Genomic DNA, 72,089 nt, shown 5'->3' with positions numbered 1-72,089 from the left:
ATCGACATCTATAATTGTACCATTCGAGTTAGCCAGCTTCTTTTTCCACAGTCAACACATCTATTACTAATGTCACTGTTGTGACATTGTTCGGACATCATTCGTATATTTCGTAGCAACCAGTTCGGGAAGTGGCCCGCGTACAGGCCACACAGGCCTTAAGCGGTACTGGCCCGATTAGCGTCATTCTGGCTTTCGAATACCTCTAATTGGATTGCCAAATAGTCACTGTCGATTAACCACACGCTCTGAGCGTCCGCCACGTTCAACTCGAACGATACCGCTGTTTGCTACAGTAGCCATCTTTGATCGCCTTTATACATATGTATTTATACGCCTTTGTATATATATATGTACGTATTCTAGGACGGAATGCCGCATCCTATCCCATTGCTGTTTTCCGGCGGTCAACTAAATGACGCTTGAGCGGACGCACATCCTTGTTACGCGAGAGCGGTTTGTTCGCGGCCTCTTAACTCAAACGCCAGGGAACAACATACCCGGGAAACATAGACGCTTCGCGAGACGCGACTCTCAGATTCAGGAAAAACAGTAACGCCACTGTCGACCACACTCTCATACATAGTCGTAATGGAATGGTACTCGTACGAGGCGAATATCCATTGTTTAACAAGTAACAACACAAAGCGTACCCGGCGACGAAGCATAGAACATGGCGCATGCGAATGAAGATCGCTGGACTGGAGGCGTTGTACTTGATGTGCCCTTTGTATACGCTCCATCGAGTCGACTGAAGTTGGTCTCCATCTACAGGTCTACGTAGATGAAACGGTTGTTTCATAGTAGTTTGCTGCGAGTTTATAGCCAGAGCTAGTGACAATAATAATAACAACAAATAAGATTTAACCAATCGAGAGTTTTAGTTTTAGCTAATGATGAGAAAATCTAAGAGATCTCTTGCCCAATGGTCAAAATGTGGCTTCGTTGAAAAGAAGCAAAGATAAATCTAAAATAGAGTAGAAATCTGTGCATCCATTTCGCTTTGCCCCATTGATTTTCTACGGAAAACGATCATTCACCTGTCCGATGAGGCGAGGTTATTCGACGTTTCTAGATGCTCTACAGTTTACTTCAGGAACTAGCACAGAGCTCGTACCGTACACTTCGAGTCGTTCCACATTACTGGTTGTTATTGTTGTATCTTTTTAGAACAAGCTGAGATTTCTTTGTCGAACACCAGTTTGAAGTCGAACATTTAATGAAAATATTTTACCCTGACACGGGTCGTTCTCCTGATCACAGCGAATCCAACTAGCCGATAGCGTCTTCGACCCGTTGCCCATAGTTTGACGAACCACCTCGGAACAAGGCATGACTACTGCACCACGCGATGATACAGTCGGATATGCTCCGACCAACTAGGTTAGGTAAGAGGGAGGTGTGTGATTTCGTGCTTCGGGGGTAACTGGGGGGTTGTTCCCTGGTCTCTCTCCAACGAATGTGCTATAGCAGGTAGCAATTTTGGAAAGCTCGTCAATCTCCATCATTTGTCCGGGTGGGCTCTCTACGACAGCGGCAGTGGGGCTCCGATTCTGTAAGGTAAAAAGGGATTGGTGCCAAGTAAGCGAAGTAGAATGGCATACAGGTCGTCGACTCTGGCTTTAGGCGACAGCGATTTCAGGTAGGGTGACAGAGGTTAGGAGGGCAAACGTCGTCAAAGGCTGATGGGGCTTCTATAAGAGAGCATTGACGGGACTCTGCTACTGTGAGCCTAGTACATTTAGGCAGAAATCTACGGAGCCATACTTACGGAGAGTTGTGGGCGGATACTAATGCTGCAATGGATAGAGATAATACTCAGTGGCATGGACAACTATCCACTGTGTGGTGTGACGCATAAGGATACGGCATATGTTCGAGGACTGAAGTGGGGTTTTGAATCGTGGAGCGTTTGAAATTTCCATTTACTTTAGATTACAGACGGTTTCCAACATATTAATCTCGGTAGTGGAATTACTCTGTAAATATGAAAACGATAAGAAGTCGAGTGGTTTTTAATGGGGTATTGGAGTTTTTGAAGTTGAAGTGCATTGTCTAAAATTTGGCACAGGCTAAGAACTCCGAAGTTAAAATGACACGAATGTGACGTTGAGAACTTCAGTTGCATTCATGAAACGTTCAAAATTTGCGCCGTTGACAATCTCATTTCTTTTTTAAGGAAATATTTCAGGATGTGAAACATTCATGCGACGCCTTATACATGCACATTTCCACATGCAGAGCACATAGGCATGCAACGCAAAGGTTTCCTTCCGTAACTTTATGAATCGTTCTACATTGTCCGCCCTCGAGCCCCAACTTAAAACGTCAGTGATTTTGTCGTGATAAGATACACCCTTCTCCGATTTCCTACTCCAGCTTGATTTTTCAGAGCTGTCTTCCGATCTATATTGGTTAGTCAGCGAGGTTTGAAGTGTTAGAGTCGAAAAACGCCTCCTCGTACGAAGTTAGAACGATCCTAGTAGACAGAGAATTGCCCTGAGGATGAAACGAAACCCTTCCTGAAGCAACGCTAAACATGAAGCAGCGTTCCCTGCTTCATGAAGTCTACAGGATTCGGGTTGTGTAGAGCTACAGTGGCAAAGGCCGCGTTAGCTGTAGCGTCTATTCGCTATGTCTGCGCTTTCTGCAAACGTGCAATTTACAAAAAAAGTCGTACAACTGACAAAGGCGATAGTATCACACGTAGGCGTTACGAAGGCCGGGCGAAGTCGTCAGTGAGAGTGTTACCAGGAGGATGTGTAAGAAATATCTACGAATGAGAGACACCTTTTTGACAATAAAAAGCCAAAGGAACAAGACTGAATAGCAGAGCTTTCGCGAATATTAGTTGCTTAGGATCGCACGAAACACTCTGTGACGTTTGCCGCACAATGAACTGCATCTCGGTATTGTATTATTTGATAAAGCATAATAGTACGAAGGCTCGAGAAATGGCCGAATCGGCAAACAAGATAATTGATAAGGATCACGTTTAGTGACAGCGATCCTGTCAATAACTTAGCCTAGGGTTTACTTCAGAAGCATGGCCTGAATCAACAAAACAATCAGAATATGCGTTATAGTTTACAGATGGTTTTCATCATAGGGCCTTTCTACGACTGCTGTTTTACGTCACCGTCCTTAACCTCGCATCAATCGAAATGCTTAGGAAACTAATTTAGATTAATCGTTAAGACTAGTTTTTTATTTTGTTCTTACGAACCACTGTTATATTCCCCAAGATAGGCAAGTGACAGACGGTGTTTTTTCAAAAGTTTATAGAAAGATCAACAAATAAAACCTGCATTGTAATTAGTTCGCTTACAACTTTTTTCTATACTGTGGCACAATATATTACGAGATACTTGAATCATTTTAATAGTCCGCTATCAAATCTTATTGTGTCAGTGGTATTGCTATTATAGATATTTTATTTATCTAAGTGAGAACTGGTTTACGGCACGAAAAACATACTGTTACTCTCCTATCCCTAGCGGTAGGGGTTGAATAGTGTAGAGCATATTATAAAAAGCTGAAGTACATGCACTTCAGAGTGTGTTCCTTCAGTGCACCAGCAACTTGCGCTATCTTCTGACGCATTGTCGGCACTTGGGCGCCTCCAACTTCAAAGGGTTTATCAACTACAGCGAAATCGACTTCGATCTCCTTCGCGAGCATAATAGCATCGAAAGTTTTCCTCACTTCTCGCTCAGTGCGGTTTCTTCTGGCCGGCCGATGCGACTGTAAAATTCATCCGTTGAAAGGGCCTCGACGAAGTCCATCCTGCCGTAGACAGCGCCTGTTTGAAAATCGGTATCTCCTGCTACTCGGGGAACAGCGTATAGACTTCAGTCAAGAAGCTGAAGTACCCAGAAGTTTTCACCTTCACTGATTGCAGAGCGGCCGCAAGCTATTGAGCCATCCAAAATCTGTCAGCTTCACCCGCCCAATAGGCACAGCGATAACAATGCCCACTATACAACAAAGAAGCAAGCCTGCAACGCACGGCGCACTGTTCGACAAAACGCGAAATGGCCGGTCTAGCTTTTAGTACTTAGATCGCCTGTCTGTCGAGTTGAAAGCTCGAAGTGGGTTGGACTTTTGAGTCGGCACCGGGCATCAAAGTCGACACGGGGCCAACCTATTGGCTGAACCTCAGGTTGTGCGGGTTGTGATTATCGACCACGAGAGGCGTGTGTTTGTTGCAGAGACAGAAATATATATTCAATTTAACTTAGAGCCCAGTGGAAAAAAAATCAAAGCTGCATGTTCAAAACGTTCCCTGAGTGTGGTGACCTATGAAGAATAGATAACTGAGCTAACTAAAACTATAGTATCGATACTCGAGTGATTTGTGTAGAATTGTTAAATGTGCCTAAGATTGCTTGTGGCTATCGGTTGGATACATCATAACCGAAACACACTATAAATTTTACTGTTATTAGGCCTATTAACTGTAAGCTAATAACATAAATAACATCGTAGTGACTATAAACAATCAACTATATCGATATTACCTGTATTGTAAAATAGAACGCTATTGAGCAATGTGAACCGACATGCGGATGCCGTGACCAATCGAAAACTACGCCATAACTATATAGGCTTGTTGTATGTATTCGAAGTGCGAACTTACTGAACTGTGGCCGGAATTGGAAGCGCTGCCCGCCCAAAAAGTCATTAGTAAACATCCTTTTTGACCCAACGAACTACATATTAAACATGATCATCATAATAGAAGCCGCGGATTGTCGCCTGTCTCTAAAGCGTCCCCTACACGCCTGCTTCTGGCTCGGGGCGACTGTGGCAAGAGAAAGGGTTCTGATTAATGATACCGCTAGTAATCAAGGCGTTGAGCGGCATGTCGCCACTTCGATTCGTCCGACGGCTCGATATCCACCTACCGCAAGCCCATCATCCACAAACACAAAATCGCTCTTGGTTCAATCTGAACAACAGTTTCTGATCAGCAGAAAAAAAAGGCGGGGTCCGATGTATTCGACAGTGTTGTCGAATGCATCACTGAACTCTGTCACTTTTCGTCATCAACAGCATCTGTGACTGTGACGGTTATAGCTCTATCCGAACAAGGGAAAAACAACTTTGTCGGTCGCGGCTGGTAAGAGCTTAATCGTAGCGACAAACCACGAAGTCTCAATTGGCAGTATCACTAGCAAAAACATACAGACACGAGACCTCTCAATGAGCGACCAGTCTCGAGAGTACAAAGCAGCTCACAAACGCCGTGATGAAGATTTGGCTGCTGTAACATGTAAACCTATTGCAAAATGAACATGATGCAGTGCGTTTGCAATTGAGGTCGGCTGAAAGGTGGTCAGATGTGAGGGTAGTGCCGGTGCAGCAAAAACATGGTGCTTTCTACTACCTATATATGCCGTGGCTTTGGCCCGGTAGGACCCTGACAGTGGGGATCGATACTGGATGTTATTTGGCGAATGCTTTTCGAAGGCGCCTGCAGGTCACCGCAAGAACGTCATGCTAACCTATCGCGAGAACGAGACGGCAGTGAGAGAACGTCTTCTGTTTACATTGGTACGTTTGATAAGTTTTGGTTAAGTAGGTTCCTGTTCCAAGCAACGTGTAGGAGCAATGTGTATCGGATTTAGAGTTCGCTCTTTTTCGACATTAACTATTTTAATACGCGACAAAAAACGTGACAGCCTGCAGGATATTTTTACTGCAACAAACGATCGAAGTCATTCGTACAAGCGAACAGCTCTCCTAAAAGACCGGGTCTTTTTTTGGGTGGCAATAGCTTGAACAAAATAGAAATGATGCGGCCCAGTCCAGAATTAGAACAATAATGCGTATATGCATTATATACGAACCGACTCCGAAGCTAGGCGATGGATTGCGTTCTAAAACCATCGGGCCGTTCTAGCTATCGAGTGTGTATTTGGTGGTCGCAAACCGCATAGATACCGCGCCCAGAAGTTAAGTGGCCAATGGCCGTCGAGCTCGATGTATGCTTTGCGAATTTATCTTCACTGCTTTGCAGTTACATACGGCTAAAGCAAGAAGAAAAGAAAAAAAATGGACGACGAAGACAAATACTCGGTTAAGTCCGAACCGGTTCTGCGGCTTATCTATCCTAGCTTAGCGCCGATTGTTTGTTGGGCGTGTTCACCAATGCGCGCAACGTAACTCATGCGGTCATCTCTTGCTCACACCCAATTCGCTAGCGCGAGAACGACCTCGAGAAGCGATTGACTGCTACGGAATACAGCATTAACGTGCTTGAGGTGCAAGGTACAGAGGAAAAAACATGCACGTGCAAGACGGCTCAATGCAAGGGATTTCGGCTGCAAAATACAGAATGCAACTGAAATGTTGCCGACCGCTAAAAACAAAGAACGAAAAGTCTGACGCGGACTGTTCTACTTTCCTTTATCCGTCGATGTCTCCGTCCGCCACCAGCGATAATCTACAACCGTAAAACCTCTAACACTAGCTAACACAAGGTTTACGACAAGCGGTTACCCGCTATTGTGGTGCAGTAGATGCTTAACTTGCGTAACTCACCCCGATCGCTTCTCTTGGGCTTGGACGACTTCATTGAGTGAATGTTTTCTGCGAAGCAGCGGCGGAGCGCCCCGACGCTATCCCTGTTATCCGGCTTACTTTTCGACTTATTCAACCGCTGTATGGCGGGATGCAGGGCACTAAAGTGTTATGCTGAATGCGGCCAGGTCTGCCTAGGTTCCCTATTAGTGAAGACAATATCTTACGAGGACAACAACAACAACAATAATAATAATAAAGTGGTAGGTTGAGAAAACGAGCAAATGAATTGCATTGTTGTTTGTGCAATGTAATCTTTAGAGGAAAAGATTGCGCCCCGTGATCCTTAGTCGGCGCGCACTTTCAAGCTCGTACGTTGCGGACGAAATTTGTACGGGTCTCCGCTCAGCATCGAACCACTGTAGCAGACAGCCCAAAGTGGCGCCACTTAAAGCCGGTAAATTTTTGTTAATCGTCCCCATACCCTGTGAAGACGATTCAGTGCTTGAAGTCCATTCTTATGAAACCAACAACAACTTCACTAGTGAGCAGCGGAACGAGGCTCGGGTCCACTTCTCGGGCCGACTGACTACCTGCGGCCGCCGTGGGAAATCCAAGTTCTCTTCGGATCTAAGTTAGAGTGTCGTTAGCACTTTGTAATCGTGCACATAGACAAGTGCTCTGATGAAAACAATTTCGAATGGTTAGTCGTTGACCACTGCCTGATCTACTGATGCATTCCATCCAATTTTAAGGCGTACATAGGCGCAGACTATCCGATATTAACTCTCACGCCTGGCAAGTGGCCACACCCGGCGGTTTTCTTTAACGGACGTTATTATAAGCTGTTAAACATGAAAGCACTCCAATTCTGCTCTAAACCATAATTCATGCTTGCTCTAAAACATTAAACAGACAACAACTTCAAATGTTTCGTCAATACAGAGGAAATTACTTTGCAACATTGATTATCGGCACCACCAGCTGGCACAGCCGTCCTTCCTCAGTGTCCCTTTTAATCCTACAATAACTACCGAGTTAGCCAGGAAACATTCGCGAATTTTCGTTCTCTTAGAAACAAATTTTTAACTCTATAAGTCAATGTTGTCCTCTTATGAGCTAAACGATAGCGCCAAAAATACCTTTCGGCACGCTAAGTCATGCCGTTTGCTATCTCTCGGCTTATAATTCAGTCGGCGTCATAATAATTTCTCGATCTGCGATGGCGTATAGCCATCGTGTAGATGTCGCCATCCTGCTAGATGACCCGCCAACAATTCTCGAGCGGAGGGAATGCGCTGTTATCTGCAAGGCTTCTGCTTGTTGAAGTGGCATCGTCGGCAAGTTATGATCATTACGAGTTCTAAATTCGCTATTTCTCCGAGCTTTAAGGTTTGCTGCCAGCAGAACACGAGGCCACGATTGAAGACGACGGTCGCGGGTTCAAGCCATCTCCGCCAAGCGAGCAGGAAGCCAGAAACCTGACTACAAATAGTGTCGCACCAGTCAACCCGTCTTTTTGTCATTCATTATGGGCCACCTATGGGTTTGACACCTAACGACGGAGTCATACATCTCGGTTGCTACTGAACCTCTTGCTTGTTACGTCTTGACGGCAAAATCGAACAGAAAAGCACTATTCAAGGAACCTCTGTATCTCGGTATAGTCTATAGATAGAGTCTTACTTTGATGTCTCATCTATTTGTAGGACTCTGCCATCATTGCCGAGTCACGTTCATTTTATACGAATAGATAATGTTTCGCTATATTTTTTCAGACGAACAGCATAGTTCCTCTCAAATACGTACTGCTTCGATCTGCGCTATATATATATATATATATATATATATTTACTAGAAATAGAAACGAAAGGTCTATAGTTTATAAATCGACAGATTACTGTTCCCACCCATCTTCCGCATACACTTCTTCCTGTGCGTCCATAATACAAGATGGCGTACAGCCACGACCTCAGATATAGTCGATAGCCCTCAGAAGGACATGAATCCTATATAGCATAAAACACGGACGATCTTGGTTTCCGTAGGCGGAGTCTTTGCCCTGTGGCGCACTAGAACTTTAGTGGCAAATTAGGCGAGGGGCCAGTATCAATAATATATCGAGATTATTTTTATTTACGAGTTATCTCGTGTTTTGTGCATATTATAGCTCAGCTCTGTCAGGCCGACGATTACAGTATTTACAACGTCGCATCGAGACGCTAGTGATACCTTCCAGTGATATCCCCCCGTATGTAGTTCGGGTATAGATAGCTGCGGGTAGTTTCGTCGTCATCGTCGTCGTCGTCGTCGTCGTCGTCGTCGTCGCTGTCGTCGCTGTTGTTCTTGTCGTTAGTGTTGTCGTCGTTACTGTAGTAACTTGCCTCAAGTTGTAAATAAAGTATTTGTCGAGACTAAACGTACTTGTCGTAATTTCCGACTCTACCGTCACGCTCGCCTCGAAACAATTCTGGCGAGAAGCGCACTTTTCTCAACAACTACACAACAATTATATTTAACTATGCCGCCTGTTAATTTACGCAGTTGGGGTGTCGGATCGTTAGCCAAGGCTGACAATACATAGAGGAATAATATATAGATGAGCCGAGAGTGGAGAAAAGAAGCGTCCCATAATGGAGTAATTTATCCATTTATATAGCAACATGTTGATGCCATATTGGATTCGTGGAAGGCACATTTTGTTTTATGATCGCTTGACCTTTATAACTGGAACTATCTATACAAATCCATATTGTGGCAAAATGTATGCTAGTTCTTTCCAGCGGAAAGATCTAAGAAAGGACGACAGCCATTATATAGTTAATAGCCACCTTAGACCGTGGCAGAAAATAATGCAGTATTTATCACATATCCACAAAACAAAAATGCACAAATGGAACTCTCAAATCTCAGCTCACAGAGATCATATATATATATATATGTCCATAATTTGAAGGCCTTATCAACCAGCATATACATATATATAGGTTGGTAGGACATTCAAATTCTAACGAACATTGGCGCGCTATTCATCGTGGTGGAAATGCGTTATTTTTTCGTACCGAAGGAGGCCAATTCTTGTCGGAACAAAACCACAGGCTTAGTATGGTGACAAATAGTGCATCTATGGTCGGAAGTTGGGCGGAGATCAATGATGGAATTTTTTTCGCGCTAGACAAACATCTAGCAAAACTAAAAACATCATTTTTCATTTGAACTCAAAGGTCTGTTCGTTTCCACGCGGCTTCTATGAGGCCAGCTAGCAGAGTTTTGACTCCAGGAGCTATTTTTAGTAAATTTAGATTTCTAATACAGGAACTAAGGATTGTTTTAGAGACTAGAATATTAATTGTCAATAGGTCGTCCAAATACACGGCAACGGTTAACCTTTCTGAGACTTTTTTTTTTTTTTTTATTTTTTGACCATTTTGAGTCGTAGCTTTTTGGGACTTTTGGTTTATGGTCAGTTGAAAATTTAATTCATGGGGGATTTTTCATTTGTATGTAGTTATTTGTGGATTAAGGAAAGACTATGAAAATGACTGGTAAATGGTTTCTGCTCTCCGAGGTTTTATATCACAAATGACACGTCTAACACATGGAAAAAAATTCGCTGGAGTATCTTTTTTTGTTCAAATATCATACCAGAGACAGCTTTTAAGCAAAAGTCCGTATTTAGATAGACACCTTGAAAATCATACATATATATATATATATATATATATATATATCTATATAAACAAGCTATCCAAGTGATCATGCCTAAACGAGCCGTGTATTTACGCATAAATTGGAATACACATTCTAATCTAAAACCACGTGTTTCTAAGTTGAATAGGCCAACACGTTAACACTGCACTATCACGGGGACGACTGAAGACTAAAAGAATTCAGGTCTGTTTTATTGGTAATAGCTCGCTGCAGCTAATGGCCAAGCCCCAGTATTGGGCTCTTTTTCTACATTTGGTGCCCAAGTCGATACGCGGCAACGTATTCAACTGTGTTTTTGCTCTACGTAATTACTAAACAGATTATTATTTTTGGTATTAACAAACTAGGTTATTAGCCGACCATTTTCATGGATTGCCTTCTTGAAATCCAGTCGACCTGGACAGATTTATTATTGTTTATATCACTTGTAGTGAACAGTTTTTAAGTGGGCGCTATAAAAAAAAAAAACCGACACAATATGACGCTGCTCAGCCTCGTTCCCATCTCAATTGATCAAAGTAGCACTTTTGTTATCTCCTTTATGTTGTTGCGTCCAATGTACTTTTGGTTCACAGGAGATACTTAGATAAGCACTAACATGTCATAATAAATGCCATCAGGCAGAAAGGCTCCTCAGCTATATAATACGTTCCATGAACAACGTTTGCAGTAACAACGAAACAGTGCATTGGTGATCAAACATGTTCTCGATGTATGCTATTGAAAAGTAAGAGTTTCGCCATCAGCTAAAATTCGAATAGAAATAATCGAGAGTTTAAAGCAACGTAATAGGACGCAACTAACGCCAACATAGAAAATAAGGACAAAAAAAGGCCAACATCGTCCTAACCACATGTGCGAAATAATCACTGGCCTGTTTATCATCGCCTGTTCAGCCGCAGGCGTTCAGCCAGACTATTTTTTCTCATCTTTTCGCCGTCCTCGACAGCTTTTCTCGGTTGTAAGCTATGTGTGGCCCATTGTGGGTAGTTGTGTATCGTTCGGTACTTGATGGTGCACGATTTGGGGATTAGTAATTGTTAGCATAAGTAGAGTAGAGGTTGAACGCTGATATTCGAGGTAGTTGATTATTGTACTGAGGAATAATTACGTAACAGCACTAAGTTTAATGCGCAGACTCAAGTACGCTAAATGAAACTTCGTAATGAAAACAACAAGCTTTATCTTCATTCTCATGATTCCAACAGGAGTCTTCCGGTCACTTAATCGACCCATGCTGCATCGTTATGATGATTTCGCCCACGCCACTGAATCTTTAGAATGTAAGGAGCGGTAAATAGACGCACTGCGTCGGACGGCTAGCTTCTTCCAGGACGAAATGAGCCGCATGTCTAGGCCCGTATTGAAATTTAGACGAACTCGCCTCTCCTTAACTCTAATAGACAAATATCTTACCACTGTGCTAGTCCAGGGACAATTTCGTTTATTTAGCAGGCCTTATCGACCTCTATTTTATCGTCGCCATATTATTTCAGCATTCCCTAAAAAGCCGCGGCCTCTCGTTTCGTTTCCCCTACAGCCGCAGTTGACTCATATAGGTGTTCACATTATCAGAAACAGCAACAGCAAACTTAACAGTTATTTCCGAAATCAGTATCTCCTGGTTCAGGCCGTTTACGTTTTTTGTTACACCTTGTTGATTTGAATCAGCGCGTGAACTGCTTTTGTCATCGTGCTTGCCGTCTCGTAGTCCTTTGGCGGTCGAGTAGGCTGACTACTGTCGACCTGCGTCACCTGTACTGTGTTTTTTTTTTCATTTTTCAAAAAGGTTAGGCCCTAATGCATTATACAGAGCGCACTTCACTGCTTACTAATCCTCCGGTGCAGTGCAACCAACATCTACTATATTCTGAATCGTGCATGTATGCCGGAGCTTACCTCAAAACTGATTGAATCGTAAGTTTAAGTTTAAGCAGAAAGGTCTGAATGGACACGCATAGAATTGTCCCATGACGAGAATAGTTATCATTCTACCTCTATTTCGTATCATCCAGCGTATCCTTTGATTGCTTTGCCGATCGGGTTCTACTGGTAATAAGCAGATGGTTAATTACAATTGTATCTTGTTTTCGCTCGTCTATCTTATCTGCGAATTTTCGCGGGTTAGCGGCCATCACTCAATCATGCCGCTAGCGGGCGCTTCTGTAAGCTGTTATACATGTGTATATATTTCAAGGAATATTGCTTTGTATTATTGTTTATCTCTCAGTCACCCTCGTCGTGGTGCGCCCCACTCCCGCCCGGTCCGTTTTCTATTTTCCCGCCATATTTTATCGTACTGTCGCTGGTGATTCGGAGGTTAGCACTGCTCAATTGTCAGACAATCTCCGTACAGCCGCAATCACCATAAGAGCTAACGCCGATGCTGCCGGCCCATTGCCGTCGCATCCCTAATTGACGAACGTTTCGAGACACGACGCGAACAGTCAACCAGTCCGACAACAGCAAACGTAACGGGAATGCAGAGCCAACAATCTGTACTCATCGTATAATATTATCAATCGAATATTATTAGATCGCCGTTGGACAGTATGGACATATTGGACTGTTACTGCCGACACCCATCGGGATTCGGGCTGTTTTTGCGTTCACCCCTACAATCATGCTATTTTACGTTTGATCTACGAAACAAAACGATAACAATAATAACAACAACACCAGTGATAAGTATCGGCGGCAAAATAGGGAAAGAAAAAGGGCGAGAGAAAACAGAGGGTGAATGAAGAGTACGCCGTCGGCTGAATGGGCTACCACTCTGTTCAGATTATAGAGTTTACGGATCTGTGACAAAACGCGACAGCCAGCGATGATCTGTTCACTTCGTGGTCGATCAGTCGTTCGCCTATCTGTCCAAAAACCCCAAAGAGCGGCACCATTCAATGGGTGAATCGGCCTGGCCGTCCAATTCAATTAATCGCTTAGGCAGCGCAGGCCAGGCTGTTAGGTTACCATGATGACGACCTATGGACGACACCGTCGGCAGCAGCGTCGAGATTCTCCCCCAGATAGAGCATGTATAGATGCGTGTACATGGTCGAGCTTGCCATACAAAACAGTCGTCGTGTAAAACAACAGATTGACGAGTGCTCTTGGAATCGCGGCCGCTACCGTTATGGTGGCCGATTCATCGAGTCGTCGTTGCTAGCCCTGTTGCCTAGCTGTCGTTAGCAGAGATCAACTCGATCGAAGATCAGAGATCAGGAAGCGGAAAGTCTGACGACTACCGAAAGCGGCCAACTGACGCACAGCTCATCATTTAGTCGTTGTCAATGAGTGTGAGGCACACTCGGCTATTGCTAATCTTGAACGGGGTAGCCGGCCCTGCTATTCGATCGTTATTGTAAGTGCCACAACGATCTGACGGTTGCCATATATATATTTGCAGGGTGGGGCAAAAGTCTATCTAGATTAGATAAAAAAAAAACAATCTAGATTAGATAAATCTCAAAAACGCGCTCTTTATTGCGACTATTTGCGTATCTCCTGTTATTGCTAACAGATGGAAAATATAAGCTCTGCAACTGTCAAGTGACTTTCTCAACATCTCAAGAGATTTTTTACCTACCCTGTATATATACGTACATACAATGGTACGTGTTAGTACCAAAGATTGACGATCGTAAACGTTTGCTAAAATCAGCTCTCTATCTCTTTCATTCTATTCGCTCGGCCAACATCCCTGCCTCTAAAAGGCTTTAATCGCGCTTAACAATAAATCTAATTACCGTTAATATTAGTATTTCGATGGACATGCTTAGGTGACTGATGCTTCCGCAACCGACAGAATTCCCTTGAGTGTGTATGTACTTTGCGTCAACCAAAATCGAGTTACGTCAAGCACAACTGCAATGACTTAGCAATAAACCTGCTAAGTTCCTTGGAAAATGATGCTTTGAATGATTTCCAGTGCAGCGGTAGAAGCCGACAGATGTGTGCACTATCGTAAGTGGGTTTTAAGTAGTACCCAAATCGGTTTCCCAACCCAAGCGTTCGTACCGTGGGACTTGATGAGTAAGAGCTTCAGAGTACCGGACAAATATCTTATTAGCAGTGAAGTGTAGCTTAGATAATGTATTGGCCTCAAGTAATTATAAAAAATCACTTGTAAAAAACGTGGTGGATCAGCGGTCGGTGTGGAAATCGCCAATATGGCTTACTGAGCACCGAAAATGCTCGACATATGTTGCGCCCTTAAACGAGTACGGCATGTATGCACGTACATGCAATTAATGTATTAGCAACTTTGAGGCCATACTTATTGTTGGTTATATGTATTCCTTATTAGCCGATTAACCTCTGAATGTGTTTGCATATATTGAGAGGGTAATCGGCTGAAATCATATGCAAAGGGTGTTGCAGTTTTGTTTCTGTGATATGGTGGCGCGAGGAACCTTAATTTTTGCTTGCGTTTCCGTCACCCTTTCGGGTTAATTTATCCATGTACAGATAATGCAACAAACCCAAATGAACGTAACGCAAAGCTTCACGGAAATTGAGTATACCTAAATGATTAATACTTCGAGTTCTATTCTGGATACTGCCGTTAAGCACTGCTTCAGATGTGACCCCTGCTAGCAGGAATGAAATATGTCCAGCTTCGAGCCTAAATCATCTCATGTATATCGAAGTTTGACAGGCATATGTGTGCCATATTGAATGTACCTACTAACTTCTAAGTCAATACCGAGAAATACCTTTGTTCATTGTTACTGTAAAAGGAAGAAGACCTTGCAGAAGGTCTTTTGGTACCAAGTGCTTTCGCTTGCAAAGAGAAAAAGGCGAATCATTTTCTAGTACGTTCTTTTTATTTTTCTGTCACACACTCTTACCGGCATCCTCTCAAATAGGTCCTATCAGTGAAGTCTTCGAGAAAATTGTGATTGTCGAAAAACCATAGCTGAGACATTTGTAGAAGGCGCAGATCAATCCGACATCACGCCTGTCGCTTCCCTTCGAATCGATCACTAAAGATTTTATGTATACATGTACATATATACACATGCACACTCCTCCCTACACACTGAGGGCAGATCGAAGCGGTACCGGCAAGAATGGTTTCACACACAATCGCCCTTATATCACCTTCATCGTTGAAGGCAAAGTCTACATGTGTTGTATCGAGACGGGCGCACCAATGAGGCGGCAGCTGTCTGCCGATCCTGCTTACGGCCTTACTACTCGACTGTGGCCTAGCGGGTGACTTCAATCGGTTGGACGGCTTGGTTGTCCGACTTGTTGTCTTGACCTTTCTTATATAATCATGGCGCTCGTTGATGTCGTCTGAAGTGGTACAAGTGATTGCAGCCTAACCAGATGATCGACCGGGGCACAGAAACCAACACAACAACAGCGGCAACAAAACGTGGTTATTGCTGTAACGATGATATTCGAAGGAAGAGCAACAACAAATACAACGGCGATGACGAGACTAACATTATCATCCAGGAAGATCAGAGGAAGTTGAAGGCGGCGTGCCAGAACAAAATGCCGCAACACGTTGGCATGCAGTTAGGGGACATCTGTAAGACTCCGTTCACGTCTATTTTACAGCTGTTACCTGTGATTCCCGTCGGAGTGGCACTAAAATCGCCCATTTGAACTTCAGCCTCCTGGCTAGTCAAAGCGAAGACTGGCGCTGTTGAAAGACAACCTCGACAAAGGAAAAGGCGTAAGGACCGCGCTCGATTCTCGCTGATGTTTTAGCGCCTCCGGTATTGTTATAGATTAAGGTAGTGACAGCTCGATTCGGTCATCTAACACCTGCTGCCCATATAGTATAGTCTAATGATGTATTAACCTCAATGAGACCTTCTGTCGATTCAGGCCCTAGTGAGGCACATGAGCAAGCAAAAATACATTGCAAAATTGTTGCAAAACCCTAGATCGGCAGGTAGAAACAAAATCGAAGGCTACATTTCTCAAGAGTTCGATTCCTTCAAAGTGAGATGGTTAAGGCAAGCGCAGAAGGTTCCTTTTCGTATTCTGGAAATTTCAGTGTGCAAAAAAGCAATTCGAAGTAAAGTTAAATAAATAGTTGCGTTCTATATTTAGTTTTGCTCGTAATTTATTATTTTATCAAATATCTTATAAAAGCATTACGGTGACAATAAAATGTACCATTATTTAGTGGATGATGCGGATAAACCTCTGTCTGAAGGCTTCTGAAAACCTTCTATAACAGCAGTTCATAAGACGCATTCGAAGTGAAACATTGATCACGGCCACCCCACTACACACTCACGTATCGTTGGCAGTATATTCGAAAAAAGTGACTGTGACGAGCATTTATATTTTTTGAAATCATCAGGAGGTAACGACAGGCTGAAGTCTGCTTTCACCCAAATTGTTGAGATACCTCAAGCCCGAGTTGTTTGAAATAGTTGCGCCTATTCTAAGTCGTCGTCTAACCGAAGGCATCGATTTTCTACGCGGAATTCCCAGAGCTCTCGCTTCAGATACAAAAACAGAAACCTAATTATTATTCGTTGATTTTCAGCCCTAAACGATATCTTTGCCTACGGACTTATCGTTCTCTGATACGACGATGTGTACTGTATTATACTGATGTAAAATTTGCATTTGCCATTAGCAGACAGAGGGTCAGAACTGGACGTTGATTGGCAATCAGCATCGAAAAATGCATGATATAGCTTAAATAAATGCCGAATTGTTTTTTTTTTTTTTTTTTAATTTAAACCTATATGGACGCCTATTTAATGTTTTCACATTAAATTGAAATGTAGCATTCTGCAAAAGTCTGAGAAAAATTGCTTTTTAAGTACATATAACCTGCAGCTAAGGTCTCAGAAGAATCCAGTAAGCATATGTTTACCAATGATTTTCTGCACGCTTTTTCCCTCTGCAAAAGTATATACCAAAGAGATCGGTACATCTACTAGTTTCAGTAATTAGCTTTCCGACTATCGTGCCTTCATGTAGAGTGGCCGTGATGTGTAGGAGTGTATTAGTTAACGTTGAACGATGACGCCATCTGTATAAAAGAATCTACATCACCCAATAATTATAATGCTATAGACAAAAAGGGACAGATCTTTTTGTCTTCTAAGAAGGAAAACCTAGGGTTAAGCAATAGCGGGAACAAGTAGTGGCCCAGTCCTCTGATAGCCCTCCCTATATGTTCTCTAGGTCTGATATTTCTTTACCAGCTTGGGTCGTATTTGTCTCCAAATAGCTGTGTCCATCGAGGCCGAAAAAGGTTCCGGCACGACTTGCGACTGCACTAATGCGTTCTGCACGACTCAGGGCCCTTTTCGGCAGTCTGCACCGATTCCTACCCTAAAATCATCGCTGCTATTGTCACAATAACCGCTCCCCAGTCTTAGCTTTTCTATATCAGCAAAATGTAGCACTGTCTTAGCTGCCAATCGGCATCGAAGGACAGAATTACTTTGTTTTCTTGGTAGCAACTTCGTTTTTGCTTACCATTCAATCAGGGGCATTGTTGGAAGTACAACGCGCTTTGCCCTTAATCTTTATTGAACTCGAGTTAAATATGTAGAATCAGAAATCAATAAGATGTGCGATCTGCCTAGTAGAGGAACTATAATAGTTACCAGCCAATTTTTTGTCGAAAATTCTGTGCTCGTTTAGGCTACTACTGCTAACTCCGCTATTCAAGGGCCTTATAAGTATATTTAGTAATATCGCGCATTATTTTGCTCTCGTGTTTCTATAGTACGAAATAAATAGAAGCGTTTCTATCGAACTTTTACACTTTAGTATGAATTATATTGAAAACATGAACGCTGATAACGAGAATTACTGCGCATAATGAAAGCCATATATATATATAGTTCAAGATCCACGAGATTCTTTGCCTGGGATCGGAACAACAACCACAGCGAATACGACGGCAGTATTGACGGTGAAGTATGCGTATTCAACGCAGAATCCGACCGTTCGGCACTGTGACAGCCCCATTTCTCGATTCATTTATCTTTTTCATTTAGGCAACGGGCCTTTTACAAAGCTGGAAAAGCTCAAGTGAAAAGCTTTTCCAGCAGCGGCCTCACGCGGCACCCCACGGCCACGTCGAAGACAACACTCTTCCAGATTGTCCACGCTTGAGCAGTCCTCTAAGCGCGTCTCACGCTGTGCCTCTCTATTTGCATTTTTATTGCGGACACAGCAATTGCTGAACTCTACGACTACAATTAGGGAGTTTGTGTCGTGCAGAAGTGTGGGGGTGACGGGGGAGCCGCAAAGGAAGAAAGGACAAAAGGGATGGAAGGACAAAGGAGAGGGGAAAAGGGAACGATAGCGGCGAAAGGACTCACAAAGGCTCTCCCACTGCTACAGAGAGTCTGTACCAATGTCTATGAGTAGCCTGATTACAAGCAGCTGGGAAATGGAGTCAATAAACCAACTGCCGAATTGCCACAGCTGACGCTGAGAATCCCGAGCCGGATCTTTCCTTATGAGTTAGAGTGCCTGCTGCGTATGTATGTATATGTCTGTGGTAAGCATGGTCTATGGTCCATGTCTGTGTGTGGGAGGCCGCTAGTTCACTTCGCTTTCCTCTAACTACGTTCCTTGTGTAGTACATGCGCATAGTACGGTGATGTCCCGAAGCAATGATATCCTCCATCTTCCACAACAGATAACAGCGCTCTTTGCTCATCCCCGAGGCGATTCGGCCGCTGTAATAACAGGCTGGCAGTGGCTATGCAGTGGGAAGCTTGTCTCAGATCCTTTTTCGAGCAGCCAAAGCTACTACGGTCTACTGCTGCGGCTATGAAGTTCGCCGGCAGACACTTGCTGTACTGACAACGCATCCTTGTTGAAGAAAGGAATCATACTCATATAAGACATAAAACACTACTATGGGTATTAAATAATAAGAAAGACGCGGCCTTTTTGCAGATAGAGCTAGAACCATTGCACGACGTCCTATCATGTCTACGCCTCTAATGTAACCAGCTCGTCTGGACAGCGCTGCTTGGATGACTTCACGAGGGGGGATTTTTGATCATCGGGAGAGGTTGGTGCTAAGGGTCTACATACAGAGAGAGCCATAGTTGTAATGCGAGGCTGGGAAACCCTACAGGCGATAACGGTGCTACACGTTTATTAATTAACGACAATTAACGTTCGCCGCTTTAATACAATTAGAAGCTATCCAGACGACTTTTGTCTACGAAATAACACCAGTCCTTATCTATTATTTTAGGACACTGTACGACCGATGTTATTTGTATTGGTTCAGTTACTCTTAAATAGGGTATTAAACATTGTTAGATTTTGACCATTGAATACGGTGCCGATATCTCAACACGTATGGCATCGCCATAACCGGCGAGATGGTCGTGGCACTTGTCGATCAGAATAGACATTCAGGGAGCCGTCAGTGTGACCATCGAGTTATTTTCTGTGTTAATTGGCTAAAAGTAAGAACCGAATGTTGATTGTTTTGTTATTTCTCCTGACACCACTGGGCTTCTTCTGCGTTCAATCGTATTTGCTTGATTTGTTGCCCAACGAGACGCTTGTTCTCGAACGGCGATAAGGGGTCTGAACGACGCTAGTCTGCCTATTCGGCGCTATACGGGCATGTATATATATCTATGTAGGTGATACCCAATTATAGAACACGAGCAATTGCGGCGGAGGCGAGAGCTCAGCAGGAGGTAAATAGCAACTATTTCATTCCTGCGATTTATTGTATCTTGTTCTTTTCGTTCGTTTGTTTAGGATCTAGATTCCGTCAAAGGACATTTGACCGCGGTGGCGGTAGAAGATACGAGCTAGCAACATTGATAATAAGATAAATTAATAGCTAATTCGATACGAAATATAGTGCTGGTATAGCAATTAAAATACTGCATTTTGTACGGGTCTAGAGCGAAAGCTATCTACGAAATGGTTATCTAGGTAGAACTATATGTTTCAGAATGCTGGTCAGTTGTTATAATGATATTTGTGCAGAGAATGCCATTTGCCGCTCGTCGTCGAGTAGTTGAACGGGTGGCATTTTTTTAGTGAGAAGCGGTAGGGCTTTTGTCTAGCCGGCGTTACGTTTGTACTAACAACCCATAGCAACTTTTAGGCGGAGCATTACACTGTTACTTATTTACGTTTATATATTTCCGATCTCGTCTGTTAGTATAGGTGACAATGGTACCCTTTGTTCAGATTCTACAATGACTGATTTTGCCTAGAATGATTGACGGTGTGGTAATCATTGGCGCGTTAGCCTCTATACTGAGCACCTGTTTTATAGGTGTTTAGTACAGAGGCGCCACAGATTGATCTGGATTGATTCGTCAGATCGAGCACGAGGACAATCGGTCGCGTTTAAAGTGTTTACGTAATAAAGACGCGTCGCCGTTTCTCTTCGACGACATCGGTCCGAGCAGTCCATGTGTTGTTTATTTGTGTTTATAGAAACTGCTGAAACGCATTCGTGTTTAAAAAATCGCATAATTTGCATATAGCTGATACTGTACCTTGGCTAGCCGCTGTTCGTGAATATGCTCGCGGCCCCATAAATTAGAAGAACAAAGGTGCGGTGCTAAGTTGCTTTCTGTGCGAGTTCTCCTTAACTTTCCAAGTTTCCAGGAGATTAGTGCATAGAATATGTTTAGAAATAACCTAATTTCTTAGTTATGTCCTAAACTACACCATTTAATGGTTCAGTATATTTTTTAGCTTGATTGAAATATGTTGCAAATTACGCTTACTCGCATTAAAATGCATACAAAAATCAAGTACTTCGAGCGACTAAAACATCTCTTAAATGTGTTCAGGAACTTATATTGCTCAGCTATCATTTATTTGAGATTTTTAAAATGCTGACATCAGAAATAGGTCATAGACATCAGCTCCAATAGGTCAATAAATGAAAATTAACAGGTATGTACAATCATTCAAATTCGATAGGCATGCTTCCATACGAAATTACAGCCATCGTAGTTAACTTCAACCTGTCATCAAGTCATTTCTAGTTCTAATATGGAGTTGGCTGCACAAACCTGCGTTCTATATTCGCTATCCTGGTCCTGCTTGTTTTGTATAGTCATATCAAAGGCTCTATGTGATCCTTCGTCGCTGAAGCCGCTTGTCATCGGCTTCATTTGATCTTTTGCGCCAATGATTCCGCCCTCGCATCCATCTTACGTATTGGCCATTTCTCAAGGGCACTCTGTTTGATTTGGCCTTTTGTACTTTCAGCGTCGTCGAAAACCGACTGATCCTTCGTAGTCAATCTGTTGTCCTAGTTCCGAAACGCCTTCGCTCGCCTAGCCTTGCTTTCTTGCGCCTGCATTCGCCGGTTGCTTTTCAGTTATATGGCCCCTTTATAAACTTGCACCTTATGCGAATATGTATGTCTCTAAACCTTTTCGATCGGTTATCGATTTAAGGCCCTCTGACGGAGAATAAACTTTGAAGAAACGGACGTTTCTAACTACGTTTCCCGCATGTAGCTTTTACTGCAACTATTGCTGCAATAGTCGTATTCGACCACTTCTGTAATTTGTGTAATCCGTTTCCTGCGTTAATAGTAGAGTGACCGTGATAAAGCTTTGAAATTTTGAAAGAGCTACACATATATATAGAACAGATCGTTGATTTCGGGCGTTGCGCAAGGACTTCTATTCAAGAAACGCTTTTCACGACGGCCCGTCTATTGCACCCCGTGTTTAGTACATGATTTCGTACTGATCATCAACCGATGGGGGTCAAAAGTTTAGCGGTGGCTCGGCCAGCCTCAGAAACAGCCCTTAAATGCCAAGCTCAAGGGCTGTTGCTTCAAGTTCGCCAACATTTGTCTGTATTTAAAAGTACCATGTGAGTCAATAATGCGAGATTATTATAATTAGGCCGCTCCTGACGATTTGCTAATACGCTTCCCGTGTCCTGAATAAAACATTCAAGTCCGTACCAATAGTCTGCTACTAATCCAGGTAGATTAAGTGCAGTCGACACAACGAGAACATCTTCGCTAAGTCAGTTGTGATCTCTTAATAAACACGTACTTGTCATCGGCGTTGGGCGTCGGACGTCTCGGCTCTTCCTGTTCATCTTTGGTCCTCCTCGTCATCTAAAGCCGGACTTTGTCCTTTTGACTTCGTGATGTCCTTTTGGCTTCATGGTGTCCTATTGTGCCTGTCTATTTACCTGTATCTGAGCGTACATGTGGCCATGTATCGCCTCTGTATGTAAAAAGAGATTTGTGGGGGAGAATGTTTGTGTCGGCGGAATGCGTTTTATGTGCGCGGTCTTCAGACTGCGACATCTTCATTCACCCTCCATGAAGTCACGCATGAAGCCGCAACAAATATCCGTTTGTAACAATGTCTACGAACTCGATTTACAGGAAAACTGACTCAGGGTTCGAAATGATGGCTCAGTTGGTATCCGCTGTGTAGGACTTCTACAAGGCCAAAAAGAAAAATAGATGGTGCTTGGAGGTTTACGAAACGGCGAAAAGTTGGCTCGTATTCACATGGGTATTTATTGATGAACTTTATTTATTGAGGAATTTTACAAGTTCCAAAAGGATAAAGTAAGTGCGATATGGGTCTGCGTAGAATTTTATGTCTATGCGCATAGAAACTGATTGACCTCTGGATTATGGTGGCTTAGTTGTTTGATCAACAATTTCTCTGGCTGTAAAATTTAATCTGGCTTATTCCAGCAAAAGCTTTACGTTTGCACAGCCGAAAAAAAATGAACTTAACCATTTACTTAATAAAATTACATGCAGCTCGGCAATCGGAACGTAATTCGTGTACAAAAATGATCAGGGGTTACATAGTGGAAGGAAGTTACACTGTGCGGCTGTTATTCCCTAACACATGCCATAGACATTTGAGGCCCAAGAAAGGCTTTTGGTATCCCGTCGGCATAATGAGTTATTAGCATTTTCTAAAAAACTATTATCCTTGTGTAGGTAATACACTCAGACAAGGCTACCCATCTCAGATTAGTCTGGACATTGATATCTGAAGGATTTGTACTTGATATACATAAGATATTCGATTCATAAACGCACTAGAAAGTCTTTTCTACCGTCCTTTCGTCCAGATAATAACATACCACATTTTGTACGCCTAAGGACAGGTTGTTCTTTGTGTAATCTAAATCACCTGTAGACCACCCCGCTTGTATGTGTACTTCGTTTGTACTTCAAGTCACTTTCTTTTACAGACCTTTCTTGATCTGACATAGTAAAAGATTGCTTATTCCCAAAGAGTGAACCCTGTCCTGTTTACGTTTCGAACTGACCCCATGCGACAGCCCTCATGAGGCGAGCGACGGCCTTTCCGAGCCTTTCGATGATTTATGTATGCTACGATGCCATATAGCACAGGGCATCTGCTAACCGAGATCGATCTACTGGAGATATCACTGTTCTAAGAGTAGGGCTTCACTGCATGTATCGCATTGGTTTCTTGCGCTGGATGAAACTATTTTTTGTCTCCCGCAGGAGCTGGCTTCGTCAGGTATTCTATTTGGGTTTAAATCAACTCGAACAATCATTTGTGCTATCCTTTAGCACATTGTCAGATTTAAAAAAAAAAAAAAACATGAACTAAAACAATCTCCATTGACGTAAAACCTTTTTCTTCTTCTGTGATTCTATCAGTTGCACTATCACCTTTTCGACTATTATACAACGAACCTGTCAATCTGTGTAACAGTTTTCTCTATATTCAAATTACGCCACTGATTATTTCCCCGTTCATTTTTCGCTGCTGCGGACAAACCCCGCCGGCATCGAACGACGTAAAACGATACTAAAAACAACTGTAATCTTGGTTACGTAGTCAATAATCTTTTAGCTGACTCACTCGTGCCCCATTCCACCCTGCTTGTGTACCTATTATGACGCTCTTTTCCCCAAAGTGTTCGATTCAGTCTGCACCGCTGACCGCTAATTCTTTCTCTAACTGCGGTTCTCTATTCCCGTTCTAGCGGCGTTGATAATCCGGTGATGTCTTCTTTGTCTCGTAGTCGGCGGTCCTCGGCTCTTTTGGTCACGCGGCCACTTTCTTTCCAGCTGTGTCTTCCCTCTATGACGGCAGCTACAGGAACGCCAACATTTCGGCTGTTTATCAGCTCGTAGTGGCGGCGCTGTTACTGCCGCGTTTCGTGTTTCGTATTCCTTCGTCCACGTGGTGCCCAATTCCTGTCGCGACGCCGTGTCATGTCGCGTTTGTCACCTTTGACGCCCTCCTTTGTCAACGAGCCGACGCCACCACAATAGGCTGGTGCTGATTCCTTATGAGGGGGCATATTAGGACGGATTGTGTAAGCTTCTCACACAACATGTCGCCATGAACTGGTTGACCGAGCCGGTGCTAAAGGTAAAGTTGTTGTCGAGATGATCGTGCGTAGCGAGTTATAGACCCAGCTCCTTGAAAACGTGCTGTTTCACCTGCTGCGGTAGCCGGCGTCGCTGTCTGCCTACACCCAACAAGTGTGGCTGACGAGGCCACAGATAGAGGTTACCGCCGCTGGTAGGGCAATGGCGACTCGATTAGTCAGTTGGTCCTTTTTCTATGCCTCTCTTTTGTCTGCCCCTGTACTAAAACAGTCGTGTTGATGCTAGCGTTGGTATAACTAGAATCGATGTAGAAATTCTCTGTCTCCCTGATTCGGAAAGAGAGGGAGAGGCGGAGGGGGGACTTGCGTGCGTCCTGATTTTACTAAACAACTCCTTCATCGAATTAGTTGTGCCGTATGCTTTTTGTCTTTGGGCGTCCCTTAGCTGACCCGGTGAGTAAGCCCAGTCGTCGTAATATGCGAAACTCTTATCTAGAATTAGGTACCAATAAACGTTTCATTTTCACTTTGACTTTAACCCTGTTGCATCTTTTGTATAATGATTAATTTGTCTGAAACAATAATATACACTTGCATTAGTATGTGCCCTTATCCACGTCAGATGCCAAAGTACTGGGAATTCTGACACACTGATGTCAACCGAAAACAAACGGAACGGTTACGTCAATCGTATAACGACAGCCATATGAATGAACTGATATATCCTGGCGCTAGCGAGCATCTCTCATTCGAGCCGTACGCACATACAAGTAGTACGGTAGGCCGAAGTGATTTTAATGAAACTGCTTTTGTCAGCGGCGACCGAAGCCACTTGCGCGGCCGCGGTCGGGGCCGTATTGGTCACTTCAGCAGCGGTACGTTTCTCTTTGCTGGTTCGGCGTTCTATCTTCTGTCGTTGCTACTGCTGATCCCTGAAAAAAACACTACACCGGCATTATCAGGACACCATTGCGACCGCACGCAGTATACATACGCAGCAGACTACCTCAAGATCAAGAGAGGAGACAGACTCGTTGACTTCTAATAGTTTCCCGTTTGGCGTCCGACGCACGAGACTTAACCGCGTAACTACAAAGGCGTCATAACGGCCGCCTATACGACAAGCGGTGATCGTGAAGCGTTAACAGTTGTTTCTTCGTGTTACGTTCCCAGATGTCCTGTTGTTGCTGTTCTTATTGTTGTTAGTCGTACCACCGACAGAGGCGCTGGCGTCATCCAAGAATGGCTTGCCCTTTCGAGTCGACGAGGACCCCCACAGAGACGACGGCGGACGAACTGCCCGAGAACGAACAAGCGCCGTAGATTGGCTCACAGGTGACAGCATTACCACTAGCGCTAGCGACATCGGTGACGCCGTAGTAGCAGCAGCAGCAGCAGCAGCAGGCGGCGGTACAGAGCAAAAAGTGACCAAGTATACTCGTTGTTACAAGTGATAGCCGCGGCTGGCAACACTGCTGTGAGTCAATGACGCCTTGAAGAGCAAATAGTCATCAATGAGCAGCTTCCCACTAAATGCTTACCGCAACACAATTCATATTGCAGTAATTGCAAAGCCAATGTGCGTCCGTATACGGGATAGGACAGAACTTATTTGAGAGTCTTCATTTATATCAGTGGAAACAGGAAGAGAGTGAGATGTAGTGAAAAGTCTAATGAAGACTCCCCAAGAATTCAATGATCTTTCTAACCGTCAAAGGATTTCTGCCCTACCTCATGTATACATACGTAGATACCGTAGCACAGGTCACAACAAACTGAACCAGATATACACGGCCGATGGTTAGGAGCTGTCCAGCAGCCTTTTTATCGTAGTCGGCAGAAAGCGATTGTCGGGCTGTCGCCAGATACTGATCATGCATCAATACAAACATGAACTGTAATCCAAGGTTCCTCACCGGAAATCCTGTTGCAGCAGCCGCTGGTGCTAATGGTAATCGGGCAATAAATAAGCATGAATAGACCGCAAGTTGGTTGTTGAAGACAAAGGATCCGGTTGAAGCGAACTTAAGGGTAAGTGTGCAGCTCCTGAGAGTAAATTCGCTTTCTCTTACTTTGCCACTTGATCCATTAAACTTTCACTAGTGCTTGATTACCTTAGCAAGGTGCTGGGCCATGGGCAAGCATGGATTGTAGATGGCAACGGGGCAATTACATCCATATAAAGGATACTTATTTGAATACGTGATAGATAAATAGGCACGCAAACATTTATATAATAATATCCTAATAGATAGCTGGTTTCGCTGGACCACTCTTCGATGATATAATCATTATAGTGAACTTGCAAACGTCTGCTTGTATTTTAAACTAATTCGGGATACTTGACAAACCACTAAAATACAATAAACAATTGCAGACGGCACAACAAAACTTGCGCGATGGTCATACATCTGAATTGCATACATACCCCAAGTTAGCAATTCAATAGCATAGACGAACTTTCATTTTCACTCAACAGTTAACCGTTCACTATCAACTAGAGCCATTTTTATACAAGAAATAAGGAGAAGCCCAACTCACCGGCCTCTATTGATTTCCTCCGAGTGAAGTTGCCACGATTTTCCGTTCTCTCAGTATATGTACATGAACTTCTTTTGCATGTCAATCTTTCAATGGCGCGGCGTTGTAAAGCAGTTGAAAAGGAAGTTTCCGTCCGCTTCACCATTTTCAAAGCGAAGAAGAAAAAAGGCACGACCGCCAATTTCAGCTTTTTTTTTTTTGCTTCGGCGCTCTTCGCGATTTTTTGGCAGCCATGGCGATAACCGTGTGTATTCGCTGGGTGCATACTTCCTTCCCCCAACACCACCAGAGGGCGTTTGCAAGAGTGGCGGCGGATCAACTTGGGTCGTTTTAAGCTAACGACCTAAGTTAGTTTTATACACGTGTGTACACGTCTGTGCTTTCGGTATCAAGCTATTATCAGGTTTTACCGCTGCAACGACCAACTCAAATCCTCTCTTGCCAGTCGGAACACAGCCTGGTCGAGACTCAAGTCACATTTGAACTCGACAGTGGTTTCAGTAAACTCTGGTAAAGGATTGGTAATTCTTTCGTAAGCATCTGGAGCCATATGTAGGCAGCACAATTTCGCGAATCCCCCACTTGGTAGGTCTTTTTAACGGGTTTTCTAGCGAGAAAGAAAAGGGGTGACAGGGAGCGCGCGAGATAGAGGGATTGAGCGAACATGAGTAGGCGCTATTACGGGCTCAACAAGACTCTACCAATGTACAGCTTTAAGATGGTCATGCGACGGACACCGCGCACTAGAAACGGTGAGCCAATCAACGTCTGACGGCTGGACCCGCGTTTGCATACAGGATGACTTCGATGTGAAAGCTGTTCATGGACTCGACAGCTCTCACCGTGGGCTCAACGACCACATCAAAGGGTTGTTACTGATTTCGGATTGCTTGCTTACTGTTCGGTAGATGTGAGTGCAAATTATTGGTCCTCGTCTATCGGTTTGTTGGCCTGTCGGTCCTTCGATGCGCCCCGACCACAGAAGGTTGTCCGCTTCTAAGGTGCTATGCGCGTCCAGAGACACGAGGTCAGCATGCGTCGAAGGGCAGATATTAGGGCACTATTCTGGGCGGCACACAACGAGAAGTTGATATAACCCGGAGAGTCGCAAAGGTGGCGACGAGGAAATTTGTTGAGGCGGGCCGCTTCGGCGTCTGCTGCCACTGTTGCTGATGACACTGTGTGAAGTCCGTGACGAGTTAACTGAAACTTCAAAGCGAAATCATCATCGGTCTAGAAGAGCCGAGAGCTAAAGCCAGGGAGCGAGTAAAAGATAGACGTCGTAGTTGGCCTGTGAAACTACTTAGAAAGGATCGGCTTGGTTCCTGTGTGCGGCAGTAAATCTATGATTTTTAAATTCGTTAGAACACTATCTAAAGAAGGCTACTATAATAATTATGATCAACTAATAATGATAATAACCATAAAAATAATAACAAAAATGGTTGCTATTGTTGGCTTGTTAACGCATACAATATGGTTCAAATAGCTTCTTTTTAACCAGCGTAAGCTAATGCATTTACGTGCTACATGGGATTACCGAAGCTATCTCTTTAAATAATCCATGTGAAAACCCGAATGCGTAACTTGTTTTCTGCGTTTAAAAAACACATAAACCGCTGAACTTACTACTAGAGATAAGTAGAACTAGCCGGACCTAACTTCATCAAGTTAACTTGTCGGATATTTCCCTTCTTCTTGTACTCGAAATTAACATATCATGCAAATCGGTCTAATTCATTCAAATACACGTATTTGTCTAACTTTTTTTTCTCCCAGAGCTGTGTGTCCTTGTAGGCCAAACGTCAACTGCAGTCAAATTCTCAAGAGATTCAAATCCCAGAAGTAGGCATGTATTTCCTATAGAGCTAACTGTGTTTTTCTACCATCAAACAATGACAATCAATTCGTTCTAGAACCGGTTCACCGAATCCCATTAAGTTAATTTGTTTACATCGAGACTTGTTTTAGTACCCATATCCAAATGGGCCTATTCCGCGTTCTTAGGTGTCGCCTTTGCTCCGTATCTTAGCGAAGGCTTGTGAGGTTCTAACTAAAGGATCTTCTCTTTCTGCTGTGGGGACAAGGGTTCTGACACCGTTTCTCCGTCGTCCTACATTTTCCTGCGCCAGAGTTCATGTCGGCGGCATCCGACCTCCTGAACTTGATCAGTTCACTATTGATCCTATCTTGTTCCATACATCTTTATCTCGATCTTTTTTTCTTTCCACGTCGTTTCCTTCTTCATCCTCTGTTCTCGTTGCGGGTTTCCTTGATTCGGCTCAAGAACATAGAGATATGCGTGCCGCCTATGGCTAAAAACCTCACTTACTCTGCCTTTTTTTTTTTTCTATTATATCGTCGTTGCTTGTAGTTTTGCGATGAAGCTAGATCGTCTAAAGTCAAAACAGCGATAGCGTTGCATGCGTAGTAACCAGTTTAGCGAACACCTTTCTGCTCAATTTAAGTCGCCGCTGAGCAGACGGCTGCCTCAGTGATTCTGCTAAGGTGATGCGCGATGCCCGTACGAGTGTCCCGCAGTGCGAACTCCCACTGCGAAATAGCTTTAGAGTGGCGCCAGTCAAAAACAGGAAAACAACTAAAGAGAGAGAGAATTGAGTAGAGATCTGTACGACGTCACCGTGCTCATGTTGTTCTTCGTCAGGAAACAAGTCGCTTGTAATAGTTGTCATAGTGGTTGCAGGAAAAGCGTGGCAGTAATGCCAAGCCCCAAGGGCCAGGAGACTTTACGATTTCATGAAGTTTTTAGGTCTAGTGCTCTTGAACGTGCTTCTCATGATGTAGTCAAGTGTCACCTCGTCACCATGATAATGCGCCTAAATAAGGCGTATTATATAGACGTAGTACACTGTCATATACACGCCACTGTTCAAAGGGAGATTACCAGGACTTCGACTAAGGACCGTGGTGTTGACGTCCAGGAAGCCGACAGGTCAAGATCTAGGCAAGATTGCCAACGAGTCAATGCATTTATATGATCCGGATGCTGATTTGAAAACAGACGTCATGCACGTATCTAAAGCTTGTCAGTCAACTCAATCGTCCTTTGTAGGTACTGGACTGACACGCCAGTTTTATAGGGTTCATGTACAATGGCGCGCACACAAAATTGCATTTTGATACAGAGCTCGAAATCCACGGCGTAAGCTTGCGCTGTAGGAAACTCACGTAAACGCCTTCGACGGCTTGTTGTTTGGATTTTGCCGCAAAAGTCTTGAGCGACGGTATCCACTGACATTGACGGCGGTATCTTCACAGATGGAGAGCCAATGCCAACAGCGCAGACGTAGAGAAGATGTCACATCAGATGGCTTTTATCCAGGGTACCGCTGTGACCGGGCGGATGAAATTTCATTCACAATCGTCAATCAGGCAGAAGACTCCATAGAGATGCAATGATTTTGTTAGACGCGTGCTTTTCGCCTCGTAATAAATACGTGGCGTTGGTTTTAAGCAATGATTCCATGAGCAGTAGAAGATGATGCCTGAAACATTTAAGAGTAGTACTGGATTTATGCGTATTCCATAAGCTGCATTAAAGCTAACCAGACCCGTTCATACATGTAAGTGTAGAGTATGCTAGCTATATATGTGTGCATTTTAACAGGCCTTATAGAGTACTGAATAACCAGTAAAAATTGTGCAGAAATTGTCAATGCACGTTCACATCCGCAACTACACAGAGGCGTTACATTATACAAGTCCACAAAATTACAGTGAGAATAACTGTGATTCCCAAAAGGTTTCTTTAGAGTGCGTAGAGGCTTTGAGCTGAACTGCCGCGTTATCTGAGCAACGCCCCTAACTAGGGCCTATATTCGGGACGTTTACGAATTCACGGAAGAATCAGTCAAATTGTTCAGCCGTAGTTGATTACACCCATAGCAAAATTTGCCCCTGTCCTGAACCCCTTCGATTTCCAATGCAACACATTTGAATACCCAATTCGGATCAATATAACTATTGCTGGCGGGTTATTCAGCAACCGATAGGTTCACTTATTTACTCCAAGACATCTGTGAGATGCCCGATGAAAAATGAGATTTATCAGAAATTTAATCTCACCAAATGTTCGCGCTGGTGCAAATACTGGTGCTGACCCAGTTAAAAGCTCAAGTGCCCAAATTCGATCCTGATCAGCATTTTTGACAAATGGGTCACCGTTGATTAAAACATACCGTTACATACAGAGCATAACTGCATGTCTATCTGATAAAAGTCTCCGTTATGTACCTCTAGGTTACATGGACAGTACATGTAAAGCATGTTTGTATATTGATAAACACAGTCCTGTGCCATGCCCACCGTTCCTTGTCGAATTCAGCTTTAAATAAGGGGCACACCGACGCACCAATCAGCGAATTTCCTTTACGCATACAAATATTAAGGTCACTAGCTGCAGTTAGTCACCGCTGGTAAATTTCGTCATGATAAGCTTGAATTTGCGGCAGCAACCTCGCCACTCGTTCTGTAATTGTTGATTTGTTGACAATCATCGTCGATGATACTGCTCAGATAGCGGTCCACAGTGAAGATTGTTATTGGAAAGCATTAGCCGATGAGGTACGGGGTCATTGGCTGGTTACCAATGGCTGGGTGCGCGCACGAAGTCCGTCATGACTCCGCAGCCTTAAGCTGAGTCCTTGGCAATTATCATGGCTGTCTAGCATAGAGTGTTAACAAGTTTCTAGCCCGAAAACGGAAAAAGCAAGCAAAGTGATATGTTATACAATATTCCTTATTGAAGTACGAAAAAAAATGTAGAACATTGGTATCCGAGCGCAACACCCGCATACGAATGTTAGCTCTGTTATATTGCCTACAGAATAAAGCTCTGGCCGAGTCCGGGGATCAACTCAATCGACGTCGGCTGTCAGTGCAGTAGTGTAGGATCTTGTCCTGATATTAGCGTGAGTTTTGGTAAACTACTGTTACAAAGCAGATTCAATCCTTAAAAATTGTTTCGCCCGGTGCTTCTATTCAGCTACCGGTGTTTCTATTCAGTCCAATGGTGTTTTAGTCGCTGTCTCACAACGCACGCCTTGACGCTGTAATGCAACGTTGAAGCCTGTCATTAAAAAGCGTTACCAGCAGGAACGGCGGAGGTCGCTGATTTAGGTCTCAGCGATGACGCGTGAGTATTGCATATAATAGATGAGGCAGGACAAACAAACTTCCTTCTACGGCACGGTGCCAATTTGTCAATGCTCAAATCCGCCTCTATTACTTTACGGTCTGTAATGAATTCGCCCGACAGGATTTTTCCAGCGCCAAGGTTGCCTATAGTTGCAAATTCCCGATTATGTCCATTCGGATGTAGGCGCTAGAAGTCATTTCAAATGTTCCACTGAATCTCAGTGCATTATATAAAAGTAAAGCGGCCTTCTCTGTCAGGTACCTTCATGAGTTCCTGCATGCTAAGTCAACTACTTTGCTCGTAGTTGTTCATCACTAGCGGCCCATGACCGGTTCGTGTCCCGGGGGTTCTAACGCTCGAAGGCGGCTCGCAGTTCTACGCGCACGGTTATTTGTTTGCTGCCACAGCGACGAAATGCGTCCAATTGCTTTACGAATCTTTTAGCTGCAACCTTCTGTGTTTCACTGGTTCCTGGAGACGATTTTACTCCATTGTTGCTTACTTACCTGAGTCCGCCACAGTAGGACCACAGAGGATTAGCCGATCGCCGTGCCATGGCTGTCGCCAAACAAAACTTCGCTTGGCTAACACTAAGCTAAGCCACCATCATCGAGTGGGTACCGACGCGATATCTGATACTGGGTCTTCAAGTTACCTCGTCATCATCATGCGCACCATGAACACCGCTATGATGGTGGCGGTGAAGACCAGGATGGCGGTCGAGTGACAAATACGCCCAGGATTGACTCGTCTGAGCGTAGTATTTATATATTCAGGTATACACATATGTAAAAGGACCCAGACACTTTTTTGTAATCGGTTACAACGGCACCTCAGCGGTATCGGCTAATCGCTCCTCTTACAGCAGTTCTCGGTTGTGACCGTTCTTCATTCGTTGTTATTGTCTATGGGACTTAGCCCACAGGCAAGCCACGTAGCTGGATATGTACACAAGGCCACTAATATACAAAGTGGCATCAAATTTAACTTCAGAACAAACGACCGCAAGATCGAGCAAGCAAACTGCGTCGATAGCAGCTGATCGTCATCATCAGCGGCCGGGCCGCCGATGCTGTCCATATGCCGAAATAATGGTCGCGTTGTTGGTGGAATAAAGAGGAAGGAGAGGCTACAGTCAGCGGTAGCCGATGGTTCAAGTACCCTTATCTACCTAATGCTTCTATAGGCGCTTATTTCTACAGCGAATATGTGAGCGGTAGTCGTGATATCTGGTCTTGGGTCGAGAGGTAAATTGAGAGATATTTTGATACAAACATTGCCACGAACATCTATATCGATCACAGTCTACGGCGCTCCTATATAATTATGCAAGTTCTAGGGAAAATGTATATCGTATGATCAGGAATGAACTAGGAATGTTTTGTCCTGCCAGTAACCCTGAGCGACTTGCGAAGGGCTTACTGGGTGATGTTAGGTGAAGGCCAGCCGGCTGTTTGCTATGGGGTAAACCATCCACACTCAGATTACATGCGAACAGGAAACATAAGTGGCTCGAGTAGATAGCTCTCCTTTCGAAAGATTTCAAGCCGACGATGTTGGAAAGTGAAATTGTTGCAAAAAAGGAAAAACGAAGATCAGTAGCAAAAGGAAAAGCAGTGAGTATTACATGTACCACTGTAGACTTTGAGTAGTTTTGTAGTTCGCACGCAATGTTACCTTGTTTTCCTTTTCATTTCGATAAAGCTGACAGTTTATCTTTTACAAGAACATAAACAAATAGATATACTACAACTAATTAAGTTTCTTTGAATCGAATTGTTCAAGACCGATTTCTTCGTCATTTTTCTAGGCAGACTGAAGAGAAGCATTTGCATCTACGGCTTATTCGATGCTTAATACACTACATGTATGATAAACTAGAAAAGAGCATGATGATCCTATGGGCACTATGACCTAACGAACGCAGCCATCACTTAAATTGCCTAAAGAAAATAAAATCTTCTTGGTTTTCCTTGAAACAATTCCAAATCGAATATGGCGTCGGTTGACGACACGCGACTCTGAATAAGCGTTGCGATTAGGGACGAAGTCTTTACTTCAAAATAAATATGCCACAACTAGATTATGACCCTTCACCTGATTCGGGCAGTAACGGTCACTAACGGTTGAAGCGTAGACAATGAGCAGATCCAAACAGCAGAAAAACGTAGGTTTTAGTCAACCGATTGTGTACTGATGCAGGTTCACAGCCGTAGCGTCCTATGTATCATCTGACGCAGGTGGTTACCACTGGCAAGCCGGTTATATCGCTCGGAAAGGGTTAGCGTTGGGTGCGCTATTTACAAGCGGTGTTTCGAAATTGCTATATGACGAACGTTTGAAACGGGTTTTGGATAAAAAAAATGGCCATTATTTTTTAAATTGTTCGTAGGTAGTTCGAGTGATAACGAGTAAGCTCGGGTTGTCGATTCTGTCGATGGGACTATCGAGAAGTTAGGCCAAGTTGCAATATAGAAAAATCAGTAATGACAGGTTAGCAATGCGAATTATGATTGCCATAGCTTTAAATGCATTTCTAATGGCCTTTATCGATTATATCGTTTAAAATTGCTCCTTCAAGAATCTTCTTCGATGGTAGATACAAAACCACCTTTAATAAGCTTTTTTTCTTTAATTTCAACACGCATACACACTGTATTTGCTTGCGCTAACCGTACCTGTGATCGTTCGGCCTATAATAGGCTTAGGCCGATTGAATTTGAGATAAAGGAAAAAATCTACAATAGAGAACACTGAAGCTAGCAGCTGTTGTCAAGGGCTACAGCTTTTGGCGTCCCCGGCGTACGGGTAACGCTAAGTTAAATTCCAATATTTAAGGGAACATTTCAAGCTTCACAGTTGATATTGCTTTTAGGCATTGCCTTAGGTTTTTTACGTGTTATTACGTTCAAAATGCAAACACGTTATCATTACTACATACGTACCCTTATACATACCTTATTTTGTACTGTCACCCAATTCTACGGCCACCCATTGATTGGCTGTCAAATTATATGGATTAAAGCCAATCACACTTATCTATAATATGTAGTTACTCTGGTAAGACAGAAAACAGCCATTCATGTTCGTGTGTCACCGACTACCTAGTTCGCTGAAGGAAAACGCGCCCCTTAGATATTTATCGACGACCTGGTCCAAACATAACCAACTAATATACATCTATTCTATAGGAATTGCCACAAATAAAAAACCGGAACATTTATCAACTTAGAAATTGATCAAATATAAACATGTGAAATCAAAACACAAGCATCTCATGTTTTTTAGTCCTGCCATCTGGTCACCTCTATAGTTATTATTTGCGTCCTCGTCGCTTATATCACCACACACATCAGCATCTATACATAACACATCATCATTGGATCAGCGTAATATAAGCTACACTTGCTTGTTATTGGTCTTTTCATTACATTTTCTTCACTTTCTGACAACAATTGCCACTTATTTACAGAATTATGTACAGAATATTGCATCACATTTGAGATCGTTAAGTGCTATTGCCTGCGTCCGTGTCCCCAGCAATCGTCACTCGGCACTGAGAGCTTATTCTTTTTCCTAATCGGGGCCGTAGGAGAGTGGCAGGAATTGACTGTTTTTCCTTCATATATATATATACTTATATCTATATAAATATGTACAGTATAGACGTCGTCAAAATTCTGCTGAAGTACATTCGCACGTATGTTTTTTGTCCTATTATTTTTCTCTTTGTTCTCTCTCATGTTCTTATCTTTTTTTTAGGTGTGTGTTTAACAGACCATCAACAGCTGCCCTTATTAATAACAACAAATAGGGCACTTGGTTATACTAGCATATCTAACAAAAGCCATTGCCGTTATCCCTGTCAATGGGGCCTCCAGTTGCCATGGCACTCAACTAAGCTACAGGTTAGAGGTTCTTAATGGGAACTGGGAGACCTTCGAAGGGCATCTAGTTCTTCTTGGGCCTGCATTCGCGCAATAAGGGCGGAGCGCTGCTGTGCCAACGCCTGTTGCTGCTGAAGGTAAAGGTTGGGCGGGTATAGCGCTCCGAAGGGCGAAAGGCGCTCCAGGGGGGCTCCGAGGGCTACTGGAGGTAACGCCGTGGGAGGCAGTTGGTGTGGAATGGGGAGTTGCTGCTGCTGGAGGCTTTTTGGCAGCTGTTGCTGTTGGCTAAGTTTCGAAACCACGGCGCTTTGATATGCTGCTGCTAATGCGGCTGCCGCGTTATGCCATGGCTGACCGGAACTATACGCGCTGTACGGGGACCCGGCCCCCATTAGATGAGAGGTTGCGGCGAACGCTGCGGCCTGAAGCGCCGCCGGGTTCCGTCGGAGCAATGCTAAACGATTGCGCGTCGCAGGCGCCGTTCGTCGACGAAGTTTGCCTGTTGTGCCGCCAATAAATACGTCATCGGCGCTAGGGTCAAGCATCCAGTAGTTTCCCTTTCCCGGATCATCATAATGGCGGGGAACCTTAATGAAGCATTTATTTAGCGAGAGATTGTGTCGGATTGAATTTTGCCAGCCTTGCTTGTTCTCACGGTAGTACGGGAAATTTTTCATGATGTACTCGTAGATGCCGTTAAGGGTAAGTCTTTTTTCAGTAGATTGCCTGATCGCCATCATAATTAGAGCGTTATAACTGAAAGGCGGTTTGTCCTTTGATTTTTTCCAAGTGTCCGGTAACGTTTTGAGTTCGGGTTCTGGTAAGCCGGGCTCTTGATTGCCGTTTTCGGTTCCTTCCTTCGTGTCGGTACCTTCTTCTTCAAGCCCGTCTTCGGAGACTGGGTCAGAATTTTCCACTTTTAGATCTGGTACGTCGTCCTCACAATCGGAATCAGTATCAATTAGAGATGATATGCTGAACGAGGTTAGCTTTTTAGGTTTACGCACCTCGACAGTTTGCTCAAACGACATCATCATACCGCTCACACTTGAACGGCAACAGAACTTCAATAGATGACTGTATCAGGTCACCTAAACGATCTGCCGTCGACTTTGCCTTTAAGTGTCTTCTTTAAACAGGTCCTGAGAGACGAAACACTTCCTTTATATCGATTTAGTAACGAAATAGGAACTTCGTTGACAGTTGTAGAACACTTTTCGATATAGCACTCTGAGGATAACTCGCCAGCAGTCTTTAATCTTGAAACAACAGAAACACAATGGTCCTCACTGTTGGCAGTTAAAAACACTAACTTCTAGAGTTGCTGTCTTTGGGTCACGCACGACACCACACGACTAAGGTACAATCACTACAATCTAATTTGTTCTATCCTGTTTCCCTCGATACCGCGAAGAACCCGGTTAGAAGTAGTTAGATGTTCATCGATCGTCGATACGTTGCTCCCTCTTCCAAAGTTCCCTCTTCGATTTCTACAATCAAAATTCACTGTCCAACTTCTCCCGTATAACACTATTTTCTTTATTCAGTCACCAACGGACTGACCTCGCTCTCCGTCTGTGGGCTGTGAGTGCCGTCGACTGTTTGCTGGTCGCTGCTAGGTGCTCTTGTATCACCCTCTAGTTGTATAAACAAACTGACTGTTTCTCAACACACAATCTCAGTATATGTGGTCGGTCTAGCCCCTCCTAGGAACCGGTGTCGACCAATCGGCTCCGCTAGATCCGCCCCCTTTCCACGCATCAAAGAGGCTCCTCCTCGTTGAGGGTAGACTGACCGGTTATTCGCATAATAACACTGCCTGCTTCGTTATTGCGTTTACTACTGCCTCCACTATCGATAGATAGGCAGCTAGGAAACGCACTCAGCGTACATATTATCTGTGTAGGTACGTGCGCGCCTATCCGCCTCTAAATATCTGTGTGAGCTTGCAGCGTCGACAGTGTCAACGACCGTGAAGTTAATGGCGGTGATGGCACCAGCAAGGGCGGCCCCAGGGGCGTCGACGGTGCTGCAAAACTATTTGGAAACTGTTGCTGGGAAACGAACGAGAGAAAACTGTAGGAGCTGAAAGCTGCGTCGACAACGCAGGAGGGGGGATAAGCGTCGGTGAGCGCCGGGGCCGGGTTGGAGTTGTCCGCGCGTCGCCTGAACTCCTAGGTTTTACCGGAGAGAGCAAGGTGACTCCTGTAACCTCGGCGTAGAGAAAAGCGGCGCAGACTCGCACTCCCTATGAGATGGACGATGAACCACCCCAACGAAAAATACCCGCTGCGGGAACTGTGCAAACGGTAGCAGAAGCGAACGAAACATAGTACATTTTCACCTCGCCACCATTCCTTTTGTATCTCTCTGCGACAACAACTAACACGTAAACGTGATCAACTTCGCTCGTTGGGAGCCTCGTGGTACCTCCCCCTCGAGGGCAAGATGATAGCTACGGCAGCCAGGGAGTACCGGGCTGTCGCGCGAATTCCCGACCATTCCCCAGTTTCGTATATTCTGGATGAAACCTAACGTCGAGAAGAAATGAGGGTGAAGTGTTCTCTTCCGTTCGAAACGCCTGAGCAGAGAATAAGTATGGCCATAAGTGCACAACCTGCGTTGATGTCGGAGTGGCTGCGGAGTATGGCCATCGTGTGCAACGTTGTTAGATTTGGGACGGAAAGGGGACGTATCGTCGCGGCGTAAAGTCAGGGACCGAGACATTGAATCAGGAACTGATTAGAGTTGAGCATCTAGTGAAATCTAGGATAGTGGAAAGTTTTTCTGACTGCGCTTGGTACCTGAACCTTCCTATTCTCGATTGACAGGGGTTGTCCGCTACCTGCCGCACGAGTACACAGTTGAATATAAAAAGAGATGTGAAGATACAATCTAATTTAAAACATAAAAAATGTCTAGACCTAGCATAGACGTCATCCAGCCGTCTGCTTGCTTCACCAAACGGTGGCTGAGGCGAGCATTGCAGAAGAATGGAGAAGAGGTATCAATCATAATTAGACCGCTTGATTACTCTTATCAATAGGCAAAAAATAATTATAGTTGAATCAGTCTATGTCATTTCGATATGACTGAATGCTACTGAGCCCGATAAATGCTCATTAGAAAACACTAGATGAAGGATGACATAAAATCTTTCCTCCGTAAGTGCCTGGAACTGGCATTCAATGTAATATTTCGAAGATGACAAGTAAATGCAACTAGGTATGTTTTCACATCGTTTTCTTTTAGGGTACAACCAAAGCTTTCGGAGACAAATTTAATTGGAAATTGGCATCACATGAAGCAATCCCAGGCACACGAGATGCTTGCGGTACGTACCATCTAGTGTGTAACTCATATTTCTGAAAATTCGTGACTGTTCAACACTTTCACTCGAGCAGCGTGTAAACAGGCCGATTTCAGGCATCTATTGTACTCATCTCATATGTAAAGCTATCATCTAATTATAATACGATTTATCATGTTTCCTAACTACAATGGCCTCGACACCTTAAATATCAACGTTATACGTGTGTATTTTGATTTGAACCTTCATTGAAGTATGTGTCCGATTTTGCCGTGTTCTTTCTATGGAAAATAAAAAAAAATAACATTCGTCAATCAAAATAGGACCCATATAGTACTTGTTTCGCTGCACACGCATTTGAGCTTTGATATTAAGCAAAATACAACCTTTCCTATTTCATGCTGTTCCTACAAACTGTCGTCGTCGTCGTCGGAGGTGTCAAAAATCATACCAGGCACGACGAATTCGCCGGCACGGGTGACTAGGCTTATCCGGTGATCGTTCTGCCTTGTTGAGCCAACCTAAATTTCACGATCAGTGCTCCTAATAACAGATACTACTTGTCCGGTCCGCGTTTTAAAGATGGGAGCAATGCCAACATACTCTTCTTAGGCTTAACCCATACACGAATAACAAACAAACAAACATAAACTAATAGTAATTCTGCAGTTAGATCCATTAACGAAACCACCTTCATCTCGATTATATATGGCCTTACACGCACATGTATGGGAAAATTTTCAGCATTAGACAATATAGTCGCCTCGAATTCCGTTGGGAATGGAGTACAATGTCTTCAGCGGGATGAACGACATACTTCAGCTTCAGCTCCCCGCAGCTTCAATACGAAATGCTCCCTACACACATAACACCACGTACATGGGTCGTTTTCATTGTGTGTTTTCCTTTGTTGTATATGCTACGCATCGCCCAAATTGAATCGATCCATGGGCCACAAGGGACAGAGAGGAAGGCTAGCTTGCAATCAACGCTAGTGGATACCCAACAAGCAAAACCCGTATCACAGCCAAAACCCCAAGCGTTGACGCGCTGCGGATCCAGTCAAGCGCGCTACCCAAATCCCTATCACTGGTCCTGCCATCGTTGCGCTTATGGTCGCTTGTGACGCTCCGCAGTAGTATACACGGTCTTGTCCGCGCTCTGCGAAACCCCTACACTTGGACCAGAAAGTACATGCGTGTCTGGCAACGTTATAGTGTTCATAATTCTCTTTGGCAGTCCTTTTCTCAGCCTGACTTTACTTCAATGTGCAGCTTAGCCGCGTCTCGTGGGGGGAGCCGTAGTCGAGGTAGAGTATTAACAACAACATGCTCCCTCTGTGGCACGCTGTTTGCGGTGTTGTTGGGGATCGCGGTACGCCAACTCTGCGTATTACAGGCCTTAAACTAGGCAGCTGTAAAGGACGCTATTTAACACATATGAGTGGAGGGGGTGTCTATATGTATATATGTGTGTGTACCCGTCCGATCACCATTGTCGACGCGCGTCTGAAGTACAAACAGTAGAACGACTTTGCTTATAAGGCTCGATCAAGGAGTCAGTAAGGGAGCATCAACAGGAACGAGACGTACAGTCTGAACAAGATAGATTTGTTGAACCTCGAACTCACCTCAATGCAATCACTGAAGTCGCGGCAAAGCTTAGCCTTCGAACCAAACGAAGCAACATGACAGCTTTTGCCTATGGACTAGATCAGCATTATTACTGCAAGTATTGCTTATTATTACTATTACTGCAGTACGGGTGACGTTAGCATTAGGTAGAAGATTAGGGCAGACGATAAACGATACAAGCATGAACGTCGCTTTTCTTGCCTGAGCAGGCATACGTAATAGTGTCATACAGATTGTTATATTTACCGGATATCATGGTGCACTTTAAATATTAGCTTGTAGGTGAAACAACTCAAACGTTAGTTTTACCACGGGCGCGCCTAACCGGACGTCATCGATGAAGAACGTAGAGAACAGGGGTACGGAAACTCTTCGGATGACTACTCATACAGGTTTATATTTTGCAAACGTACTGAATTGTATAATTTATTTGCGCATACGGAGTATATTTGTCAATTCAGCATTAAGGTATCAAGATTTTGTAGCTAACTCTCTGCAAATGTAAATATCATGGAGGATCATTGCTGGGTACATTACCTGACCAAGCAAATCTAGGTTGCGGCGCACTCAAATTGCAGTACTTTGGCGAACTGGCGAATAGAGGGCAACCAGTAGTTTATCTAAACTTCACTTTAACACAAATTGGACCCTAGCTGTAGGCTAGTCGATCGTTTTATATATCTATATGATAATCGTGGTTGAACAACAACAACAAGCAGCAACAGGGGACAGGCTAATTGATTTCTCCACGACCCAGTTAGTTCAACCCAATCTGCTGAGCTTACCGCTACGCGGCAACATCATTTCACAATTAAAATTTTCGCGTATTAGTTATATGATCTGTGAATTCGTCAGTGGCGGAACAACATGTCCGTTTCGATTTGGTAACACCGTTTTCACCCAGAATACGACAGTGATAATTTACTTCCCTAAAAATGACTTGTAATTCTTCATGATCCCTTATCGTAATCGTATGCCGCGTTTGCGGCTGTTCGCTTGCACCATCTCTTGGTTCTTAGCGCTGGTCAAGTATCCACCGTTTGCTACTACCAAAAGTGTGGTGCTCTTCCGTGCAAACAAAGCCCGACAAAGATCGTTAGATTGCATAGATCAGATTGTCTTTTGTTGGAGGACGAAGTGGCAGTCTCGCCAGGGACTAGCGACTCTAAATCGAGACAATCCTGATGGGGGTCCCAGGGAGCCGAAATATGCGAAGCTCTCTCTGCACAAAGTCGACAGAGGGGTAGGATAGTCACCTCTAGCAGCGGCGATGTCGCTCGTTCTTCTACTTACTAATGCTAATGATGTATAGCAGCGAACCTAAACGCTGCCGTTGCTCACCCTATGTTTGCGTCTAGCACTACATCGGCTGCTAACATCTTTTAGTGTGTGTCTGTGTGCTTTAGCACGCGTCGACACCCCCCGTACCTCTCGAAAGGAGCAGAATTACAAAGCGGCATGCGACAAACGGCCCATATTATTATTACGATGATCATCACCAGGAAGAAGCCATTTTCCCAAATCATCCGAGATCGGGGGATTGCTGCCCCGGTCTATCCCACCATACCCTCATTCTGTACTTCCAGCTTAGACCTCACTAGCGAAGGTAACAACGGTGGCTGCAACATGAAGATGTTTTTGGCTCCGGTATCTCTTCAGAACAACGACAGCGGCGATATTTCCCATTCCTCTTCTGGGTTCCTCACATTTTAATAACAAGAGACATGTGGTGCTACCGCGATGCGTGTTTATGAATATTTTTGGTGGATCTTATGCTGCTTGAATAAGGCAAATCGGGAAGTAAAAGGGAGACCTAAATAAAGATCGATAGAAAATTATGAGAAGACAACAAGATAGCTTTAATTTATGATAAAAATGTCGTCGACATTTTGTTAATGCTTTAGGGAGGAGGACAGAGGAGCGAAAAACAGGACACTTTTGGCTGGCATTATTTGATCGTGTTAGTTAAAGCCATGCATACCGTAATGTGTGATGTAACGTCATTGAACAACATTGAGGAGCACAAAGTAACATTTTGACTAGATGTCACGGTAACCGAATCGTTATGGAAATATTAGAACTAAATGCAGAAGGGCTCGAAAGAAGTGTATTTCTTTAATTGATTATTTCAAACTAAGATGCTTTGTATACTATGAGCTGTTTATGCGTTGAAGCCAAACACATAAATCAGATGTCTATTAACAATGTAAATCATATTAAATAAATAAACAAAGTTTAATTTATTAAGGCGGAAATGCGTGACCTCATGGGGATGTGTTAGTACGTAGGGCGTCAGAGATGCAGCTGCAATATTCAGTTCCTGCCCAATTGTGGCCGTGTTTATCTACAGATTATTCCACCTTTTGATATCGATGCCCTGCGCGATTACGTTTCATCAGCGTGATATAATTTTTGTATATATATATATTTATATCAATTTGGTACAGCGTAAAGAGAGCGTCAAGTTCCGTCAAGAAACGTCTACATTGGCAATCCATCGCTTTAAGAGCTGTTTTGGGTCGTAATAGCCGCTCTTGGTTGGCAAGCATCAACCCAACAACGTAAGAACATAACAACCTTGAGGGCAAAAGGCAAACCGAATAAATAGATGAGATCATGTTATTCTGGTTATGGCTCTTTTTTTTTAAATGTGTCTTATCTGCGTATCCTAATATCAATAAAACCCAATTTAGATCAACTGCCATCTCTGAACTATTACTACAAATCCCGCTATAGGTACACCAGTCACACCTTCAAATCAACCATGCGTCACATTCGAAACCATTGAATTCTCATTTTCTCCCGACGCGGAAGCTCTCATGGCTCGTATTACACTTCAAGAGCTCTTATCAATATAGAAAACGAATACTGACAGCCCAGATCGTACGGTGAAGCGGGTCACTAGCTGTCTCCATTAGCAAATGCTTCAATCTCGCTATCCTTGTCGAGTTCGGAAGTGGCCACAACCCCGGATCGATTCGCCTTCCGCCAGACAGGAGCGACTTGTTCCTTCGATTTATCTGTCATCTGCATCTTTCACGTCTCTTTTCTTTGTACACACACATTCAAACGCCGCTCGTTGACCAATCGTATCCCGTAGAAGGAATCGGCGTACTCCATGTCTGTGATCTCATCAACGTCATAAATGAACTATTCGCCGATTGAAAAATCGACCCCACGTCAACACCACACCAGCCAGGACAGCTCGTCGTCTCGTAACTTCTTCGCGATTTCTTCCTTGGTGAGCCAGCTACAGTGAATATCCACCATTAACCAGAGGATAACCAGTCAGTGTTGATTTGGTATTTACATTACATGAAGCATCGGTTCATCCAACGACCGTTCGTGTCGTACCTCTCTCTGTGTCGACGGTGGCAGTGTCGGCATCGTCGCAAACTTCTGCAGCGGGATTAGCTCTGCGCGAATGAGCTTGTTATTTTAAGGACGTGAAAGCAGGAACAGGTCGACTGGCTCGGTGTTCAAGCTGAGGCAGGCTGAATAGCAGATAGGACTCACGCAGGCAGACACATCCACGGCTACACGATTGGCGGTAGCTCTTACCTGTGAGAAAGAAACAGACCTAACTGCTCTGCTTAGACCTACTCGAAGCGTTGCTTCAACTTCTTGCAGACTCGCGCAGTTCTTCGTTGATCGCAACGATACTCAAAGGAGGACAGTTTTTAGCCGGCCCGCCGTATGGGCTACCTGTTGTTGACGGACTGCTTTCAATGTGAGTGATAGCTGATCTGATCGGTGTTACGAAAATGCACAATGGTAGAACCTACGGAAGGCTACGGTCGATGGATGACGGCATGGCCAATGGACTGTGGGGCATTTTCAACGCCGCTAACTCCAACTAGACTCGGAAGACAATGTCAACATCCATGGGGTAGCAGGCGTCTGGTTGGATTCAGTGTGGATTCTACTGAGTGGGCGCTATGGCCCACGGGTGCAGTCACTACGGGCAGCGAAGCGTAATCAGATCGCGATAATCGCGTGGATGCTCATGCTTCGTATGATCAGAAGATCGGGTCCGATATTCTTTCTATTGCTCTTCGATTAGAGATCGCGAGATCGCGCTCGACTTCAGAGGGCTAGCTATACATAAAACATCGGCACGTTGGTCACGCCTGACCAAACCGCGACAGTTGTCTGGTGTTCCCCATCATCTTCGAACTTCTTGAACTCGTTCATGCGTTGTACTAACATTATGGCACTTCAGTCTGACGCCTCCTCCGTCTCGGGGTCTATGGTGCACGAAGCGAACTGTGTACGGTAATGTGTTAGTTTAACATGATCCGTGTATAGATTCATGTGATTATCTTCATGCGACACAGAAGCAATGAACGATACAGTCCGGTAAATAGCACACACGCCTTAATAGTTTGACAACAACTTTCTAGGTTCATGGTTGAATTTCATCAACTGTTAGGGTAGCACCCTTGTAAGATTATTTTTTACTTTTTATAAAAATAGCCTTTTTCGATACTAAAATTGATGTTTTTTCAACTTTTAAAATCTAATTTCAGAACTTCGAAGCATAGAAATGTGGAGGAAACAAATTGCTTGGTTGCATTCGTGACGCGTACGACGTTGCTACTGTATATGGCAGTACAAACGTAAACATGTTCGACCTCATAACACCGAGGTGTCATGAAGTGCACCAAGCTGGCGCTAATGGCCACATCAATGAATTCGAGGCAATATCCTCTTTAACAAAACTACTATCTGGTGCTAAATAAGTTGTATCGTCTATGGAGTTTTTAAGAACCCTGCGAATGAATATTACTGCGAAGCAAAAATTCCGTCTAACGCTGGCTTATATCAGCCATATATTAGCATTAGTAGAACAATTCGCACGTGTGTACCTTCGCTATAACGGCTAAACGTGCCTAACACGGCGGGTGTCAACTCTAGGCATGCACGTTCGATTGGCATGTAAATGACTATTATTAACATGGCGCAATTTGAATACAAACAAGGCGGCTTATTTATTGCTGATCTTATTAACCACTGAAATCTACACCAATAGCAACAGTAGACATAACTAGCCTAACCGATATTCTGCTATACGTCTAGGATAGCAGACGACAAAGTTCACTACTTAAATACCATCTCCTCGAAACAAGAGCGCTTAAACAAGATTTCCAATAATTTACGTAGGGACGCCTGATTTACGTATGGACACAAGCAGACTGGCATTTTTACCTCATGTTCCCTCCTGATTATCTTAGCATTTCACAGCGGGATTCGATGACCTCTTGTTTGAGGCGCCCACGAAGCCCATCGACCAAGGAACAAAACCGGCAACAACGGCATGGTGACCCCCAAGGGCGAGTGCGAGACGTACCTGTCCTGAGAGCTGATACGAGGCCCAGTGATGAAGGCTGGGGAGGGGGGAGCTGTTACCGCCTCAGAGTCGTTCAGGGCAGAACTCTGAGTAGAGACAAAAGCTACAGGTGACGTCAAGTACCGCAGACAGACGTATGCGACAGGTAGATTCGACAGTCTGAAAGATCTGCGATTTACCGCTGAACTTGTTGTATAACTACACGAGAGGATTATGTGAGCTCAATAAGGTCTGGCTATCTGCTCCGACGAGGAACGTGTCTCAGTCACAAAATCAACTGCTCATCGGATGATTTTGTTCTGATCGTAACGTCATTCTCCGACGTCTATGTCCTAGTGGCCTAAAGAAAAAAGAAAGACGAAGGAAGGACGACACACAAATGTTAACTATCATTAAGTAGAAAGCTTATCTCAATCATCTAGATTTAGAACAAAAGAAGCGCAAAAATATATGTCGAAAAAAAGAAAAGGGCCAGAAACTACAATAATACCGTGGGGAATAGCTAGTAGCTAAAATTTCTTGACGGCAGACATATGAGTGATGTTACTTGCTAGATTAGTACTCGTCCTGCGAAGTAAAAGGATATTGGTAAAATTAACAACTTGGGGACTGAAAACCGGTTCAATGTGTATTTTTTAAAAATCTAGAAAATAGTAATCTATATATTTTTCTGGCTTCCATTTTTATAATCGAGACGTTACAGTTGTCACCCTAAAAACGTCACGTATAGTTATATATGAATGTAACTAGGTATCGATAAAATTGTGCTTATCAGGATAGACTAAAATAACTAAATTTAACAATGAGTACATTTTGAACAGATGCGATATCAGCACCCCCTTCCCCTAAGTGAGGACAATAAAAAACCTACACCATGTGCGTAACAACATAATAGGCATGGGCCTAGATTGACCTGCTCCACTGTGAGCAACCAGTTCATAAACAGAAAAAAAAAATATCGAATTGAATAAACATTATTAGACAGAATTATGTTGTCTCTGTTATTATTACTAATAGGTTAGTTTTGTTGCAAATACTTTTTATGTTGTGTCTATGGGAAACCTTAGTGTTCAGAACAGCACAATTTATATGGTGATAAATCGGACTCTTCGCGTGACCCCAATTTCTAAAAAGAAGACCAGCATTTTTTCATTAATAAAAAAGTTATTATAATATTTAAGTAAATTTTACGAAAAGAAAATAGCTGTTTTCAATGACGATGCGGTAGTCATTTAATCTGAGGTCAAAGCAGATATTTTCTATTTAGGAACAACATGATAATAAAGTACATTAGAATATAAAGATAAATTTAAAAATAAAAAATATCGCCTATTTGGACACGATTAAAAAATCGTATAATTTCTAAGCCTTTGAATGAATAAGTAATTTCTTTCAGGCTAGTGTTCTTCATATTCTACCCAAATATGGCCGTGCACATGGTTAACGTCACGACAGTCGACAAAAGTCAGGCCTTTACATTATTTGCATATAGTATAATACGACCCGTCAGGCAGACGGTATGAACACTCCTTTCTTATACAAACACATATTGTTAGGAAAGTTTCTGAATGTTCCACAGACGATAATTGTTGTTGCCGCTGTCGCTGTTGAAGCCTTAACGACAACTTAACATCAGCAATTGATTCGTGATGGAACCAGCCGGTTCTCACTGGTTATAATAGCTAACTCCAAGGAAATCGGTCCATCACCACCAGACGGATCCACTACTCAGCAGGTAACACGACGCCTGCGGGTCTATTGTGTGTTTGCTTTCCCTGCAATCCGTTGCTCACTCCTTGTTTGTTGCAAAATTATCCACGCTGAAGCTGGCGTCTGCAGTAATATACCTTCGCCTACGTGGTTAGGTGCCGAATTGGTAGCCAATTCCGCTTCGAAAGTCGTTCTGCGGCCTGCGACAGGCTTTACGCTCTAAAGGTAAGTATTAGGACCTTTGTAACTTCTCACCCCTGCGGAGCCTCTGAGCCTACATCGTTCGGTTACCTTTGCCTGTATGCGTGTATCGCCCTTATACGCGATCGAGATGAGGTGAGCGAGAATAACATTATGTCCTAGGAGAAGCGTGTATGCTCGCTTATCCTCTCACCCACTCCGGAGGCGCCACCACAAAGACCGATCTCTGATATTGCTTTTACCAGGCTAGCCAGGTAGAGTCCAATGTGTAAACCCTAATCGCTTGATCTGGATCGTCTCGATCGCTCCGGATTCGATCCGATGGCCCCACAGCTATAGCAAGGCAAGCCAGACCGCCTTCTCATCGGCAGTCTTTCGGGGGGGGGAACACCGCCTACCGATATCTCGCTTTAGCGAACCCCGTTGTAGGTCTGCTGCATATAAATAGTTTCGTTCAGCGTACACACACATGGAACCATATATTCATACATTTAGTATAGAGGTAGGTTCACATAGCCAACGTTACGAAGACATCAGTGTAGTTATATATATAAAGATGTCTTGCATGAGTTCTTAGGACGCGTTAACAGACGCTGCGCCAGCAAACGGGCCCTGGGTTTAGTCTCTAGAACATGCGAGGGTACCTAACATGTACTGGCATTTGAAGAGTTATGAGGTACAGTATCTTTATGCATGCTTCTCTTTGTGTAGCTATCGCACACGAAGGCCGATACAAACGTCCGTATCGAATCGTCCTGTCGATACCTTTCGCGAACTAGACAAAACGAGGAAAGCCTAGCGAAAAACCTACACACGCTTGAACAGTATTCATAGACTTAGTAAGGCAGCCCTATCATGCAAAGTCAGTCATTGCTAGGTACCTCTTGTGTGCCTGTGGCTCCTTTCGAGTCGGCTTTCCCCCACTTCTGCATTTCTACATCGCTAATGAAGACTACTATAGGCATCGTCAACGACAGTTTCACTCGCGAACACCATGCGACCATCTTAGTACTACGTAGGCCTGTTCCATCCTGTAATGTCTCTTGCCACCGGCGTCTCCTCATATTGGCGAGGGTTTGCAGTTTACATTAGTCTTGTCAATGCAGCCGAACTAAGGTAGTTTCGATACTCTGTAACCTGACGTTTCTACCTCTACAAAAGCTACTCGACGGCTTAAAGTGAGCAGCTTTTAGCTCACGCTTGCTTACTGTGCTTATGAGGGAACGCATCTGTTGAGGTCAGCGATGGGCGGCAAAGAAAGGCCCAGCGCGAACCGCGCAAGTTTGAATGAAACAGGGAAAGACACGAAGCAGAAAGAGAGACAGACAGCGAGAGAGGAATAAAGACAGACGACATACATACAGAGAGAGAGAGAGAGACGGAGAGATAATGTGTGCTTGCACACATTCGCAGGCTGGCCTGCACACATACACACAAGCAAGCTGCGCATAGGTCAAAGCTACAAAGTGGGGCGAGAGCTCTCCCTTAACGCTTTACTGAAATGCTGTGATCACACAGATTCCTAGTGAATATATGTGTGTCCATGTGCGTATAGTGGCGTTGGCAACATGTGTGCGCTTGTGTACAGTCAATGATCATGAAGCGCTGCTACTGGTGTGAATACCGATGAAGGCAGTGATGGGTGGGTTGACTGAGCGCCGGCTCGGCCGAAGAAATACTAAGGAAAGCAGGAGTTTGGTGCACATCTACCAAATGGCCTCAGCCGCTTGTCGCTACGATGGACAACTAAATGTACAAATACCCCAATCTACTTTAGCTGGTCTTTGTCCCCATCGGTTCAAGCGATCTCATCTGTTTCCTATTATCGCAGTGGTAGCGCTCCTTCCCTATTCGTTTATCAGCAATATCCCTACCTCATGCGCAATGAATATAGACATCTCGCCATCAACCTATATTAAAAAACTAACGCGGCGATTGGTTGTCTGTAAAAAAAATTGACGCAACGCTGGCTAATCTCAACATTGTTGAAAAATCATTAGCAAGGATTTATTAGACGAGTGTGTGGGTAACGTTAATTATAGCAGGACATGTGTATGTGTAGCATGTAAACGTACGTCGATTGTTTGCTGTGAATAACTTTAGCCAGCAATGCTAAACTGTTGGAAAACCGAGCGGTGTTTACGGTTGGCGATGCATCAGTGAAGGGTGACTGGAGAGTGTAAACACCGCAGAAGGTGAGGAGGTGAAGTTCGAGAAATTATGCGGAACAGAAGCGCCATGAAGTGGACAATCAATCCAGGCACGACGATAGGACTCGGTTCCATTGCTCGATATCTTTCTTTGAGCCAATGTCGTTGAAGCAGATTACAAAGTCAATTATGTTCGGCACGTCGTCTCGGATAGAAAAAAAACTGTAATAAGCTTTGAGTATGTTGTTCATGTCAAAAATTATTGATTGCCTTCAGTGGGCGTCTCTGGAATCATCATTGTTATCTGTGTGTGATGGGCTCAGCAAGCTTGTTTTGCGTGCGTCGAAATAGCTTTTCATTCTAGTCAGAAGTACTTTGGCTGTCTCGTAAGAAGATGCCTTTGTGAGAAAATTCATACAATGCATTGGTAATCGAGAATCAATGAAGACTCATATTGAGGAAAATTCATTTTGTTCAAAGCCGTACACGATCAAAGGAGTCATTGCGTCCGGAACTGCTGAGAGAAAAAGGCTTCATCAACTTGGTCGTTTGAAGATCGTCATTTTTCTCAAAAAAAATATTTCTCTTTGTTGTTTATGCAGTTCACCAATTTGTCACAAGAAGACTGCTCCAAGTTTTTTCATTCTTAGCACATTATGTAACTTAAGTAAGTTACGTATTATGTAACTTAAGTAAGTTCGTAAATTAACTTAGTGACGTTACTACTTCTCAGAATGAACCTATTCATCACACAGTTTACCTCTGACATTGCAGATTCACTCCAACGTACGATTTCGTCTTACGCGTTCCGCTGTGATTGATGGCGGTAAACTGGTAAATACTCCTTACATGTGACGCTTCGAGTGTGTCTACTTCAAAAGCTTCCTTACATCATTTGGTACTGGTAATGGTTAAGAATATTTGCTAAGATGGGAACATATACATGTATGTATGTATACGAGCTACCCAAGGTGTCGATTTTGAAAGTGTAACACGATTATAAAAGCCAATGAGATAAAGAGGTACTATTTCGACATTTTGATTTGTGTATGACAAACTGTCAGATCGCGTTAATGTTTTTTCGCGGACCTTATCAGATGTTAGGACCTCAGGACAACGTTAGGCTTTAACCCAACCCAGACTAGTGGCAATAGGTTAATTGCATTGTGATATCTCGAAGGTTATCTGAGAAATGGCAGGCATTGTTCTATGATGTATGAAGCATCTTGTGTTTCCTTGGTTCAATTGTAACTTTTGCTCAAAATGATTTCACGGAGCAGACAGATTAGAAAAACCATCTAGCAAGTATACACAGAATCACTTTAACTTTCATTAGAAGGGGCTTCTGTATGCCAGAGGCTAGTTTCTATCCTATTACATATGAATCGGTAGCTTAAGATTTTCAAAGGCTCGACGCCTTAGCTTTATCGGTATACTCACGTCTTGTATGTACCCGTATTATAATACAGCAGTAAGATAGCAACATATTATCACATTATGCTTTATTTATGAAAGCAATAGTATTACAAGACAATTAGCAACTAAGATTGGAGCGGGGCACCAAGGCCAAGAAAGGAAACCTTGTCCGTGGTTGCAGCCCCAGCAAAGCTAACTTGTTAACAAACCTGATTTTCAGCAACGTTGGTAGCTCGCTTAGATAACTATATCTTGCTAATTTCCACGCAAGCAAAAACCTTGGAGGGGAAACCAGTTCGGTTAGGACATATAATAAATCCTATGTACTGTTTATTGAAATAAAGGCAAATTCACAATTGGTAACACATTGGAAGACTTTCAATTAGCAAAAAAGATAACTGAAGATAATTCGTACGAGTTGGCAGTTGTAGCTGGATTACAATAGATATTGTCTTTATAAGTATTTAGGAAAATACTGCAACTGTTCTAATAAAAAACGAATCTCAAATTTTGAAGTATGGTATCGCCCTATGACCAGTACTTTATTTCGCTAGATCTTTTGTTATATAAATATTTATATCTTTATACAGTGGTATGTTTTTAAAATCGCATTCGCTTAAGTTACAACAGTTATCGCATCTCACTTACAACCTGATCTCAATTTTAAGAGACGGTATCCCGACAAACTTTACAGAAGTGAAAAGAACTCACTGTAAAGACAGGTTGACTATTTCTACTTACACCTCTACAATCGACTCCGGGTTCTAACAAAGCGACCTCAACCCCAGCCATATCGATGTCCTCTCTCTATCCACCGACTTCACAATGGCCAGCGGCCTCACATCAAAGTGTGGCTTTTCACACTTCGCCTATAAATACATAACACAACACGTCTCACGCATCGGCCTAGTAAGTGTCCTAGTGAGCGAGCTCGTCCTGAGAGAGCATCATCAAGAAACATGTTAATCTGCCTGCGATGTCAAACGTTTACAAAGGACCTCAAAGGAAAAGCGGCAAGCCTCAAAGCGATCTCGTCTTCAGGAGCCGCGAAGCCACCCCTACGACGAACTGCTGTTTTCGTCAAGTTCATTGGGCGGCCCGCTTTGAGCTCTCGCTTGTAGCTCTCTACCTCACCTTCGGTTCAGGCCGCATCGACAACAGCAATAACACCGCGGAGCAACGAAAGCCGATGGCTACTCGATGTTTTCAGCGGACTTCGAGATTGTTGACTTCAAACGGGCCGCTCAGGCTTTGGGCTTGTATGCTGTACGTACGGGCAGAGGCCGGCCCTGAGGATATTGTTGGTGTTTATCTCCATTGTATTGCATGTCACAGAGTCTCTATGTAAAAAGAAATAAGAACGCAGTATGATCTCTCTATTTTTTTTTAGCCACGCAGCCCCATTCAAAAGTGCATCATATGTAGGTTGGGTGATAGCAACCTCTTGTTCTTGCAGATGTATTTCACCATTACGGTTTTTTGTTATTCAATGCATCGGCGTGTATTGCAAATCTAAATAGACTCTCTGTACGACTGCCAAAGGTTAGAAAGGTCCGGTTAGGATGACAATTGGTTGTTATAACAGGTTAAGTATTACTCCTGGTTGCGCGGCACGATTACGCTGGGCAAAGAAAGAAATGACAGAGGGCAGTCTTTACCGTATGGCACAAGCAGGCGAAGTCATTTTAAGACAGACTAAAGCGAATTTCTTCGTTGCCGTTTTGGCCTAATCAGAAACGGCCTAGAAGTGTCGACTTTGTGAGGTTTAATCAGTGTCAATGCAGGCGATACAACGCGGCCGCGGCAACGAGAAGCAAATGACAGCTGTAGCCGGGGGTCTTCAATTGCAATTGATCGGTGACCGCGGTTAAAGCCTGCTAGGCATGTTCGCTTGAATGACTCTATGAAAATCACACGGTGACCAACAATCCGCCACCATCTCACTAGCCGGCATCTTTCTGTGATCTGAAACTAACCTCTCTCACTAAATGCTTTCGTAAGCGGTCAAATGTTCTAATAATGCACCATTCACAGACACAATAAGAAATCGACGCGCGCACGGATCGTAGCTACGTGTCCGTACCTCACAGCGATCTACGAGATCAGAACTCGATGCCGCCCGCTATTTCGCAAAGCGATTGATACATATGCCCAGCAAACACGTCCCTGTCGAAGTAGTAGGATTGAAGTAACAGGTTAATCTTCAGTATGGGAAAGCTGCAGCGGTTAAAACCGATTTAAGGTAATGGCCCCAGCTGTTGGGGTCAGAACTAGTACAAATGTGTTTGCTTGATCAGTAACGTTTGTTGAGACAATCCGCGCCACGAGCTACTAACCCAAGCTTGCTTATTATCGTCAGCATATTGGGACTAAAAATGATAGATTTATCGATTTCAGTATTCAACAACAGCGTTAGCGGTGCATCGGACTACCATCAGTTACAATTAAAAGATTCCTCCTGCAGAAGTCAATGAAATTCTGCGTTTGTATGTCAGGTAATAATCATTCAGGCGAGTCCAATTCGGATCTGTTTTTATTTTTTGTTTGTTATTCTGATTATATCAATCTATACAGTTAAACCCTGTTCGCGATTAATTTGAGATCGTTTGAGGTCTGACCAACGTCGTACCCTCACGACATGAAGGCCGAGCTGAAGCACCTTGCGAAGATACGCTTCACTCATCTAATACGAATCCTGCAACGCTTCTGCTGATTCAATTATATGTAGACCGTAAAAATGGTGTTCTTTTGTAGTGCTCGCGAGAAGGTACCTCGTTAGCGTATTGAAATTTTCGTTGTCAATTTCACGTTGCATCTATACAGATTTATTTTACTTCGTCTAATTCTGACCGTATTATTTTTTTTCTTTAGGAATGAAGAGGGACCCCTAAGGTGCAAAGTAGGCCAATTTTATTTATATCTGTGCTACAGTGAACCCATACTATTCTTTAGAGATTACGACTTCGTAAAGTATTGCCATCGAAAAGACCAACAATGAAGAGGCATGTACACCACTCATATATACATAAAATGTTATAAAATATATGTATTGATTGCTGACTATATGTATCGTATTGATTACCTAATAACATAGTTTATTGAACTTAACAGATGTTGTCTATGCTCAGTCGAGTAAGCGGAAACATCAAATGGCATAATATTTCTGTGCTTTTATGGAATGAAACTCAGAAACTTGTTTCTGTGCGTGTTTTTATTCAGATTAGCCTAGGGGCTTTGCACTAGACATGGAAGGCTATGCACCCAATATTCTTCCGGCAACCGTCTCCGTGGCTTGATCCATTTCATGTATCTTAATATAACGGCCCTGCATATTTCAGTAAAGAATCCATCAATCATTTCACGACTGGGTTGTTTCAGGTCTTCAGATTGTATTCACTTAGCCCCGCAAGAAAAAATCGAAAAGGAATAAACTACAGGACCGTGGTAGTCACACAGTGTCACCGTCGCGTAACGAAATAACTCTGCCAGCTTTTCAAGCCGATTGATCGTTTCCAGCACGCTGTGGCTAACTAACCGCTGTTGTCAGGTCTTTCGCTTCAATCCACCAAAAGGTTTGAAACATGGCACGACAGATCTTGCCATTGAGCGCTGCTGGCGTGCCATGCTCAGGTTTGAAGAAATAGGCCCCGATGACGACATCTTTGCTTTACAAAGTCACACGATACAGCGAGTGTTCGTAGGTGAAGTCGTTCTTCGACACCGATCTTTTGGCTTCTGCAGGTCACAGATAAAGCAGTATTGTTGTTCGGCTAAAAATTAGCTCTATTATAGAATATGACATAACCGAGCAAGTCGCTAGCGTCTGTCTTGCGCTTCAATATGTGATTAATGAATGTTCGGTCAGTTGTGTCCTGTAGATATCATAATGAAACTCTTGCTTCAGGTGCTCCGCTCAGTGCTCCACCATAGGCGGAGTTTTTAAGCGCGACGTCGCATTAGAATTGTTAAACCTGTACGCTCACCACTGTGTACTTCAGCAATGCTATGGCCTGTTCGTCTATAAGGCTATGATCTTTACCTGCGAATAGAGTAGCTTCTTTAAATTCTTTAATTAATCGCTTCGGTGTCACCTTCTTTAGAGAGATGTGTCGTCTTGCGCAACAATCTAAATAATTATGCTTAATATTTACTGGACGATAGTTACATATTGCCTTGTAAACTCTGAGCTTGTGATTGTGGCTAGGCCCGCCAATTTTCAAAAACATAACGCAATTAGCGTTGGTAATCTTTTATCAGCGTTCAGTGTTCGTTTTTGCTTGAATAACTTGAATACTGTAACAGCTCGCAGGTTTTTTAACGTAACCCATTCTAAAAATATTTCCTTTTTTTAATGATTTGAGATCAGTATAGCAGTGTGTATTAAAGTGAGCACATTGCTTTGCGTAGCCTTATGGTGGTAACGCCCGGTTCTATATAGAAAATTATAGTTTCAAGTTTGTAAGTAATTGATCCGCATAGAGGGTACCTCTTAAGTCGTCTTGGAAAATTCGTATTTATTCAATATTTTTTTTTATCGATTTCACTTAGGAAACAGCAGTTGCGTTGCCTATTATAGATAAGTAACGTTATAAAGTATAACCCAGGTTGGGTTTGTGGCGCAAGCGTTGGTCCCTACTCAACTGGCTCATGTCCTGGTAAACATTCTGTTCAGGTTCGGTAATAAGTGACCATATAACTAATAGCTTTGATCCAACTGAAATTTTCACTAATACTTGTCCATTTTGGCAGAATAGGCGTGATTTAGATTTAAAACTGCTTCACAAGAGTTTGCGGTGGGTAGCTTGAAAAAAATTAGGTTGGGCCATTCAAAGTTCAGTTTCGCACTGTGTAACCGAATTTAATATGAATTTATCGTAGCCCAGGCATATCCTTGACCTGTCTACCTGAGCAATAAATTATTATAACGCATCGCCTTTTCTAAGCATAGTAACTGCCCTGTAAAAAAGAAAAGCATCCTTCCTTAGCGTTGTTAAATTGGATATAGATCCAGCTTTCGCCTATACAGCATCACCTTGCAGGGTTGACGTAGGCGTTTTTAATGAATATTTTCTCGCAAATGAATTAATGTAGTAAGCCCATTTAGGCCACGCGGTAGAGAAGTCTTTGACCAATATATCACTAAATTTTTTCTCTCACAACGCCGGTTGTTTCCAATGCTGGTCTTAAGTATATTTCGGCCCATATAGCTTCATCCTCCCCTATGTACAAGGTGAGAAAAGGTTTCTACATATATATATATATATATATGCGTGTCCTAGGTGCGGCGCCTTAATGAGGACAAACTTGCCGGGCTTTTTGTCGCGACACGCGCGTTCATGTGCCATTTTGGGTATCAAAAGAAAAGCAAAACAATAAGTCTGCAATGATGGCAAACAATGGGTTGAATTCGTCATTTGAGCGAAAATGAGGTATCATCTCATCTCATGGCGTTCCTTCCTGCTAAAAGCTTAAAAATTTCTTTTTTGCTTGAAATCAATTTAAGTTACGGTCAGTTTTTACATTTCTTCTGACAAATGCAAGGATAATTTCCATAAGGCAAACCGAATGATCTTCAATGGTGTTGCAACTTACAGGGCTCAAAATGCCATTTCTGATACAGTTAAGTTTTCGGTACTAAAACTCAAGACCACTTTACGACAACGATTACTATTTACCATATTTTCTGTGCATTTCTGCACGTTTAAAGTTCCTTAGCCGTTTTGAGCTCTCAAGTTATTGGGACTTTTACTCTGCGGTCAGCAGGAAGTTTCGTTTCACTGGTTTTTTTTTATGTATAGCGTATTTGAGCGACTTTAATGAGTGCAATACCTGCTCATCTCGCTTAATCGAATGTTACTGCTATAAATTGTTTGCGATTTTTATGTAACTACCCTTCTAAGAACAAAGAATAGGAAATGATAGCAAAAAGGAAGAATCTCAACCTAGGAGCTATTCCTTCTCTCTCTGTCTTGCTGCATTTTTGACCCTAAAACCGAGGGTTAGATATATACACGTATATTGCATTTCGAGTCTGCTTAACGAGAACTTTCCCCTATATAAAATTCTATTGAGGAATTTTAGTTCCCAGTGTTCGATTTTTACCCCTTTTCCGGCTGAAATATCAATTTTATAGTTATTATATATATATATAGGATGATATTATTCAACTTGTCAAGATCTATCGATGGAGGTAAAGAGATAGCATCGACAAGGTGGTATTTTGGTATTCCTATCGACAAATCAGTTAGATTATATTTCTTTTTCGGAAAAACTATATAAGAAAATGTCGACCGCTACAACTTAACCCAATTAATACCCAGCAGAAATTTGGTGCAAAGAAGTCTGAAACGAATTTTCATCCCACTGTTGCGCAGGCCTTTTCACATTAAGATTTTGCGTTTTTACTATCAACTGGCGAAATAGACCCTCACATAAAACAACATGTTTTCATTAAAACAGACCGCTAAAAGATAGCTTACCCCAGCCCCTGCAACCTTTTCATTATATGCATAAAGAAGTCTTGTAACAAAACTGCCAAAAAAAAACCAAAAATAGTTGGTCCAAATTAAATGCTCTACGTGGTGCCTGCGGGAAAAAATATTAATCGAATTAGATGCATCGTACGCGCGGTTCCATTCCTGATCGTACTCCAGCGATCCGCTAAAAATCATCGATCTGACCCTACCCGACTACTTCGAAGAATCGATTTGGGTCGAATAAACTAACAAATAAGTTTTATATAGTTGAACAGACTAGACAGATCCACGGCCTTCACCCAGCGACTGTTTTGGCGTTAACTAATATAATTCAGCCGAATGTAAACTATAGAATAGGCGAACACTTAATCTGGAGCGTCGCCCATGATGTGCTGGCTTTTGGTACATCTCTACAACGTAATTACGGGACTATTTAATGGTGACTGATTGACTATTCCCGGGCTGCGCGTAAATACGGACGTCGACCAAATGTTGAGGGACGTATGTGAATCAAGTTGGCTGAAGGCCGATTTCTAATAGACGCTATGATTGTATTCCTACTTAGTGTTTCCCGTGGGAAATACCTAGACGTACTATATTAAATGACGATTGATTTTGTTCTTGGGACATCACCAAGACACAATATCTCCCCTGTTGATAATAACTGACCAGACGGAAGCCAGTCCTTTATGCAACAGAACAACAACTTCAACATGGCGAGGAACAGGGTGTTAGTGTCGGGATTTGAGCGAAATTCAGCTATTATCCAGTCTCTACAAGCTAAACGAATCTTTACCGAGATCAACTTCTTAGGTAACTTAAAGGGACGGTGCATCACGTCACACATGAGTATGTATGGCTATAGTAGAGGCGGGTTCCAGTGCAATACAGGAAACAATCCACGGCAGAAAAAGATCACTACGGACTGCAAAGTTAAACGTTATTGTCAAAAAGTGAATTTCTAATTATAGTTCTGCTTCGACCAGAATAGGCGCTGGTGCATAAATCTGATGTGAGTGAGCATACGATATCACGGATTGCTGACATAGGACTTCAGGTACATGTTACCTGTCATACAAATGAGATATACTCTCCACGAACAATGACGGCAAGAGCTCTGCTGGCTGCTATGGATTTTTCTAAAAATGAAGTAGTAGTACATCGATTTCGATTCATCTTTGATACTATACAAATGAACCGCAAAAATAATAGTTAGCTTGTTCAGGATCCAGAAGCCTTTGGAAGAAGCGAGTTTTAGGCTCAAGTTTATATTCTGAGTATGGTGTCCAGTGAATGAGACGCTGCGCCACCGTACTTATCCAGATAGGCCAATGTACCGCTAAAACCGTTCGCCTGTACCTTTTATGAAGTGTTGTGTAATCAGGATAGCTAAAGCCGCTTTATTATTTACCTCTCACCAAGTAGGTCTTCTCTATTTGTGCTCTAATGTCCAACTGGTAAAATGCAAAACTCTAGCTAACATACAAGTTTAATATCATCTTGGTTGCCATCCTATCTAATCGAAACCCAGCCTTACATAAGGGCTCCAGTCGCGGACGTTTTTGGAAAATGAAATGCTTTCGTGTACTTTCTATGACATTGACAACGCGTACAACTTGTTTCCTAAGACGCTACTAAAACGACTGGGCGCTTGGGCGGGATTTTTGTTACAAGAGCTCGCCGTTGGGCAGATTTGTCGCTTGGCGCATTCGCACCATGCATCGACAACATGTGCCACCTGCCATGCATGGCACGACAGGCCGTAGGATGTGAGCAATACGTATAAATGATATCAGCGATTGAAGCGCCCTGCAGTTACCTCTGATTCTGTAACGGTCACCATTATTCACCTTTTGGCGTCTGCGCAAGTTTCAGACGTAGTAGAGAGGGGACAGTACGTCGTTTTTTGCATCGATTTTTATCGCTGATTTGAATCTATTTGGCATTTGAATTTTGCGTTACCACACGGTGCTCGATCCTCGATGCTCGCCGCTTGTCAGCCACAAACTGAAACGACAAACGCATCCATCTATATACCACCGATTCGAAAGCAACGAGGCCTATATCGGGCTCTGGAGATTTACAAAAAGCTCAAAACACCGAAATACGATACCTCTGTGTTGAAACCCTGTCCTCGAATAAGAAACAGCCCGCAAATATGCCATCCTTCTACATCCTCTAAGGCTACCTCGCGCCATTGTTTTTATAGAATGTTTGTTACCCCGTGAATCTGTGTAGATGACATTCGTATAGAGATGAAAGGCGAAACGACTAACTTTCGAGAAATACGCCGCGAGCAGCATCGGTAACAGCATCAACGTCAAGACCAAAGGCAAATTCAAGTCTTGAAAAGGATTTTTACTCTGTGTTCGCCGTATACTAATATGTTAACCGCAGTATCCAATAGGGCTTGTAGACATCAATGCTCAAGTGGACGGCGTTGGCCTAACTAGCCAATCACTATTTGTAGCTTCGCAATCTGTCGATTTGTGCCTCTGTGAATGTATTGGTCTGTACGTCTTTGATATCTATCTCCCTGCCATTTGCACAAGGAGGCAATCGGAATCGAGCACACCCTGCACACTGGTATCATGTAGAGAAAAAAAAAATGTATATATAGAAGTCGTGCCTAAAGAACGAAAAGGACTAGTAGATTTTTTTCGCTAGCCTTTCATACCATCTGCTTTCGGGTCTGGAATACCTTGTTTCGGTATCTCGTTTCTTGTATTTATATGCAACAGAAACAAGTTCGAAAGTTACTATATGGCAAGTGCAGCCGGACTCCTACATGGGTTGATCCTAAACTGTTCAGGATGTACCATATCCGCATGATTAAGAATCCAGCTTTGGAGGAGAAGCAAATTCAATCTATATCGACGACATGTCCGTAGCTCGACGATCTCACCGGTTGCGTTAACGCTTCTTGCCGACGCTCCGTTCGTTGGAACTAACGAAGACCGTGTGATGCCGTCCTGTCTAATTTCAACCGGCATCGAATCTAGCCAATACTAACGAGATGGCCGCTTCCAGCATGAACAGCCATAGATTATCCGTAAGATGCTTTGGGGGTAGTGACAGACACGACTCAAATCAGCTAGTCGCGCAGTAACAGCAGTAGTATTAGATATACTTAATATTGGTGGCCTAACGACGGCGCGACATATGTTCAAATGTTCACGCGCGCAACACTCTCTATATGGCTTCTGTTCCACTGCGTACGTCTCTATTTGTTAGTCTGTATCCGTGTGTCTGTGCATAAGCGACACATTTGCGCTCGCTTCTTCACAACAATGCGCCCTGCCTTCCATGTCGATCTAGTTGGCTGAGCCCGGACCCGAACGCTCCTTCAGGGTTGAGTCGCTCGTTGCACCTCGATTAAGTAGCGCCGTAGCGTCACACCTCAAACTTTTCTAGTTTGCTGCCCAACGAAAGGTACTAAGTTGAGGGGAATGAAGCCATCACGATTCGACAAGATGAAAACTGTTCTCATCTGTTCAACCCCCCAACTCGATGAATAGCGATCGGGTGATGTTATTGTTGTCGTAAGTATCGAACTGGCCGGCTTCTCGCTTTCGACAATCGCTGATTTGAGACAACATATTCTGTTGATTTGCGGTAGCGACAAGCGGTCGAGAAGAAGAGATTTGCGCCTGTTGTTGCTGATTTGAAAGCTCCGTCTCGAAACACTCGTTTTAAATAACAACAATAACAATAGCAGAAGTAACAATCTCTACAATTTATACCCTATGGCTAGTAGATGCGTATTTTACATGATCATCGAGCTGGTGAACCACTACTATCGCCTTGTGTTTTTGCCTTCATAACTAATGATAAAATGATGTTGCAGGATGGGGCATTTAAATTGAGGATACTTTGGCGGGCTGTTTGCTGTAGCAGACATACGTTCCATGCTGGAGGAAAGCCAGTTTCTTCTGACGTCAAATTTATCTTGGAACTTGGACAAGGTTCAAGCATTATTCAATGTTCCTGCGCTAGGCAAGGCGCCCACGAGATTAAAAACCTACTTTTCTATTCAAGGATCGACAGCCTATCTTGATGTCAATTTTCATGTGGCTTTCAAAAATACAAGGAAAGTTTCCATGATACGAACCGGAAAATCCTCAATAGGGTTCAGACTTAAAAGGCTCAAAAATTTATCAAAATGATTTAGCAATCCATTCTTCATATGTCTGGATTTTCCACATAGGAATCAATGGATGTTTTGGAGATGAGACACAATATTAGTTGCCAACTGGGTCTCACAACTTCAGTAGTCAGTCATCTTGAAACTTCAGTGTTTTTTCGCACTATTTGGACTCTGCTTGGCATTTTTAGGATGGAACATCTGTGGATTCTCTGTATGTAGCGTATTTGAGCTATCCCTTAGGGTTTTCTTAGGTCCTCCTAATATCGCTCGACTTACTATGGTTACTTCCAAAAAATTAGTTGCAGATTAAAAGATTGTAAAACAATTAGTAGCTTAAGTTCCGAACGAAAATGATTTTTATGATAAATTGTAGGATATAGAAAAATAAATTCGTTAAACGATTTTTTTTCTTAAACTTAAAACAACTCGTAAAAATGCTTTACCCTCTATGCGCATGTATATATTTTATCATCGTCATTTATGCACGCATTTCTCAGATTCAGATATATATATATATATATCTATATACAAGTTGAATATGTCAAACACAGTGCTATATGTATATATATGTTTTGTTTGTACAGTTTAAATTTTTTTCACAAGTGATTTTACTAAGTGCTTTATCCTGCTAGTGCATTCAGCAGGGAACGTATGCGCAAAAACAAATCGTGCGAAAATAACAGAGTATTATGTTTGTTTTTATCCTCGTATGATTTAGTATTGCAATAGGCAATGAAAACATCTGCCAAATTACCACATCCATTGTCTGAGCTTCGGGCTGAAAGGTCACGAGAGTCGATGGTTTAGGCCCTTCCGACGACAACAGGTGTGGTTGGATAAAGCAAGATATTCATTGTTACTGCTTAGTATACAGTAGCGAATATACTCAGTTCAGTTGTCCAGGCCATTCGAAGGCCCATCCGTTAAACTTCGATAGGCAGATAGTTAGTGATGGGCCTCGATTTAACTAAAATATTGCTATAGATATGAATATAGCGCGTTAATGGTCACATGTGAAGTACCAAATAGCAATCCTATATTGAAGGTTTAATGTATATCATAGGTCGCCTCAAGACAAGCCTCAATCAATCAATCAGTTGTTCGAGCCGTATGAAGTTCATTCCGGAGCATTTCTCAAACTCATTATTACTGTTTTACTAACATTCACCCTATCACCTGTCGTTTTGTCATCCTCATATCTTCGATACATGCTGCTATTAGTAATAGTGCTGAAAAATGTCATATATTTTGACCGAATTACCGTCTTGTTGAAACAGGCGTAACCTATGGATCACGGTAACTTGTCTACCTTCGCCACTGTTAACGACTACTAACCATGATAAAACTTCGTGTGTAACTTCGTATGCCAAAATCAAATGTTAGCTTATTAAAGTCAAATCGGTCCGCTTGTTGAGTGTATCTCATCTAAGATCGATGGTTACTGAGGTTTGACCATAAATGACCAAGCTTCAAAACGTGGTGTCCGTAAATAGACAAATAAAAATTGGAAGTGTCGTCTTGACTTGGGATTCTTTACTTGGTTATTGCAAATTTTTGACACAAAACGTACACCCATTTCAATACTCGCGTATATATATTCTAAATACGGTTTGTCCTATCTGCGAAGATCGAATAGCGTCATCAGGCGTCTAAACGACAAACGTAGTCAGGCATTAAAATCAACTGTTTTCTTAAACTTTGGAGCGGATATTTCTGGAGCCTTTGGAGTGAACCGCTACTGAAAGGTAGCGCAAATGGCTTTCTAGCAATTTCGAATACTATGCAAAGGTATATTCAGATTGATTATATAAGACACATGTAGATGCGTTCGAATTGTAAGGATTTTGCTAAATTCTACTCGTTTTATAAAGAAATAGTTCTTATGATAAGAGGCAATCAGTGACCAGAAACAATCTGATGGGTAGATTTGGGTCAAATTATCACTGAGCAAATAGGAAATCGTCATTAGTCATTGTTAGTCGCTATCCGAAATTGATTCAAGGGTTTTCGTGCATTCCTTTTCTTTTTCTTCTTCGTGTTCTGAGGTGGAATAGTCAGGAAGCAGCGGGTTTTACTTCAACCAAATGCAGAAAAAAACGCGTGAATGTGTTGTAGTCGTTATAGAAGGATCGAAAGCAGACGTATTACTTAGGCTTCTTAGAACAAGTTTTATAATTTGGAAAATAAAGCAACACTTGTAAGTAAAGCCACAACTAGAGTTGTCTAAACCTCGTTAGAACGGGATCTGATTATCCTAAATAAAAAGTATGAATTTATTATGCCGTCAAGTTTGCATTCAACGAAGAAGCTTCACTTTATTCAGAACGCTTTTTCATGCTGTTATAATGTGACCTCTCACTGAGGTGTTAAACAAAAGCCTACCCCTTTAGGCAATCGAATAGTATTAAATGCATTTTAAAAAAGAAAAAAAACTAACGGTTTCTCGAACGGTTGATAAAATGATTTCATCCACACCGTAATACAGCCTTATTAGTACATTAGAGACAGCGGACAAGTGCAACGAGCCAAAAAATGATATAACTGAACGTATATTACGCCCAAGTACAAAATGAGTTGATAGTACACAATTATTACCTAAACTATTAAAAACATGCCTGAATAATTGAACAACAGCAATGTTCCCTCGTCTGAACCGAACTATGCACATTTGTCGCGCATTTAGATGGAGCTAGTATTCAATATTTTGTTCTGACCTAGCCAATAAGAATCGTAATATTTGTCTCTTGTAAGATGACTCCATATATTCGACCGTGAAGTTCAACGGATTCGGTGAGGAACGAATTACCTTCAGTCTTCTTGAATAGCAGTTTTCTGGCTTAAAGCGATTATTTCGTTAAGTTACCTTTAATTTTGTTTTAATACTTTTGCAAACTATCAATACTTTCTTCGTTAGTTTTAGTAAGAAAATTATATTACGTGCAGCCAATTGATGGGTATGTGTTTGTCGAAGGAATTCTCTTACTATCAACTCTAACTGTTTTCGTTCTGAAGATGGCTCAAGCAGCAGAAACGAGTGATTTCTAAATTTATTTCAACTTCTTTAGCAGCGATTATATATTTAGAATGCAGATAAACACGAATGCTATAGGTCGATCATCATGTACCCCTGTGAAGTGCTCTTATATTCGGTAGCATGAAATTGTTATACTTCAGTGGATATTTTGAATATCCAACAGGAGCTCCTTTAACAATTTCTCTTACCCTTTAAATATTGTAGACAGAACGATGTAATCGTTTGTTCTAGGCAAGCCGTGTAAGCTAGAGAGGCGCTTGTGACAACATAAAATTGTAATCCAAGCAATACCTAGCACGTATTTGTTTTGTAATAGGAAAGTTGATGCAGCTCGTGACAGGCTTTTAAAATGCACGCAACGTCACAGTGGCTCGAGCAGTCCGCGCGACAAGTTACCGACTCGAGATGAGCGCGCTTGTCATTGCACTCTGCACGACTGTGGTGCGTGCCGCTCTAGCAGCGGCCAGCCTCGAAAACGACATTAAGAACAAAATCGACAAACTCTTTGCGAAGAAAAAAAACAAAAAACAGGGGGGTAGACGACGACGATTCATACGAAGAAAATGAAGATTGTTCATACTATATTCCCGCTCAGTTGATCGCTTAAATCAGTTTCGGGTTGGCGACGTACTGAGTAGCGGAGAGCGCAAACGGAGGATTATTGCTTTATTATATATATATGAGACGGTTCGGTGTGAAGAACTATTATAGTGATACGAACTCATAGGATGACTGAAAATTACTAGTTTGTTGATTGATTATCTGTTGAAGATTGATGTTGAGTATAATTAAATTATGCTGAGTTTCAAACAAGCCATAAATAGAGTAGTTCAGTATTTACTTTGAATGCTTGAGAACTGATATGAAAACGGCTCCAACGAATTTTTTTTCAGATATTACAAAGTTCAGTTAAGAATATGATTATTTTTATTTTTAGTAAGTTGCCTTCTATATATCAGTGTAAGATACTTGATAAATATTATATTTGAGTGTTTGGCAACTGTGATAACCGGTTTGAAGCTAAACAGCATTGTCAAAATAGCTATAAGCTGCTCGTTTATGAGCCACCACGGCGCACTGGTTCAAATTTCCGCGCCAAATTAAAAGACTCCACACTTCAACTAATGCTTCTACCTTCCAAATCGAAGGAGTCGTTCGGGCTGGTTTTTTCCACATCCAAATGCGTTTCGTATATAAAAACACGAGCTCTAGCCGTATCCAACCTACAAACATTCTGAAAATATGCAAATGGTATAAAATTGTTTCGAAATATATTGTCTAGCTAAGTAGCTTTTTTTGCAATATATCCCTAGTAATACTTCCAGATATACGTTGGGCAAGAGTTAAGACTATCGAGACAAAAATCACTTCAGCCAGTCGCCTAAGCTGTCTTTTAAAACCCCACAGAATGCTAATGCGCAACTCTGAATTTCGTTGGTAAAAAAAGAAAACCTATGCAACTCAATGAAAAACAAATGACATGTGTATATTAAAAATGTTGAATATCTCATGATGGTATTAACCTATGATATCATTTAAGTGTATAAAGTGATTGGATCACTGTCTCCCTGAATGTATGAGAAGCTAAGTCTCCCAGCTTGACGGTATTGTCATGTAGAATAGGACCTTTCTGTTGTTAGAAAAAAATGTATCGTATACGATGGTCCATGTTCTAATCTGCCTTGTATTAACAGAAACAAGCAATACTCGTTCTAGAAGCTTACTAATATCATTCCTGTAGCGTGGCAGGTTCTTGATACTGTACAAAATAAATGATTCAGATGATTTGTTCTCAAGGGAAATGGCCAGAGAACGTAAACAAAAAACTAATTTCGGTGCTACGCTATAAACACAAATGGGAATCGCGAGATCGTTCGGGCTGTGTCTCTCAGATTTCTCTGCCAGAATTGCAGATGACAATCGATTATCATACGTACACACACAAATGCATCTTGTTTTTCTGAGGTACTTCAGATGTTCCGGAGGTTGATTAAAAACGGAAAATCTACAAGTGCTATTAGCCGGTCACTGTTCGTTCAGTATTGACTAATCCCAGATGTGGGACGTAGCATGGATAGTCGCCATTTCCTACTCCTGGCTCCACCCCAGTGGGTTGTATCCTCGCAGTTTATGCCGGTCCTTGCCATTTAAAGGATCCCATTCTCTCGATATTCTGATTCGACAGACTGTACTTGGCCGAACTGGTTGCCGATGGAGAGCATGCGCTCCAGAAGATAAAAAAAATTCGTTTTGCTCTGGGTTTACTTCCGAGCTGGCCGGATGCGGAAGCTGTAAACGGACTATGTCAAGGTACCGCCAATATACCCGAATAACCCGTGCAGCTGGGCTAGTAGATGACTGACAAGCAGTACACTTTTTTGTCAACCTGTTTGTGCTGGAAACTGAATACACTTTTCTAAGAAGGAAGATGGATGCTCCTTTGGAAGCGCTTCTCCGTCATTGCCCGTCTTCGAGGTGGTGGCCATACAGAATTCTCGTGTTGTGCTGATGTGGCTACGGATGACAAAGTAGAGTTCAAAGCGTACTCTTTCTTTAGACTTGACTCGGTGTGCACGGTTACCAAAAAATTTGTATACTTGAAGGGCCAGCGTCCCTCCAAACATCATCCGAGTGGGATGAAGAAAGGACGCCATTGACTATTCCTTATCAGAACAGTGTCTGTCGCAATGCATATGTCTGAGATTTGTATAGTACATGAATGCGATTACGCTTGCTGAATGAAGAGCGGGGTGAGTCTGATGAACTGCGGTTTCAAAGATCTGGTTGTTTTTTGATGGCTTCCATCTTTCAGAGCTGCCTGGACCAGATCGGCTTATGACGCCCTGCCTATTTTTAGCACAAATAGAATACACACAGGTAGTGCACCGTTATATACACATGGTATGCTTACCTATTTCAGTTCTAATGGCAGTTTATGGAGGAGGCGGTGGTCTAAACAAATACCAAGGCGGAGATGAGTGTGGATATAGAGGCGGAAGTAGTGGCCAAGGTGGATACGGACGCCATAAACGGTTATGGACGGAGCCCTTACGGCGGCAAGGGATCCGGAGATGACGGTAGAGGTTTCGGGGGTGGAAGTTCTCCGTTTCGATACTCAGGTAAAGAGACACATGTGAAGAGTTTCCAATACTGAATAAAGAGGAAACAATCAACCCTGTTATCATTGATAATGAAGAAAAAATCATGATGTACTATATATACTAAAGAAATTGAAGATAATCAGAAGCCTTCCGCTGGAAGGTTCTAAAAGTGTATATTGACTAGTAAATAAATGCTATTTTATTTTGAGTAAAATAGCCATTGCAGGGGATGCTACATGGGACAAAATCTTGGTCACACTGGAATCCGATCTCAATGGCTATGTACGTACTTCCTATATTCTCTAAACATGTCATATTAAAAGTCTTGAATGTTTTTATGCACTTTCACCATAAACCGTCTGCGTAGTACCAACCGATTAAAATTATGAATGCATGCGAACGAATGCGCCTAGCACAAACACCTGAAACAAGATAACGCTCTGAAATCTGTGTTACAACGAAGACAATTTACTTCAGTTTTTTTTTATAGTGTTCCCGCAGATGGAGCTGTCTAGTGGCCATCTGCATGACGGTTAACCCGCTAAGTCTGGGAGACACGTGGTCGTATGGGTTCCAATCCAGCAGTGGACATAGTTCATTTCGAACCTGGCTGTCTGATGAAATATCGAACTATAATAGTATTGAATCTGTCACTCAAAACATGTTGCATCCTTTTCATACTAGTCAATGCCGAAGTGATTTGCGACGCCCTTCTAAATAGACAACTGAGCTTACCTTTAATGGCCTGAGAATTTAAAGCTTAGTGATGGTGCTATAGTAGCGTGTTTGCTATACTTTGGAAAAAGTAACATGGTCGCGTAAAAAGTAAACCGGACGTAGACACACGGCTCGTCCCATATTGGAAGAGATGAGCCGTCAGAAACGATACTTAACGGGAATACTGGATGTAGAAGGATAAGAGATAATTATTTAGGTATCTAAACTTTCTACATTAATCTTTTTTTAATAAACTTTATTCTAAAACGCTTTCTAGTAACCGCTAACAACGCTGATTCCGTTTTCTTTCAGATCAGGCACAATTGTTGCCCAAACCGAAACACAGAGTTTGAATTTTCAAGTCTGATTTAACCGGACTCTTAACAATTTTAACTAATTGACTTTCAAGCTACGAGAAGCATTAATTGCTTAATTGACATGGAGAATCGGGAGACACGTGGATAATATTTACGATACAAAAATGCACATACGATACAAAATCCTCATTATTGGAAAGCTACAGTTCGAAGTATACAGATGTTTGTGCCCTGAATATTTTTCATCGGGCCTTAAATGAGCAGTCTGACTCAAACTTATCCACTCTAGAGACGATGGCAGTACATTGGTGCTACGTGGGTAAGATTTCGAATCGAATTGAGTTTCGGTAGCAGCTCAATTCATGTACCGTAGTAGATTAGTAGGTAATGTATTTCCCTGGAAATCTCAAGGACAGGTTGTAGTCAAGATTTGCACCCAGGCATAGACAGACTTCGGTCCGTGTTGAGAGCCAATTAATCGTCTGATGGAATGCCTAACGGCGATACGGAACGTAAAACACGAAATAATCTTACTCTATTTTACCTCACATGTCCTGTGGTATATGAACAGATTAACTAATATGTACATATTCTTTTATAAAATTGATTAAAATAAATTAATTAAAGGTTAATAAAATAGAGATAAATAGTGGAAACGATTCATTCATGAACTGTATTCATTATAAAATTTAATTAAGGAAATTTGAAATAAGAAAACTTCAGAGCTCCATAATCTTTCGGGCATCGCCATTGTTTTTTCCCGGCGAGTTGCCCATTTGTTGCGGGCTTGTTTCTGTCTTTAGATTACACCATTAACAAATCCTCATACTGCCACGTCAGAGGTACCACAATCGTTCTAGACCCGAAGAAAATACGAAATAGGTAAATCCTTAAGTTAGAAAAAGTTCCTTTTGTTTTTTTGAGACCCTTCAATTTATTTATATAAGTGCACTTGTTTTAGTCAAACGTATGTTCTTGGCTTTCTGGTGTTTGTACCCACTTTTTTAATCAAAATTTTTCTTCCTTTAAAATCTTTCTTAGCGCATGTGAATCTGGCGATCACTTGGCTTTACTTTCATGGATTTTAGCTGTGCAGAGCGCTCTAGGGCTGACTGCGCTACATTTTCCTTAAAGGGTCACTGCAATTCATCGTCGTTCATTTCTAGTGGCCGTTTGGAGCGTGGTTTGTCCTTCAAGTCGAAATCTTCTGTTCTAAAGCGATTGAACCAAAACTGGAAAATAGTAATACTTACTGCACATTCGCCTTCAAGTCTGCAAACAATTATTTTTGTCTCGACGATAGTTTTCTGGCAAAAACAGTGAAGAAGGCAATGTCAGACAGGTATTTTTTCGTGCACCTGCACTTAACGTACCGAACCACCACTTCTAACAACAACAGCTTAGTAAGAACTGGGCACACCTTCGACACTCAAAGCAATTATCTTGGGAAACCCAGCTGGATACAACAAGCGGATCCGACCACCTGTTGTTTTTAATTTATTATATTAAATCAGTGGTATGTGGTCACCACGCACGGAAGACAAGGAACGACACCTTTTGAAGTCGAATACGGTTTCCCAGTACATGACCTTTTTTGAAACATTGCATACATGGACTCTTATTTGCCAAAAAAAAAATTCATTATTTTAGTACTCTTCAAATGACCTAACTATCTTTTTATAGAGCTAATTAAATTCCAGATTAATGAATCATAATTGCAAAAACGAGCCTATCTATATGAATGTTTAAAGGTAGAAGAAAACGCTCTATATACGTTTTTTTATTTTTAATATAGTTCAGCAATATTTCTCACTCCTTATTTATTTTTTATGTGAATTTATGTTTTTGTTTTCATTGGTGACACTGTGAGGCTTAGAATTAATGTACAAGTTTTTGGGGAGCATATGGTACTGAGTCAGAATTTCAGGGCACTTATTCCGAGCATTAGATTAATAGATTTAATAGTAATAACGCAGAACCATGTACATTTCATATAATGAGAAATTTTAGATTTGATAAGAAAAATCAACTATGAGAAAACTGTTATCTCTTATATTTCAGATGCATCTACGGAGCGCAGTTATCGATGATTAAAATCATCACAAAAAATGACAATACGAAACGGCTAATTTTCACTGTGCACTGTGATTTCTTTGAGACGATTCCTAAATAGTCAAAACCTGTTGAACATGATGATCCCAATAATAACCCATTGGTAACCGAAATTCTATTAAGGTTGCCATGAATAATGGATATGAATGAATTGTCCAATCTTGTTAAACATTTCGCTCAAATTTACCATTTTCGGTCACTTTCATAGTCTACAAGCGTCATCTTCTTTCCTTAAGACTTTCAAAGTCTAAAATCTAAAAAAAAAAATCTAAATCTAAAAAA

The 72,089-nt window shown here is 42.6% G+C and overlaps 1 protein-coding gene and 1 long non-coding RNA gene across 3 annotated transcripts; one reads left to right on the top strand and one right to left on the bottom strand.

Annotated features, from left to right (window-relative positions):
• Positions 1 to 35,520: 35,520 nt before the first annotated feature.
• Positions 35,521 to 37,915, bottom strand: LOC111271242 (uncharacterized). The gene has a single exon (XM_022851925.2). The coding sequence runs from the start codon at positions 37,167 to 37,169 to the stop codon at positions 36,165 to 36,167; it is 1,005 nt and encodes a 334-aa protein (XP_022707660.1). The 5' UTR covers positions 37,170 to 37,915; the 3' UTR covers positions 35,521 to 36,164.
• An 11,863-nt stretch (positions 37,916 to 49,778) lies between these two features.
• LOC111271245 (uncharacterized) lies at positions 49,779 to 68,660 on the top strand. Of its 2 annotated transcripts, XR_015315246.1 has the most exons (5): positions 49,779 to 50,725; positions 51,262 to 51,321; positions 54,301 to 54,398; positions 54,775 to 55,475; positions 68,481 to 68,660. It is a non-coding gene; the product is annotated as an uncharacterized LOC111271245 (long non-coding RNA). The 2 variants fall into 2 exon arrangements; XR_002686758.2 differs by lacking the exon at positions 68,481 to 68,660 and having other exon boundaries at positions 54,775 to 56,009.
• The last annotated feature ends 3,429 nt before the right edge of the window (positions 68,661 to 72,089 follow it).

Source organism: Varroa jacobsoni, unplaced genomic scaffold, assembly GCF_002532875.2.
Source record: "Varroa jacobsoni isolate VJ856 unplaced genomic scaffold, vjacob_1.0 contig00444, whole genome shotgun sequence".
Taxonomy (NCBI): domain Eukaryota; kingdom Metazoa; phylum Arthropoda; class Arachnida; order Mesostigmata; family Varroidae; genus Varroa; species Varroa jacobsoni.
Note: the sequence above shows the minus strand (reverse complement) of the source record. Positions and strands in the feature narration are given on the sequence as shown.

What these genes read in the sequence shown, in the direction of transcription:
- LOC111271242 (XM_022851925.2), bottom strand. Translation starts at nt 37,169, where the DNA reads ATGATGATGTCGTTTGAGCAAACTGTCGAGGTGCGTAAACCTAAAAAG.